Raw genomic sequence first — 72089 nt, forward strand, 5'->3', positions numbered from 1 at the left:
TCTCCACTTGAAGCCAGCTGGGTGACCTTGGGTCAGTCATAACTTCTAGGAACTCTCTCAGCCCTACCCACCTCACTGGGTGATATTGCTGTGGGGATAAAAATGACATACTTTGTAAACCGCTCTGAGTGAGTGTTAAGTTGTCCTGAAGGGTGGTATATAAATCAAATGTGTGACCCCTTTGGATCACAGTCAAAATTAACACTATCTCCCTCCAATATCCCTTTGAACCATTAGATGTCACTACTGCACACAAAATACACTATTGCAGATCCAAAAAGGTGCCTGCTTGCTAGAATTGCTTCCTTGTGAGTGAAATGCCAAGCTACAAGTGATGCCTGACACAGGTTGGACACTTGTCAGCTTTCCTCAAGTTTTGAAGGGAAATGTAGGCATTCTGGTCTTGCAGCTTGGCTCTCCATTTAATTGAAGGTTACAGAGTGGCAGCCTATGGGAGGGAGAACATGTGGCCGGGAGTGCAGGCGTTGGGCTCTCGCCGGGTGCCCCTCTTCCCCTCCACTGTGTGTGTGTGTGTGTATGTGGGGGGGGGGGTGTTCTGTAAACTTCAATTAAATGGAGAGTTAAGCTGTAAGACCAGGATGCCTACATTTCCCATCAAAACTTGAGGTAAGCTGACAAGTGTCCGACCTGTGTCAGACGTCACTTGTAGCTTGGCTCTCAGATTAGAGTTCCAGGAAGGGTTTATGGACCAAGATACTTTCTCTAAAGTTCCTTACCTTTTCAATGGATCCAATAAAACATCTATATATTGGAAAGTAATAGATAAGAGTAATGGAGGTCCCATCCCTGTTTTAATACACATTCGGGGAAAATGTAAACTATATTAGAAGAAAGAACGGTACCTTTTTAAATGAAGTGCTATCACTTGATTTAATTCTACACAGTGTCCATGTCCAAACAAATCAAGAATTTGATTGTAGTAGCATTGCATATTTATTCAATATAGATATTTTAGTCTGCTCACATCAAGGCTGCAAAATCTGACTCTGGCCTGCAGGTTTCTGGTTTCTGTCATGCAGCATTCTATTGCCCCTTAGCTTGGGAGTCTCTTTATACAACGTACCTTGGCATGTGTTCATCAGGCGCAGGGAGACACAATGCTAACTGGGAAGAGTCAGGGATGAGGGAAATTGCTCCTCAGAGGGTTGGTTAATTTCATCTTCACCTCCCAAAAGGCTCTGTCAATTTCACCTCTCCAGTCTAAAACTGTGGGATTGCAACCAGAGGGAAGTGAGGAATGGAAATGTACTGGAGCTGCCTTCCAGAACTGGGCTTGGACCTGGAGAGGTTATAATGGGCTGAAGTTTCTCTTTGGCATTTCACAGCCCCTTTACACACCTCTAGAGTATAGTAAATCCTTTGCCCTGCCACCAGCTCTGTCTTTTTAAATTACCCTTCCCAGCCACCATTTAATCTCCCCACATGTGTTCTTCATGTGTCAGATGTCTCAGGTAGAGAGACTCTTGGTGACAACGTTTTGGAATCCTCCTCTAGTGAATGGTAACTTAGATTTATCCATAAGATATGCTGCAATGTGATCAACTCTCCTAAAGCAGCTTCATAAAAGTAGCTGAGATTTTTATAAAATTAGCATGCACAAATGTGTTTCGTACTAAGGGGCTAGGGAAGCATGGGCCACCGAATAAACTGTGTTATGTGCAGGAGGCCCCCCAGACTGGGGACAGGAAGGCATTGCTTCAGCGTGCATGGCACAATGGCAGCGTATCAGTTGAGGCCTGACTAGAAGAGCTATTTTCTCTGCTCGTGCAAGGAAAGGGGAATGAATTGTGCTCATTACAAGCAGGACTCCAGGTCGCCGGTTCAGAATTGCCAACCTCCAGGTGGGGCTTGGAGATCTTCCAGAATTACAACTCATCTCCAGACTACAGAGATCAGTTTCCCTGCAGAAAATGGCTGCTTTGGAAGGTAGAGTCTATGGAATTATAGGTCCCTCCCCTGCCAAACCTTGCCATTCTCTGGCTCCACTCCCAAATTTCCAGAAATTTCCCAGCTCAGTTAGCAACTCAACTGTTCTTATATGACCCTCTTTCCCCTTGAATCAAAATGAACAAATAGGACCCAATTTGGATGTTACTGCCATAAGAGGTGAGATTGGTATTTATGAGAATAAATTGGGTTACTTCATTTATACCCCACCCCACCTTTCTCCCAGAGGGGGAGCCAAAGCAGCTTATATTATTCTTTTCTTGTTCAGTTTTCCCCCCTCAATAGTCCTGAGAGGTAAGTTAGGCTGAGTGTGTGTGACTGGCTCAAACTGACCCAGCAGCCTTCCACGACAGAGGAGGGATTCAAACCTGTGTCTCCAAGATCCTAGACTTACACTGCACCAGATTGGGGTGGAAGCTACACCACACAAAAAATAGATTTGGGCAGGATGGATGTCTGTTATAGGGTTACCAGGTCCCCTTACTCTGGGAGGGGGGACCCAGCGCTCACCTTTTCATCACTCTGGGAAGTGATGTCATCGCACAGGCCTGGGAGCATGCGCATGCTTTGCAGTGGGCCAATTTGGGCCCCAAACGGGCCTGATTCATCCTGTTTGGGGCCCAAATCAGCCCACTGAGAAACACAGGAGCGCTTTTGGAGTGGCCCGATGACATTACTCCAGAGAGTAATGTTGTTGCACTGCCATGGAATTGCACCTGGGAGGCCTGTTCCCCTGCCATTCTCTTCCGCCAGCTAGGTGAGTGGTGACAGGGGGTAGAGGGTGGGAATGGGGGATCCCCCACTGAGGGACCTGAGATCCCTAGTCTGTTACGGAACTCTTCCTCCAAGAAGCTCAGCAAAATTTGGTAACGTGCATTTGGGATCTTTTTTCTCCTATGAGCCTTTTTAACATCATAGAATTGTAATTAAATTTTAAATGGATTTGGATGGGTAATTTTCCTGTTTTATGCCTATTATGCAGGTTTTATTTTATAAACCACCTTAGTACTCCTTCAAGAACAGATTCTTTAATAAATGAATATACTTTTCCTTCTTGTGTAAGTGGATGCTAGGGTGAAAAGTACTACCAAATAGGTTGTAGTTTTAAAACAATGCAAGTCAAAGCAGAGTAGTGAGGTGGGGCGGGGGGGGGGGGGGAGGAGAACATTCAAAGGACTGGCAGAGTTACATGGAAAAATAGTTTCAACTCTCAAAAGATGTGTAAAATAAGATTTATAAGAAAACTGAAACACGAATCTTTATATGGTACTCTGTGTATTCCAAGTTGTACTCCGTTACCAAGTATTAAAAATAAATCACATTACAGATGTCTCAGCACATGGCTCTTGTTTCATAGAAGCAACTCATCCATTCGGGGGGAGGGGGGCTTGCTGCTACTTTGTATTTCAATTACAGTAACTAAAATACGATTTGGATTACAATTAAGCATATCACTGCCACATAAATCAGCAGGAGTTTGAACTTATATTCGGAAGTAACTCATGCATTATACTAAGCAGTATAATGTATACTAATACATACAGATTGATTCAGATTTGTTTTATTGTATATGGCCATTGGCCTTCACAATATCAGAACACTCTCAAATATCAATACATTATCAAAATAATCAGGTAATCAAACACTTCAAAACCACAAAAACGCCCTACTAAAAAACTTTAAATTAATAAAACCTTCAAAAGAAATCACAGCAAATCAATGGCTGATTCCTTTGCTCTGATCTTCCTAGCAGCTAAAGCAAAACGTGCCAATCTTAGTGAAATAAAGGGATCCTTGTTTGAGAGCATCGTAACAATCTTATCAGAGCCAGACAGGGGATGTAGAGCAAACAAGATTTTAGCCAGGAATTTATTCCTAGGTTCTGCATATAGAGGGCAAGCCAGGATATAATGATGGAGGTCCTCCACTGAATGGCCACATATACAGGTGCGTTGGTCAACTGGCATCTTTTTATATCAGCTCACTAGCATCTCTGTAGGCATTGTTTGAAAGTGCAATGGTCCTCCTAAGATTATACGCAGTTATGTTGGTTAAGTAGGAGGCCCTACAATGATCTTTTTAAATCATATTAAACCAAGGGCCAAACCTTGATTGAGAAATCAGAGAAACATCAATTAGGGCATCTTCTCTAAAGACCTAATCGTGAAGAACAAAGCTATTCCCTGAGGGCTGCAATAAATCATCAGGGATCGTATATCTGGCAACGATGTAGTAAATAAATTGAAGGTGAGCATTATCTTTGTTGTTCAGTAGATGGAAACTAAGTTTACTGTATCAGTCAGGAGATTTTAGCTGGTTTTTTTTTTTCAAAATTTTATATAATACATACAGTCTATTAGAAAAATCCAGCAAATTGCCCCAATGTGGCAGTAGCAATGTTTGTGTAGAAGCTGTTTTTACACAGATAATATATCAGCAACTAGATGCTGGAATGCCATTAGGGAGCTGGCAGCCAGTTGTTTGGAGAGCTCTTTGGATAAGTATCTGTTTCATGCAATTGTGCTGTTTTCTCACATGTATTGGCACAATGCCTTTTGTCAGCCTCCACCTACACTGCTTTCTGTGGTCACCACTTTTTAACTGTAACTGCCACTAATAAACTAGTACGTTTATTACGTTCATTAGGTAAGTTGTAATTGAACTAATGAAAAAATAGGAGGATATATTTCACTGATGGACAGAAACAGGTGGAGAAGTGCCAGTAGTCACCAATTACAATACTTTTTTTGCAATAGTCACTCCCGCCAGGAGATTGGCAAGCACGTCTTTTGAGATTAGATGGGAATTTACTCATCACGTTCATGTTTCCCGCCAAAATTGACCTCCACCAGGTGATGCTGTTCTCAGCTGGCTGACTGAGACACGCTGTTTTAACAAGCTCCCTCTGTGAAAGATGGGGCTGTTTAGAGGCCTGTGTCTCTTCTGAGGGCAGTTCCTTGCTGGGGAACTGCACAGCCTAATAGGCATGCTGGTGCTGGCTGGGCTTGTTCCTGCAGCCAGTAGGAGAGTTCCGTGGGAACAGCCCATACTGTCCTCCATGAAGCTTTCTTCAGAGTCCGATGACTCTCTACAGGCCATATCGTCCTCTTCTTTTCTTTCTTTGGCAAGAGGAGTAAAAAAAGAGGAAATGGGAGGAGAAGGACTAAGAAGTAAGGTAAAGAATGGTTTGAAGAGAAGAAAGGTAAATAAGAGACAGAGAGAAAAAAGGCAGCAGAACTAGTCTGCTGAAGAACCGCTTTCCCTGGAGGCAGGAACAGAACTGAAGATGGGAAAAACCTCTTCCAGAGACCCTGGAGACCTGCTGCCAGTCTGAGGAGATAACACTGACCGATGGTCTGAGTCAGAATAAGGCAGTTTGTAATGTTTATCAGTCAGGGATCCCCACGGAGCAGGGGGATCGTCCTCAGATAGAGTCTGTAATGACAAGAAGAAGGATGAATTCCTTCAGATGTGGAGGAGGAGGAAATATCCCTACCAGAACAATCAGCCCAGCTATCTGAATCTGAGGTCTACCAGTATTTACTACCTAAGACATTCTCAGCCTTATTGCTGTAGAAATTACCCTTGGAGGACCTTTAGACTGGGAATACCAAATCCAGCCCAGAGAAACAAGAGTCCTCCCATTTCCAGAATATTTGGGGAGAAGGTTTAAGGCTGAGTGGTCCAAACCATAAGCCAATTAACAATCCCCAAACTTGGTCCCCCCAAAATGTACTCACCACCTGTCTTTGCTATGAGTTGTTGCAGGTACCTGCGATCGAAACTCCAGTGGCGACACTTCAGTCATCTGGGCTCCGGTCAGAGGATGAGCAAGGATCAGTCACATATTCTCAGCCTACCTTACCTTACAGGGTTGTTGTGAGGATAAAATGGAGAAGGCGAAAAATATTCTAAGCTATTTTGGGTCCCCAGTGAGGAGAAATTAAATGAAATAATTCAATAAATAAAATAAACTTGAACCAAAGTCAAAGTTGGCCTGAAGCCAAATTGAAATGCATTGAGAGAAGACATGTCTGAGCTGACGGGTTATGCTTTATTTACAGTACCTGTTAATGCAACAGGTGTTTTTTCTCTCAGTATTAAAATTACTCATTTTTATTCTTTATTTACATATTGAAGAAGACTATCCATAAACTGCAGTAATATGGGCTTGTCTAAACATGATATTCATAAAAGTTTAGTAACAGTTAATGATATATTTTACAAAATGCTTTGAAAGTATTTGAATGAAGTTTTTTTAAAAATACCCTTTTCTCTACTTTACGGCCAAGGCCGCTTACGTAGTTCAACTGGGGATGTAAATTCTGCATGCACCTTTGGTGTATGGTAAAATGTTTTCTCCTGCTCTCTGCTTCAAGATTCTTATAGGCTAGATTGTACATATTCTCTTTCCTGGGAAATGCACTTTGGCACAATATTGGCATACATGGCTCACAAGGCATGTTTCAATCATATCAATTAATTTTATTACAAGTTATTGGCTTTGCCAAATTATGTATTACCACTATTACAAAAGTCAAATTCAGTATCATGTATAAAAACAATCCACACCAAAGCAATATATATAAAGTTTCTTTCTCTTCTCATATAGGCATTCCACATGCCTGCATTTTGCATCAGCATTACTTAATGACAGTTTTACAAACATGACATAACTAGCCTTCATTGTGGCAACATTCAAAGAACTATCAGAGCACCCAAAGGCTAGCAAGAGAATGCATGCCTGGTGGAATTTTTGACTTGTGTTCTCTGTACAGCAGAATTCAGATCTCATCCATAGTTCCAAAGGCAAAACACAAGCTCAAAACTGCCTTGGGTGCACAGAAATAGCTGCTTAGTTCTTTGTATCCTGGCTGTTTATCTGTTATGCCTGACTCTGTCAATAGGACCCCCTTTGAAATCTAGGTTAATGAGGAACTTGTGCATTGACCAGTGTATGATAGAACCCTTCCATTGCTAGCAGTTGAGAGTGAGTCCCCTGTTCCATCACTTTGCCATTTTGGATGACTGCTATGATGTCAGCATTCTGGATAGTGGACAATCGGTGAGCAATAACAATGCATGTTCGACCTTTTCTGGCATTGTCCAAGGCCTTCTGGACAACCTGCAGTCAATAGCAAAACACAAAACATCTTCGCAATGATAGTACAGACACAACAGTTCCTGACATACATTTTTAAACTCATCAACTATTTCTCATTTGTATTGTTGAGCAGTAAAGCAAGGGTTTACTAACCTTTTCACTTTCTGTGTCAAGAGCAGATGTGGCTTCATCTAGGAGTAGAACTGCTGGTTTACGGACAAGGGCACGGGCAATGGCTATTCTTTGCTTCTGGCCTCCAGACAGCTGTGCTCCTTTGTCACCAACTCGAGTATTATATTTCTGTAATTTTGGGGGGGGGGGAACCCAGATAACAGGCTCTGTGATAGAATGCCAATGCACAGAATGCGTAACACACCATTCAGAGCTGTGGTACAGAATATTTACAAATCAGAAATGTTTGGGGCTAAACATTAGGAAGAACTTCCTGACAGTTAGAGTGGTCCCTCAGTGGAACAGGCTTCCTTGGGGTGGGGGGTGGGTGTCTCTCCTTTGACATCACCAGAAGTGTGTCATCTCTCTGTTTTTAAGCAGAGGCTAGATGGCCATATGACAACAATGCTGGTTCTGTGAACCTGGGCAGATCATGACAAGTGGGAGAGCAGAATGTGTTACATCAGTGCTTAGTTCTCGTGGCCCTTCTTACATGCCCAGAGTAATGTTAATCGCCACCTTGAGGTCAGAAGGCAATTTTCCACAGGCCCATTTGGCTAGGGATCCTGGAGGTGTTTTACCATCTTCTGGGCATGGAGCAGGGGTCACTGGGGCAGTTGGGGAGGGGGGGTAGTTGTGAATTTTCTGCATTGTGCAGGGGGTTGGACTAGATGACCTTAGAGGTACCTCCCAACCCTATGATTCTATGATTCTATACATAGCATATTTAGCTTTACTAGAAAACTTGTAAAAATATCCTGGACCGTTAAAATTAACTGAAAACAGGTAAAACAATATCTAAAATTTGGATGATAGTATTATTTAAAAACAACTCTTGCTAGAACATGAGAAAGGAGGGCTGGGATCGCTGTCCTCTTGCAGGCAGCAGGAGCTGAACAATGAAAGCACTTCTTCATTTACCTCTGGGAGATTTTGTATAAAATCATGTATATTAGCTGCTTTGGCAGCTTCTTCAATTTCTTCCTGGCTGACAACTCTGCTATTGTCTCCATATTGGATGTTCTCTCCAATGCTGCAGTCAAACAGAATAGGCTCCTGTTGCACCAGCCCCAGCTTGGATCTTAACCACTGGATGTGCAGAGATTTGGTGTCCACTCCATCTACAAGCTAGAAATTGAAAGGACGAAAACAGATGTAAGTAGTGCAGACATGCTTCCCTGCAAAAATTAAAAGTGTGATGAAAAAAGATTAAGAGGATGTTCCAATTTGTGGAATACAACAGCAGGGATGACTGCCCCGCCCAGTCCAGGATGATGCTCCAATTATGGGACTTGAAACTGCATTTGGGATCCTGTTAAGATCTAGTGAATATAGGGATACATTAAAAAAATGAAGGCAGTTAATAAGTCAAACCTTTTGCTCCTACTTCTGTCACTGATCTCTTGTGACCAGTATAGGTATTCTTAGAGCTAACCTGAAAAAACAATCTTTCTTTGGCATTTTATCTTCACCCTGACTGTAGTATACCCAGGGGTCATTCGTAGAAAAAGAGCGGCAAGAACTCATTAGCATAACTCATTAGCATATGCCATGCCCCTTGACATCACCAGAAGTGTGTTATTATTAGCATAATTGATTTGATAGGGCACAAAATGGCCGGGATTCGGCTGCTGCCAGATGGGACAGTGTTCCCCCACCTGGCAGTGGCCCGATCAGGGCTGTTTTGGCTCCAATCCAGGCCGAAAAGGGCCCAAAATGGCTCAAAATGGCCATTTTGGGCATGTTTTGGCCTGTACTGAGTCCAAAACAGCTCAGATCAGGTTGGTGCCGGGCAGGGGAGGAGTCCCCCCACCAGGCACCAACCCAAACCTGGCAGTTTTGGCTCTGATTCCAGCCGAAACGGGCCCCAAATGGCTATTTGGGGCTCATTTGGGCCTGGATCAGGGCCGAAACAGCCTGGGCCAGGTCAGTGCCAGGCAGGGGAGGGGTCCCCCACCTGCAACCGATCCAATCCTGGCCATTCTGGCCACGATCCCAGTGGAAATGGGCCCAAAATGGCCATTTTGGGCCCATTTGGGCCCGGATTGGAACCAAAACGGCCAGGACTGGGTCAGTTCTGGGTGGGAGAGGCTTCCCCTACCTGGCACCAACCCAATCCCAGCTGTTTCAGCCCCTAAAATGGCCATTTTGGGCCCAGCTCGGAACCGAAACGGCCAGGACTGGGTGGAAGAGGCACCAACCCAATTCCGGCTGTTTCAGCCCCAATCCTAGCAGAAATTGGCCCCAAATGGATGAAAGTGGCCATTTTGGGCCCATTTGGGCCCGGATCATGGCAGAAACAGCCGGGATTGGGTTGGTGTCAGGCAGGGGAGGGTTCTCTCACTCAATACCGACTCAATCCAGGCCATTTTGGCCCTGATCTGGGCCATTTTGGCCCCAACCAAGGCCAAAACAGCCCCAAATCACTTGCTAGGCCAGTTTCTGAAGTGAACTGGGTGCTTCAACTTCTTTGGGGTAGGTGTTGACTTACCACATGCCCTGATCCTGGATCATAAAATCTCTCCAGAAGTTGAATAGAGGTGCTTTTACCACAGCCACTGCTCCCAACCAGTGCCAGAGTCTGCCCTTTATTAACCGTTATATTGAGTCCTTGCAATACTTGAACTTCTGCTCTGGTTGGATATACAAAATGGATATCCCTGAATTCAATGTTGCCTTCAAATGTCTTCTAGAGAGAGGGAAAAAATTATAAAAAATTGCATTTAATATTGATAATTTATGACTTTTTAATGATCTTATGGTATCGTTTTTACTTGTGAACTGCTCCAAGCAGGTCTCTCAATCAATCAATCAATCAATCAATCAATCAATCAATCAATCAATCAATCAATCAATCAATCAATCAATCAATCAATCTGATAATAATTTGGCAAGATACACAGAAATAATTTTTTTCTTCCTTCTGATTTTTACAGAATGAGCACAAAATTAAGTTCAATGAAACATTTTGGATTTGCTGAAGATGATATGAAAAACATGTTTCATGTTTAGAGCATATCCTTTCTAAGGAACACATTCTTTTCCTCAAGATTTTGATCAAGACAACTGTAGCCTTTCCTCAGATCATTTTACTGACCTGAAATAGCCCCAGGGAGTTACTGCTTGCTCCCCTAAGTGAAGCCATGTGCACATATCAGCCACATGCAAGTTTTCCCCAAGAGGCAGAAAAGTGGCTCCCCACATCCATTTCAGGTCAGGAAAATAGCTCAGGTTTAAGCCCCCTCCAGATACAATGCGATTCTGATCTTAGTCGGCCTGCACATGAATTAAGTTTTCCAAAGAAAGTCACAGAGGATGTCTGATCATGCACTCACAGAGGACACAATGAAAATATATTTTTGTAGGTAGGTCCTAAGAGGATAAGTATTCTTGATTGGTTTAATTAACTTGCTTATAAGAATTTCCAACAGCAGTTCCTTTACTGAAAAAAAGTTAAGAATTCCTTCAGGTAACAATTAAAAAACGACTGCTGTTTATTTATACTGTCTTATTTGCCAAAAAAGAGACGTTTAAAATCTAATACAATCAAAAGTTTTCTGTAGCACCATAAGCAAAGCCTCACCAGTTTTTCACCTTCTTCGCTGTAGCTATCAATTAGAGGTTTCCGATCCAAAAGTTGAAAAATTCTTTGAGCAGAAACTTTTGATTTGCCAAAATCTGGTGCAAGAGAATTTGATTGCCCAACATTCATAGCAGCAAAAATCACTGAAGCAAAGACTCTAGAATCAGAAAAACAGTGGTATTAATAGGGTTGCCAGGTCCCTTTGGTAACCAGCAGGAGGGGGCAGCGGGAAGGATGGGCGGTGGTGAGTTCCCTCTCTGTGCATGTGCTGCTCTGTGATGCCAGCTGATGACATCACTTGCAGTGCATTTTTCGCTATGTTTCACACCAGAAGTGACATCATCTGCTGGGAGTGTGGGTGTCCGTTTTCCCAGCCTCCTTGCCAGATTACTGCAGATGGCACGCAATCGCTGTGTGGCCTGCCTTCTTCCGCAGATTGCCAGCTATCAGCGGGCAAAGGCTTCAATTGCTGGGAGTTTGCCCACCATCAACAGGAACCTTGCAGTATAGGCGGCAATCCTATGCATGCTTACTTGGGAGTAAGCCCCAGTCAACAGATTGGAACTTCTGCATAGACATGCATAGTATTGGGCTTTAAAAGCTTTAGTTTTCAGCAAGCAAATTTGCAAATATACCCCAAACTAGTAAACTGCTGTTACCTTAGTGTCTGTCTCATATGGCAAAAAGGTATGAGAGGTTAAAAAAAATAAATAGAAAACATGTTTCTAAATATAATCTTCTCCTGTACTGTTCCCTTCTATCTCAAACCTCTGACAGCTCCTGATCTTTCCCCTCTATTTCTCTAGATCACTCCTTAGCCCCTTCCTCTTCACCTCCCTTCCAAGATCCCAGTTTAACATTCCACACTCAAGTTTCTGCTGGAAAGGATACCTGGCTCCAGGTAAAGGGGAAATCATACATCTCAGACTAGATGTTCTTCACTTCCTTAGTGGTGAGGGAAGGACATTTTCTGCATATGTCCAGAGATACTCTTTGCTGTATTCACTTTTTCAGATTTATAAAGTTGCTGTGGTCAAATACTCAACAAATATAATGAAAAAGGGTTGTCTACTAGGCAATAAGCAACAGATAACAATGTATAAGTGTTTCTTTTTCTGTCTGCTTTGCCTCATTAAATAACTCTGAACAACTGAATACACCAACGTGGTACAGTGGTTAGAGTGTCAGACTAGGATCTGGGAGAACCAGGTTCAAATTCCCACTTTGCCATGGAAACTTGCTGGGTAACCTTGGTCTCACACACAGTCACACACACTCAGGCTAGCCTACCTCACAGGGTTGTTGTGAGGATAAATGGAGGAAAGGAGAATTATGTATATTGCTTTGTGTCCCCAACGTTGGGTGGAAAGGCAGAGTATAAATGAAGTAACTAAACTAAAATAAATATGATATTAATATATATAGCTGTGCACTGTAGATCAGTAAATAGTGATTAATATCAATTTTTCCATTCTTATAAACGGAATACACACTCACATAAAGAGTTGTTCAAAGTTCATGAACTGATGTGCAATAAGCCATGCTCCAAATCTGAAGACTGCAGCATTTATAAAAAAGTTGGCACATTGAGATATTCCGTATGTAAACCCATTAAGTGGAGCTTTGTGCAGTGAGTCCCTGATAGAAGATACAGCCAATAAAAAGAAGAATTTAGAGAACCATACTTTGTCATGAGACAAAAAGAACAGCAAACAACTTTGGTTCTTAGACCATCCCTATTTTAACAACGACAAATATATATACACACTAAGGAAATTGCCACTTAATTAGCAATATAATCTAGTTAACATTCAAAATGCTAGCTCATTTTTTTCCATTAAAAAGTTAACAGCATGGAGGGTTGCTTTGGATTAGCAAAAGTTTGTGGGGGTGGAAGGTTTTAACCCCCTGTCCCGTAGGATTGCTGCCATCTAGGTGAGGCATGAAGATCTTCCAGAATTACAGCTGATCTCCTCAGTTCCCCAGGAGAAAATGTCTGTTTTGGAGGGTGGACTCTATAGCATTATACCCCGAGGAGCTCCTTCTGCTCCCCAAACTCTCCTCTCCCCAGGCTCCACCACCAAATGTCCAGGGATTGCCCAACCCAGAGCTGGCAACCCTACTGTCAGGGTACAGCATGGATAAAATTTTACTTTAAAAGCTACCTGGGGGTCCAGGTGATCACCTTGGCTATCCCTTGCCAATGGGACTACACGTAAACCGCTTTTTTGCTGACATGTGCACAGAGCAGAGCCATGAACATGAGTTAACCGGGGGTAAAAAAGACACAGGAAGGTAAAGAAAAATAACGAATCTGGCCACTCGCATAGACTCATGTAATTTGTCTCATCTAGTTCGGCTCCAAGCCTTACTCAGTAATACTATCTACACTCTAGCTATAAAGGGAGCGGCACCCTCTCCATTTCTCCCACAAGATACAAACAAGTCAATGTGTTGCATGAAAGGATCACCTGTATGGGCCTTCTAAGCTTGTCTTATATTGCTCAAAAAATTTGTCTTCTCTTGTTAATGCAGCCACTGTCCGTATGTTTTCAACAGCTTCGGTTGAAATCTAATTTTGAGAAACGAAAAACATCTGCCTTAAGAAAATGCTTGTTTTAAAAGACTTTTTTTTAAACATTCAATTTATATACCGCCTTTCAGGACAACTTAGCACCCACTCAGAGCAGTTTACAAAGTATGTTATTATTATCCCCACAACAATCACCCTGTGAGGTGGGTGGGGCTGAGAGAACTCCAGAAAGCTGTGACTGACTCAAGTGGAGGAGTGAGGAATCAAACCCAGTTCTCCAGATTAGAGTCCTGTCGCTCTTAATCACTACACCAAAGTGACTTACAAACCACCTTTCTTCAGACACAGAGAACCCAATGCATCTTACAATAAATAGCTAGTTTTATAACCTCCGTGCTATAAAAGCCAGCAGCCTAAACAGAGAGCAACTGATTAATTTAAATGAAAAGCTGCTCCAAAGAGATGGCACAATCCTAAGCAGGCCTACTCAGAAGTCAGCCAAATATTCCTGAATCCTTCCAGATTGAATAGGAGCGACACCATTGCCGCGCAAGAGAGTAAGCATAGCTGCCGCGTTATGGGCTTTCAAGATTGATGATGATGAAATAACGCTGGATTGTGCTTTGTCCTGACTTGATGGAGTGAACTACACGCGCCTGACGAAGGTGTCACGAAATCTGCAGCGTGAAGCCGGCCTCAGATTGGGCGTGGTTTGGAACTTTGCTTTTCATTTCCAACAGTGTCGCTCCTATTTGATCTGGAAGGATTCAGGAATATTTGTACTCGCACAATACCTTGCATAAGAATTTACAAAAAGGTCTATGGACTTGTAGCCCGATTGTTTAATGCCTATTTATGTAGCTTTCCCTGTAAAATCTGTGAGGATCATGGAATGAATATATGTGTATGAATTTACAATATGTATGAATTATCACTATTTATAGCACTTGCACTTTGAATACACTTTTTGCAAATTTATTGTCTAATATTGTAGTTTGCTTCCCGTGGACTTGTTCCTTTGTTGCTGACTTGTATTTGTAGGGGAGCAGCCATCTGTTTTTCCCTTAGGCTCATATACTTGTGCAGACTCCCAGCTGCTCAAGCAGGGAGATCACAGCACTTGACCCAATGCAATGTAAAGCAATTGGTACCACACTATTAAAAGTTGGGAGAAGAATAGCATGATAAGGACCTTTAACCTTCGTGGAAGCCTTGGACCATGGCACTCTTTGGGCGGGGGGGGGGCGGTATTACAAGATTCTCATTAGCTGTAGACTTGCTCCTTGGCTTCTCTGAAACAGGACATCAGACTGAGTTCTTGCCTTCCTTCCTCACAGTGGTCCTCCTTTGCTGGGTCCTTTTCCTGCTTAAGGGGAAACTTTGAGATGCTTCCCCACCGCCCAGAAGCAGAAGACTGCAGCTCAGTAACAGTTTCCTTATCCCCATAACGCTTGTCAGAAAATAAGATGTTTCAGGAAGCAGAGCATGAGAAACAGGAAGCAGCCATTGGAGGCAAGATGAAGCAGACAGCTTCATCCCGCCCTTTGCTTATTGGCATGGGCACACAGGCTCTCTCTATGCTTCCTCAAGTGTCTCTTTCTGGCAAGGTGAGCAAGAAGAATGATGAATGCATGGTGCCACTGATATATCACGGTTTTTGTGAACTCTATCTACCAAACACTAAAAGCTTAGCTTTTGTGGGACAGGTAGCATCCTGCAGAAAGCCATATTTGGCTGTATAGGGTTCTGTCTACCTTAATTAGGCCTAGAGTCTTCGGAAAAATTCTGAACCGACAGTTTGCTATGGTCATGTACACAGGTCACATTCTTATGGAACTTGATTAACTAACCAAGGGATTTCTGAACAAGCACCAAACAACAAAAATTAAGAACAGTGCAATATGTATGCCCACTGTCAGTACCATGGATCTAATCATGTATATGCATTTCAGATCTGGAGACTTACTCTTCCGGCCTCTTCAAGAGCTTTTTGATCCTTTGATGCATGACCAGCCATTGTTCGAACTCTAATAGCATTTGCAATAGCAACAAAAGGAACGCAGGCCAGAATGAGTAATGTTAATTGCCAGCCATGTATAAAAGCAATAATAATAGCAGCAAGGAGGGTAAAGATAGTCATAGTTAGTAAGCCCAGTCGACTTCCTGTTGCCTGAAACAAAAGAACATTTGAAGTTACCTTATTTATCCTGCCGTAAAGAAAAACAAAATAAATGGGTTCTATTGATTTCAGAACTACAGTTTTAAAATAAAAACGCAAAAGCTCAATGCTTCAATGGCTTATATTTACGCATGTTGCTATTTTAATACTTAAAGCTGAATTAAGGCAGCTTGGCAGAAACATTTATTCCCCTTTTGGCCTCAACTATAATGCAGCTGCCCTGCTCCTGCTCAGCAATGCCACTAACATTTTTGAAAAAATGGCTTTATAGTAGCCATACATAACAGCCATTTCATAGTTTCGCCTTGTTAGAATTAGCAACCAAGATTTTCACAAAGGCATTCTAGAATGAATGCAAGAGTATGTCAATGCACCAACTTGAGGTCAGCATGACACGCTAAAAATTTGCACTCCAACCTAGGAAGTTAGCATTAGCACTACAGTCCTTTTTTCATGCTAGTAAGTACTCAACCAGCCCTCCTTTGACTGGATGAATGTCAAGATGGATGCATTATACTGAACAAGGTAGGCATAGAAACTTTAGTTACAGCAACTTGCATCATTAACGGTATTCATAAATTGCTTAAGACACCAAGAGTGTGGTATTTAAAATGCCAGGTAATTTCAAAAGAAGATGCATTGCTTCTTGAATAACATCTTGATCCAAGTAGAGTAATTAAAATTTCATTGTAGAAATTTTTAAAAATAAATAAAACAGAACACATACACCTTTGACTTGAGAAGCATCTGTAGCAAGTCTGGTTAACAGTACTCCAACACCATGGCTATGGTCATCAAACCATCCAATTTCCTGAAAAAAAAAAAGTGGTTGAGAAAATCTTTGTATTTTAACATGGTCCCTGATAACGCTGAGTAGTTTGTTATTATACTATGTGGCTAATAAATGAATCAATGAGGAAAAAAAGGAGAGTCAACTGAAGTACCAAAACACTTGCTCAGTATTTCCTAGGATAAGTATTTATGATGTTCTAGCAAGAAAGATTGTTTTAAGAATTGTTTTATTAACCATAAATGGATTAACTATCCGCATAAAAAGTCAACATTATCCTAATTCTTATCCTAATTCAGACAACACGCTCACTTTCAGAACTCTTTCTGAGCTTGTTTAGATGTGCCTTCTCCGCTGGATTTGTCCTTGAGGAGATCGGTACTAGACCTCATGTACTCTTAGCAATTCACACAATTATAAGAAGTGAAGGACCAAGCTGAGAAATGCAGCCTTTAGATACTGCAATGCAAGGATCTCCCAGTTCAGTCGTTTACTTCTCCTCACATTGATGGGACTAGAAATGGGAAGGACCGTGGAAACCCACGCCTTGTTCTCAATCTAATCTGCTATGTTCAGTTTGTTCTGCTCTGTCCAGTTAATAAAGTTGTCTCGGAGCATTTATAGGATGTAATGGTGGAAGATCCCCACTTTTATTCTCCTTATTAAACTCACTGAATCCTCTTTTCCCATTTTTTCCCAATGATTATATGCTGCTCCAGAAATCTGATAATTTTGCATGGCTATATTTGAGGATTACATAAGACTTCAAAGCTTCAGTTCGCTACATTCACTATCCTAATATTAAATGTGGATTATCAAAGCTGCTTGTTTATTTTACATGCTCATGATTAAGATGACTTAGGGGGCAGTAGAACATGCAAAATTTTCTACTTGTGCTGAAGCTGTTGTGCAAAAGAAATGCAAGAAAAAATGCCTCTTGTCTTGTGCTGTTTCCAGGGGCGGTGCAAGGGTTTCTGGTGCCCACAGCTGCCCCTATGTGTGTACGCGCCCCCCCCCCCCCCGACTGCATGATGACGGCAATGCATGATGACATCATCATGCAGCAAAGCCGGCCCCATTGGCCAGCGGGTGGCTGGGACGGCGCGCAGATGCTGCCTGCGCTCCACACGCCGCCCCGGACACCTGCCGTGCCTGGCCCATGGCTGCTGCACCCAGCCGGGGGTGTGTGGCGGTGGCAGTGCAGGGCTGGCCAGCTGCAGCAGATGTGGGCCAGGCACACCGGCTCCGTGGTGTGCGCCTCTGCCCCCGGCACTCCCTCTGGGGCCCCAGCGCCCGCGGCACCCACCTCACTGCCTCAATGGTGGCACTGGCCCTGGCTGTGTCAAACTTGGGTTTCTACTTGCACAACACCTTGTGCAACCAATTTCTGGACACTAAAATATAGGGAGGAAAGTACTCAGTGTTGCACAGATCTTATGAAAGTGGAACTGCACCAAGTCCATTTATGTGTTTGTCTGTGCATTGCTGGATCCAAGCCACTGAGTGCAAACTCTGCACAGTTACTTACAATCAGAAGTTACTGGAATCCATGGAAGTTTCAAGTAGTGAAATGGAATACACTTTCTCAAGTGTATTACAGAGTTCTCAAGTGTATTACAGAGTTTTAACTTTTAAGGAACCCTCATTCATATCTTGTTTTTCATCTTTTATATAACAATTTGATATATTTTGTCATGGATAACATAAACCTTGAATATCACAGATGACCCTTTACCTTGTTTATATGATCACATTTGTCATAGATAATATAAACCTTGAATATCACAGATAACCCTTTACTTTGTTTATACAATCACATTGCACAGGTTTTTCAGTTTGTTGTGAGGCACACATTGAGGGTCATTCTTTCTTTGGCTTCAGTTGATGATCCACTAACCTGACTCAGCCTCAAAACTGTGTCTTTGTCCACCCACCCCCCAATCTGTGTTATTTTGTCATTACCTGTTGAAGCAATGCTTTGAATGATAGTGATCGCAACCGCATAGTCAGAGCTTCCCCAGATCTTCCAAACATGAATCCCTGAAAATGTATAAAGACAAAATATTCTACTTTTGGATACCAGGGAAAATGTCATAACCTTTTAAGACCAATAACCTGTAAATGGAGAACTAAAGCAGAATACAACATAATTCCTGAAGCAAACTCTGGTACAATATGTTGGGCGAATCTGAAAAAAAGATTCCTGGGGTCTTTTGTTTTTCTCTTTATTAAATCAGATCAGTTTCGGCACTGATATCATTACAATGTACACAAAGCTGTTTGAAGTATTCAACAAGGGCCCATGGCTCAGCAGTTAAAGTGCTTTGCACACAGAAGTTTCATGTTCAACCAATAGCATCTCCAGTTATGGGACTGAAGAATACAGGTGCTCTCTGCTTTAGACCCTCAAGAGGCAATGCCAATTGGACAGGTGATTCTGAGCAAGATGGACCAACTATGACCACACAAAATAGCTTGGTATGTCACACTTGCCTTTTCAATCATACTTCTCAAATGAAGGCAATGCATATATGATATGTACTCATAATTTCAGGCTAATAATAATCACTCTATGTAGTTCAGACCAGTTTGTTAAAAATGCTGTTTTGGGGGGAGGAGATCTGAAGTATGGAGTCAAACAGAGGTAATAAAAGATGAATTTGAAAAAAAAAACCAATCCAGTGCCATATAATTAGATAGTTCTTAAAGAACTCAGATAACAAATTGCTGATCCCATAACGGTAACATGCAACTCCTCACTAAAGCCAGTTTCCCTATAGGACGACTGGAAAGTAACAAACTGGATGCTGATTTTTTTTTAAAAAATCTAGTGAGTTATAAGCTACAAAGCCTAAACTCTACTTTGATGAAAATTTATTAAAAATAAATTAAGCTGTTGCCCCAAGAGCACTTCTAGATATCAAGGGCCAGTGGGGCACTCCCCTTATTTTGCAAATGCAGCGACTAAAAATACAAGAAAAAACAGAAGGGAGGAAATGCAATCTCAAGGGGAGACGAATAGGTATTCCATAAGAAAATATGCGATCCTGCTGGGAGGTTTGCTTGTTGGCTCCTGAAATCATTTTATCTTGAGTTACAGGATAGCATTGTGAGTAGAGGTGGGCACGAACCGAAAAACGAACTTAAATTTTACATGGACCGGCCCTGTTCAGTGTTTGTGAACAGGTGGGTCATGAGACGTGCGTTTTTCATGGACCCACAACTTTTGGACTGGTCTGTTTGTCTGTTGAGTCATGAATCCAGACATCCCAGCCCCGAGCAATCAAGCCCCTAGGCAATGGAGGGAATGACTGGCTGTCAAACAGTGCTCTCCATTTGATATATTAGGGAAAAAATCCTGCCAGGTTTCCGGGGGGTGTGTGTTAAAAACGGGGGTTCCAAATCTCTGCTGAGATCTTGCAGCTTGGCCCACCAGGAGGGGGGGCATCTATGCAAAGGGGAGTTGGCAATCCCCACTTTGGGAGCTGCAGCAGCATTTCTTGCTGTCAGCCAGAATAAACTCTTTCCTGCCTGTTTGTCCCCAGCCACCTCCAATCTCCATTATTCCCTAAGGGGAAAAGTAGGTGGCTGGGGGTGGCATTTTCCAAGCAAAATGCACTACTCCTCCCTCTCCACTCAAGAGTCCCCAAGTTTCAGGGCATTGGACTTTGGGGAGGGCATTTTAGAGCCCCCTAAAGAAGGTGACCCCAGCCACCCCGTTTGTTCCTATTGCGAGGAAGAATCTGACAGCAAATGGATAAACACACAGATTCTGCCTTTCCCAGGGTCAAATCTCCCTGAAACTTGTGTGGTCGGGGAGGTCTTTAGGGGACAGTTAGGAGTAGCTCCCCTATGAATTTGGTTGATTTTGGACTTGGGGAGGGCATTTTAGAGCACTTCAAAAAAGGCACCCCCTTCCACCCCATTTGTTCCTATTGCGAGAAAGAATCTGACACCAAATGGAAGTTTCCTGGGGGTGGCTGCTTTGGGGGGGGGTCTGTAACTTGGACCTCTGAAATGAAATCTTGGCCAAACTTGGCAGGTCACTGGAGGAGAGCCTGCTGAAGACTCACTGAGTTTGGCATCTCTGAATGCCAAGTGATGGACCACGGACTGACGAACTGGTCAGTGAACCAGGCAGGTCCATGAAAAGTTCATGGTCTGTGGTATGTGAAATGCAACAGACCATGGGGCAATGGTCAATGGTTTTTTCATGCTCTGTGCCCACCTCTAATTGTGAGACATCAGCAATCATAAGATATCTAACGCCTTTCCAAAACAATACCTAAGCTATAAGGCAATTTAAGACCTGCCTCCTTTGCAAATTAAGTTTGATTAACAGAATATCCCCAGGTGAGGTAATGTTTGAGCCCCTGAAACTATCAGACCCACCCACACCCTTGGGAAATGGGCAATTAATACCCAGGCTTTCCATTACGAAAGAAAGCCAGGTTTTCTACCCAAGCCTACCTCCATTACCATGAAGCAAGCATTCAATCTTCATGATAGGCATCTATGATCTAACTTCTCCCTTCTTTTAACCCTCCTTCTCTCTCTACCACACTGTGTGCCTCCCCATCTCTTTGATACAGCTCCTGGCTTCTGCTCTGCAGCCTCCCTTTGACTGTCCTGAAGGCCCTCTCCAGACCTCCCGGTTCCCTGACTTCTGTCAGCAAACTCCCTGTTTTCCCCATGTCTCCTGTCCCCTTCAGATCTTGAACTCTCCTTCTAGCATTAGCTTTCATCCTCTTTCCCTCTATCATCTAGCCCTCCTTCTTTTCTCTCTCTCTCTCACTGCCTCCTACCCATGTACACAGAACTCTCTCAGACTAGCCACAAGTGAGGCATAATTGGAGATCTTAGTTATTAAAGATTCTAAGGACTGTTTGATTGTGACTTGCCAAAGCAGATATTTGAATCTGCCAACATATTTTATTTTGACTTGTCAAAATTTTGATTTGCCAGGTATTTTGTTGCCAACTCCCTTTTAAATTTCCTTACCATCTTGTCCTCAGTTAAAATTAACTGTGCCTAGGACAAGTGAACTTCTCCCTCACTAAGTTTTTGAACTTCTATGAGACAGTGTTTAAACAAGCAAGTAGGCATTATATACTTGCTCTTCCAAGTAGATTTTGATAAATTTCCTCATGTTTACTGAGGAAAGCTAGCATGTAGAGGATGGGTCCTGCTGAGGATGGGTGTGAACTGACATTTCTCTTGAAGGAGAAAAGTAAATAGTCCCTTACAGTCTTTGCTTCCCTCTTCTGTTGCAGCCACTTACAGGATGTAGTCTGAATAGGCATCAATAGAAAAATGCTGTTTGTGTAACATCAAACAATTAGTTGTATATTATTATGAGCAGATACTGGAGATTTGTATTAGGACCAATGTTATTTAATTTGTTCAAAAATGACTGGGAATTGAGGGTGAGCTAGGGTTGTCAGCTCCAAGTTGGGAAATTCCTGGAGATCTGGGGGGTGAAACCTGGAGAAACCTGGAGAAACTGGGTTTTGTGGAGAGAAAGGACCTTAGCATGGCATAATTCTAGAGTCCACCCCCCAAAGTAGCCATTTTCTCCAGGTGAACTGTTCTCTGTGGCCTGGAGATCAGTTGTAATTCCGGGAGATCTCCAGCCACTACCTGGAGGCTGGCAACCCTAGGGTGAGCAATGAAATGGCCAAGTCTGCAGATGGTAATAAATGGATAACTCAGTGAAAACCAAAGTGGGCTGTGAAAAACTCCAAGAGGGCCTCTCCAAATTGAGTGAGAGGGCAGTAATAGAGTAAATTAGTTTCAATTTAAGTAAAGGTAATCTAATGCATGTTGTGGCAAACTTCCTTAATTTTATGTATAAACGGATAGTGACTGAAGGGTAGTGGCTGATCAGGAAAAGATCTTGGGGTCATGGTAGATAGCTCAATGAAAACGAAGACTCAGTGTGAAGCAGCAGTGAAAGAGAGGTCCTCTATGCTAGGGTGTTTGAACCTAAAACAGCCTGTACTGTAACATATAGATCTACAGTGTAACTGAATTAGGAAAACCATGTATAGTTTTGATCACCCTTTCTCAAAATTATATCATAGAGCTGGAAAAAATACAGAAACAGACAACCAAAATGATCAAGGATTTAGAACACCTTCTTTACCAGCTCTTACCAGGGCATGTACATAAATATATGTGGAAAGGGTAACGCATTTGGGGGTTTTCAGTCTGGAAATTTTTTTAAGAAGGAGGGCATGAAAGAGGTCAGGTATGGAGGGAGGGGAAGAGAGAACATTTTCTAGTTCTTCCATAATACTAGAACTTGGGAAAATAATTTTGTTTGGCTGGAGGAATTAATTTTTTCCCAGAACAAAAAAGCAGGAGTTCTATAGAACTTATAGAACTCGCTGTCAAAAGATGTTGTGACATCCACTAGCATACACAACTATAAAAACTAAACAGAACCGTTAGGTTAGGGGCAACAACAGGAGAGATAGTAGGCCATTCAGGGCATGTGTTGTTCCTTATGGGAAACACAGTGAACCACTGGTATGATACAGTAGATCTCTTACAATGTATTCTATCGTGAACCTCATCTACAGAACATGTACATACACCCCACACAACTGCTACAACTTGCAAGTAGGAAAGATCAAGCAGAGAGCACTCCAGACGAGCCTTCTCACTTTGCCTTATGGACACTGTTCCTTCCTAACCTATTTGTCAATACGGGGCATGTGCGTTAACTCTGCCTGACCATACATTTAGCCATTATTCATGTAACTGTACAAATGCTCCATTTTCATTTGCTAAACCATGATGCACATTGACAATACAAAAATTTTAGAAATATGGCTTTATGTAGCAGTTCTAAAGAAAAGTCCATTCCCATTACTTTACCATCTTTAAATTTAGGCTGTTATCCAAATTACCCTATAATGACATGCATGCTTAGAGGCATTTTTTCATATTTAGAGGCAATTTTATGATTATTTTCAATATTGTTAAACTTAGGCTAGTGCTTACCTGGAGGATATATGTTACTAAGCTGATTACTCCCAGTACAAGAAACATCAGAGAAAACAACGTTGTGTCTTGGCTTCTGTTTACAGCATTGTGTCGGAAAGTCTGTATTGCAAAGCATAGTGTTAATCACCAGTACAGAAAATCACAAATTAGGGGCTGAAGATTTCCAGAATTATAACTGATCTCCAGACTACAGAGATCAGTTCCCCTGGAGAAAGCAGCAGCTCTGAAAGATGGTTTCTATGGCATCACATTGCTGCAAAGTTCCTTTCCCTCCCCAAATTCCAGCCTCCTTAAGCTCCATCCCCAAATCTCCAGGAATTTCCCAAGCTGGAGATGGCAACTCTACTATTTACAGCTATTTATTTAGTTTAGCATCTATGCTTAATGCTGTAAAAAAACCCAAACAGATCCAGATCTTCACTGATAACTGCCAGACAACTGAGATTCTGCTTTGTTTTGTTAGCGGCTTTTTTCTCACATCATTTAGCTGGCTCCACACCATGACACTTTTTTTTGCTGCCCAATCATTCCTTTTCCACATTCAGCTGCAAGTGGGATTACAATGGAGGTTCTACAAGGTGCTACATTCCCTATAAAAATCCACCTCCACAGGTGGTGCTTTCTTTTTTTACTTTGCAGAAAGCTAAAGTCACATTGATTTTTAAATTGATAACACTATTACTGAATAACAACTGTAAAAAAAGAAGAAGAAAAGTTTAATGATTTGACTTGTTGCCAGGCAAAAACAATAGTTCTCGACACTCTCCACCCCAGCTGATAATTCAGTCATTTATTCACAGGTTTCAGAAGGGTAAGCTCCAGGAAAACAGAAAGTTATTAATCAGTCTGGAATGAGAAACAAGAGATAATGCTTTTGAAAGGGATGATAGCTCTGAGAAACTTCAGTCGCATTTTGGCTACTCACATTGGACAATCAACCAACGCTGCAATTGTGTTAAGTAGGAAAACAATCACCTAAATTAAGGTCTTAATTATTATGGAGAAGCAACACAGAAAATACTAGAATGCTATGGGCTGACCACAGTGTCATCAGATGGTCCACAGAAACCAACTGAACAAATCACAGCAATTGCAAAATAAGCAGCTTGTGTGGAACCGTATTTAGACAGCCGCTGTCCCCTTAATGTGTTGCTTCAATTGTTTCCATGTTTCTGAATCACACCATGTAGTTTATATAAGGCCTTTTCTACACAAATCCCATATAATTTTCCCAATCCAGTTAATAACTGAATATGCATTTGAGAGGCATCTTTTATGTAGTTTTATGGTTTTCTAAAGACACAATTGAGCAAAGTAGGACAATGGATTGAAATTGTGCAGCTTGATGCAGGAAAATGCATCTTTAATAAGAGTGGAGGAAAGTAACATGGACATTGATTTACAGTCAATTATGAAGGTGTCTTGATTCACACTGAGAAATGCCATTCAAAGTGTATTTTTGGAAAGCAAGGAATGAGCTGAGATGGCAAAAGCTCTAAGCATGTTTACCAGTTCCCAATATTAAAAAAAAACTCTTCAATGTAGGGAAGAATTTTTCATAATTATAAGGAAAGTTGAAACCAGAGAAAGATTATAAAGGACAGTAAGGAGGCTTGCTTGGAAAGTTGAAAAGAATGATTTGGCAAAGTCTAAAGAGAATCTGTCTGCTGAACAGTCCTAAACATACCCCAATGATTTTTCCAAACAGAACTGCAAACGCAGGAGTAACACAACCTCCAATGGCAGCAGCAATGACACCAACTGCAATAAAACAAAACTCAGGCTTGTTCAGAGCCAGAATTCTGGAATAAGGCACCTCAGGCAGCTTTTCTTCCTGCAAGACAAAATTAAGTGCACAAATAAAACTGCAGTTGTCAGCAATAGATGAGAACTTTGCAGGAGGCAATGTAATTGCTGGCCAACCAACCACAGTGTCAAAATGTTGCCAAGAAATTCTCATGAACTCAAAACATACCAAAAAAAAAAGAAGGAAATTTGCTGAGTTATCCATCCCCACTGCATTTCATGATTTCAAAACTTTTAACTGTTCACTAAAAAGTGTGGAAAGGAGAAAAGGGAACAAAAGGCTGAGTCATGTCATCAGTGAAAAGTTAGAATTGAGTGAGCCATCATGGATGTCAATGTTAAAGCATGAATCTTTCTGTGGAATTGTAAATCTTACTATGTGAAGCACAGAAATATCTGTAGAATGCAGCTATCATATAACATTTAGGCAGGAATATCACCAGTATATATGTTCTCTTTGCCCATACAAGAGAGTATGAAAATGTATTTTAAACAGTTTTGTCTTCTTCTAAAATATGCACAGTTCATCTTTTATCAGAAAGGTTATATAATGACAAACTAAAATAAATATAATAAAAAATAAGAGAAGGCAATTTTCAAAATCAATATTTCCAGGAATGTTACATTTGGCCCTATTTATAAAAGTATTCTCCAGCTATTGTGTTTCTTCTCCCACTCCTAACTTTGAAGCTTTTACCACATAGTTTTCCATTAAAGGTTAAAAAGGTAAAGGTAAAGGTGCAAGCACCGAGTCATTACTGACCCATGAGGGGATGTCGCATCATGATGTTTTCTTGGCAGACTTTTGTTATGGGATGGTTTGCCATTGCCTTCCCCAGTCATCTACTTTACTGTTTCCCATTACTGGAACACTATTCTCTAGATCCATTAGACCACTTGTCCCTTTCCCACTTTTGTTTGTCCTTCAAACTCCATTAGTTCTTCACAGCTTCTACTAGACCATCAGAGCCTTGCCCTTATCTGCACTATCTCCTATTTTCTGTTGGTAAAAACAGGCATAAAAAAGAGAACTCATGTCACACCTCTGAGCTGCAGGAAGAGCCTGGCTTTGCAAGTCAAATCATATATCTATATACCAGAGAATCAAATGTTGACTCAGTGACCATCATTCCTACTTATTTATGGAATCTGTAACCCACTATTCTCCCTTCCATGAGACTCAAATCAGGTTACAAAGTTGATTAAAACCATAAAATACTACCCAATACATCACAACAATCAACGAAGACCAGCTACAAAAATCCAACCCAAACTGCCTATACGTTTATTTGTTTTCTACAGAATTCAGTCTTGCAAAGCCTCCAAAAAAGCAGCCTCCATTCTGAAGCTAGATCTGAAACATGGTTGAAAAGGGTCCATGGCCAATGGGTCAAAATCAGAATGAACCAATGCAAGCTTTGTATTATCTTTGCAAGGCATGGCAGAATATCAGCGCCTACCACTTTATTCAGTTTTCCTTTCCTCTTCCTCGTCTTCCTCTTCTTCTTTCGTTCAGAGTATTTTTTAGTAGAAGCCCTACTGATGTGACGTCTGCTAGACATTCTACCCAAGCCATCCCTTCTAAGCATTTCTGTGTCACCAACAGGATTTTCCAAGCCCTTTGTATCCAGATCATTTATATTATCTTCCTCACATGTCTCATCATCATCATCATCATCATCATCATCAGTTTCAAACTCTGTCTCCTCTTCTGATGTTTCATCCTCGTGAACATCTCCAGAACTCTAAAAGACACAAAGTAAACACATTACCAAAGGGAAATGTATGGCTAACCCCTTTAATTACTATCAATCTGCATGCTTAGCAAATACATGTGGCACATTCTTATGAGGGAAATCACATTTGGATACTCTTCCTTACCCAAAAACTCACTGCTGATAGATGTTTGTGAAATGGCTCTAGCATAGCCTTCTTCCCAATATGCCACTTTTCAACAAACCAGAGCCTTTCGACATGGGAGGATAAATAAACTGCATGGTGACTGTCATCGGAGGTTTCAATACCACATTTATAGACCAAGCATTGGGAGGGTTTTCAAAAGATTTGTTTTAAAATACACAGAAAAGGACAATGCGCATATATAGCCTTACCACCAGGATTCAGAATCACATGTGCCACCTATAACAAAAATGTTGCAGTACACTAACATCTTGGGAGAAAGGTAGTAAATCAAAATGTTTCATTGTGTCTCTTTACCTGCTGCATTACAAGGGCATAGTAGACTCCCTTATGTGCCATAAGTTCATTATGTGTCCCTTGTTCAACAAGAACACCTTTTTCAAAGCCCGCAATAACATCAGCTGTCCTGATTGTGGAGAGTCTATGAGCAATCACAATGGTGGTACGTCCTGTTCTAGCCTTGAGAGGAAGAAAAATGAAAACGAGAAAGAGGAGCATCATGTGGTCAGTGTTAGAAAGCCTTCTGCACCATGAAAGCAGCAAAGAGGTTATATATATATATAAAACGAAATTAGGCTGCATACATCCCCATTGTGTCTTGGTCTTGAAGGTCAGTATTGGCTTCATGGAGTCTATCAAGGCAGAAATTCAATAGAAGAAGTGTAGTGGGGAGGTCTGTGTGAAAAGATGGTCTGTACTTCAGAATTTTCTGACATGGACTCATTGAGTGACCTTAAGCTGGTCATAAGAACAATAAGTACAGCCTGCTGGATCAGACCAGTGGTTTCTCTAGTCCAGCATCCTGATTTGCATAGCAACCAGCAAGTTGCTGGTTGGAGGGCCGAATGAACAGGGCATAGAGATCGGTTGCCAGCCTCCAGGTAGGGTCTGGAGATCTCCTGGAATTACAACTGATCTCCAGGCTATAGAGGTCAGTTCCTCTGGAGAAAATGGCTGCTTTGGAAGTTAGACTCTCTGGCATTATACCCTGCTGAGCTCCAGATCCTCCCCAAACTTTGCACTCCCCAAATCTTCAGGAAATTCTCAACCTAGAAATGGCAACTCTGCATAGAGGACAAGGCCTTTCCTGATGCTGCCTCTTAGCAATGGGCTTCAGTGGTTTGCTGCCCTTGTATATAGCTGTTAGTCACTAATTGCTATGCTCCATTGTTCCTTGTGAATTTGTGCCTGGTACATTATTAGGTGTGAATGTAGCCAGCCTTTGGGAAGACCCACTTATTGTATTTTTGTCAGAACATTCCCCCAGAACTAATTCAAACTGAGACACTATTGCAAAGCATAGAAGCATGGAGCCTAATTTGCACCCAATATGCTCCATGCTTTTGGGAACATGGTTACTTTGTAAGCAACTCTTTTCTTAAATGCTTCTCAAGCGCAGCAGTCCTAGCATATATTTTCAAGCTTTGCTTATTGTGATGGTCTGCATGTTTTAGTGAAGGTTTTGTACTCAAACATTTGCAGGATTGTTAAGAGTTAACCCCTCTCAGAGTCAGAGAGCTTTGAGTGGCAGGTTACTCCAAAGTCATCTGATTGGGTAGCCTGAGCTGAGAGGGGAGGTATTTTTCCAGTCCTGGCAGAGAGAGAGAGAGAGAGAGAGAGAGAGAGAGAGAGAGAGTTTGTGCGGAGAGTTGAGAGATGGAGTCCTCACAGAAAGCAGTTTCAGCACTGGCAGGGGAACTGGACAGTTGGCAAGGAGGTTTAGGTAGTAGGTGCAGACTCCCAAATGAGCCAGGAGAAAGGGGTAGATCTTCTAAGGAGAGGAGATATTCCCTTCTCAGTTAAACAGGGAGATAGCTCTGAGAGTGGAGAGATCCCTGGTTAGGTGTGATTGAAAACTGTCTGTGGAGACCTTCAAATAAAGTTAAGGGCTGAAGGAAAGCACTGGTGCGTGAAGAGAGCGGGCTTGGCATACTAGAAAGTGGCTACTAGCCTTCCTAACCCCAAAAGAGAAAGAGAATACTAAAAAGAAAGTATACTCAAGTGCTTGGGGGAAAAACAAGGAAATAAAGCCTAAAAACAGGAGCCTTAAGTAACAGTATACGAACATGTTCTGAACTTTACCTCAGTGAACTAGATATATATCTGTTGAATTTTACCTCAAAAAGTTTCAACATCTGTCCTCACCTAACCTATACCCTCTAATGTAAATAAACTAACAAGTATTTTTTGAAGTTTTAAAAACAACTCTGGTATCATTTCTATGGTTTAAGGATGAGGGAACATCAAACTTATCCATGATGCTGTTTTCACAGCTGATTTAGTACTGAATGTATATAATACTCATTTATTATCATTAACATTTTGAAAAAGGAAATTGTTATAAATATGTAACACTGGAGCATCACCATTGATGTAATTCCCTCTGTTGTTATTCTACACAAATTCTTACAGCTATAGCAAAAGCTTATTCTAACATCATTGATTAAAATCTGCTTCAGAGACACAACTGGCTGCATGCCTTCATTCACTGAGAAGAAATGGGTAGCCATGAAGGACAGAACCTTTTTAATGGCGGCTCCTCAGCTATGGAAAAGCCTCCCTGCTGTAGTGATTATAGTGTCAGACTAGCATTCATGGCTGTCCCTGAAAATCCCCATAGGATTTGCGCTTATGGGGCTGGCTCCCTATGGCTGCTGCTTTCCTTGTTTTTTCATGTTCTTGTTTTGTTCTGTGTTGGTGTTGATTTGACTGATTATTGTACAGGGTTTTCCCCCTTTAGTGTGTTTTCACTTGTATACTAAAAAAAACTTTAAAAAAATAGTTCTAATTAGAAAACAAAATGGGGAATACAAAAAGGAATTATCAGATCTGTCATTCTTATTTAGACCAAGTCCCTAGCTTGTTAGATCACTTGGACAACTCATTCACTGTTACATTCACTCAGCATAGACCCCTGAGTGACTCTCTTTATAAAATGTGGTAATAATAACATTCCAATTCATAGGATAACGGCAGTAATTAAGGGCGAGAATTGCAGACTATGCACTTTGAGAAGATCCATTAATGTTAACAGGACAACCGCAGGATAAGTGATTTGTGAATCACCTCCTCAAATATAATCAGTGTTGCTCTGTAGAAAACCCTCTGAAAAAAGGGGTCAATCTATACAGCTTCCACTGTGGCCAATTCCAATAATTCAGGGCTGAGTCACAGGCTCACAAGAGAGATTCAAGCCCATAAACTAATACCTAAATGGAGAATATATATTATTACTGCCTTTGATTTTATGAAGTCGGATGATAAGTTGACCACTCTTGCGCTCTGAATTGTTTGCTTTTGTGTGAGCTCATTCCATACCGCAGCTTGCAAATCAGGGCCTCACAGAACCCTGGGGTTCCACAGGACCCCATTAGGGGTTCCAGGAGAAATCATCAAATAAATAAGTAAACAATTTGAAATACCACAAAATCCCCTAATATCCTTCAAAAAATTGCAGTTATTAAGATTATGTAAGCTCTCTCTCTTTCTCTCTCTCTCTCTCTAACACACACACATACACACACACACACACCAATAATTTTGCAATAATTGAATTTTTCTCCCTGCCATCAATTTTTTCTGTATATGTAGGGGTTCCTCTGGACTTGAAAAAATTAATTTAGGGGTTCCTCCATGGGAAAAATGTTGGGAAACAGTGCTTACTGAAACAAGGGTTTTAAAATACATGATTATAAAAACATGCCTACCTTATCAAGTGCAGCTTGAACTATGGATTCACTCTGAGTATCAAGAGCAGAGGTAGCTTCATCCAGCAGCAGTATTTTAGGGTTCCTGACTAGGGCACGGGCAATAGCAATGCGTTGTTTTTGCCCTCCACTCAATTGGGCTCCCCTTTCACCAACCATGGTGTTGAATTTCTGGGAAATTTAGAGCACAGAAATCAGATCATGTCACATGATACATTCACAATTTGTTTTACAAAGGTTATTAATTTTCAAGTAAGTGTTTTATAAACATTCTATAGCCAAAAAAAAATCCCATAACAAGCACAGAAGAATTCTGTTTGCTATTGCCAGGGAATCCAAATATAGAAGAGACCTCCCAAATTGATCAGGGCAGCCTAAACAATAGTTGAAAGCGTTCCTGTGAGGGAAAAAAAAGAAAGAACACAAATGTGATATGCTTACAGTAACTAAGATTCATTGACTGGTTTAAGCACACAGTACATTGTTTTATTGCAATTAGCTATTATGTTGCTTTACGGTATTTAACTGCTCACTTTTGACTCCTAATGTTTTCTGTCCAATTAAAACTTGTGTTTGTTGAAAAAAAGGTGTTTTTTTCATCACCAAAAGGAAGTAAATGATCACAGACTGGCTGAATGAACCACCTGAATCATTAACTATTATAAAAAATAACTTCTCTAGCTTCACTTTTAATAAAGCTCTCATTACGTGAAAACTTTTCCCAAGATGACATATGAGCAAATTATTTCACTCTAATATACTTACATGCAAAATATGAATATGCTTATAGCTATTAGTTTATATACATTTTGCCTGTAAAAACTACATGAGTCAAAATTTTATTACAAAAAAAGAGAAGAATTAGAAAAGACTTAATTCGAAGTTTATTGTCAGCAGCTAAATCATTAATAGCTTCCAATTGGAAATCCCCCCAAATCCCCACAATTGAAAATTGGATGCTGAAAGTATGGGATCACTATATTCAAGAGAAAATATATGACAGCTTGTATCAATCACAACACTACCCAAAAGTAACTGTTTTCTTCTCTAAATGGTTCCCATTTTTTGAATATTTAACGTGCAATGATATTCATCCTCCCAGACACCTTTCCTTTGTATCTTTAAACTAAAAGAATCTGTTGCACTGTAATCACTAATGTTTTATCTGCTGTTAGATATTATAATCACGTTACACTATCTCTTATCCTGTAGACTATACTAATGTTAATGTAAGCTGATTCACAATATTGTATTTTATAGCAGCCTTGTATTTGTAATGTTATGTTCTAAAATAATTTTTTTTAAAAAAATAAAAATAAAAAAAGAGAAGAAAATAGTGAACAATATATAATTTGAACTGAGAACTGTCAAAGAATCAGCCCTAGACATATACGGCAAACACAAATACACCAAAGATTCAGGGTGAGAGGACTATAAACAAACAATAATAAACAAACAAACTCAAACTGAAGCATCTAGGGCCCCTTTTGCACTTACAGTTTAAAGCGCCATTTCTGAGTAGTCGGGGCAATCACAGTGGCTTCGGTTTGGCACCCACTCCTTTCACTGTTCCCAGCAATTTCGAATTGGCCTCTTATGATTCCTTTCACACCTGCCTCGAAGCCTCTGTTTAGTTTCAGGCTTTGGAGGCATTGCAGTACACATCACTGTTGTTTTTTTTAAAACTTTGAGCAAGTGTAGTAACATTTCATCGTTACTACATATTCCGACCGACAAGGCCCCCCCATTCCACTCTTCCCAGGGGTAAGGTAGAACTTCCCTTCCCAGGGGTAAGGCACAGTGGGGGGAGAAGAGACTCAAACCCAGCCCTGGCTCAGCTGAGATGCGCGCTGAGCCAGGGCTCAGCTGGGGCAACCGCTCTCCTGCTCCACAGCCTGGGAGGGCTGTGGAGCAGGAGAGTGGGCCCCAGCTGAGCCACGTCTCAGCTGAGCCAGGGCTGGGTATGAGTCTGATCCCGGCCAAGTTAAGGTAGGGGGTGAGTATTGTCGCCTGCTCCGCTCCTGATCCCAGCCTGGGTTTGCCACCACAGCAGTGCCCTTTGGAGGCGCACCAGGGTAGGAATATATGAATATCTATCTTTAGCTAAGGAAAATATGTCTACTTTCTGAGTCTTCTCTTGTTATCTGAAAGCAAGAAATTCTGTTTTTTACAAGTTTAATCTTTTTAACATTTTTTTTAAAAAGGGAGAAACTTATTCCTAGCACTCAGCTTTAATATGGATAGCTCAAGCTAGCCCAATGTCTTTTTTTTACTACAAACACTCCTTATAATTTGTGGCATTGCATTACAAGGCTTTGTTCAGAAGAGAGAACTAAAGTACTCGTAAGTACTCAGAAAAGGATATGTTGCCAAGGAGCACAGTTGATTCCAGTTTAGTGTAGAGGTTAAGAGCGGCAGGACTCTAATCTGGAAAACCGGGTTTGATTCCCCACTCCTCCTCTTGAAGCCAGCTAGGTGACCTTGGGTCAGCCACAGCTCTCTCAGAGCTCTCTTGGCCCCACCTACTTCACAGGTGGGTGAGGTGGGTGGGGCTAATAACACACTTTGTAAACTACTCTGAGTGGGCATTAAATTGTCCTGAGCAACATAAATTGAATGTTGTTGTTTTGAGGTGCCCTGGACAGAGAATGTTCAGGGGCCCCCTCCCCTCCTCTGCCCACCACTAGCACCCCTGCTGACGCCTCCTTTCTACTCCTAGCACCCTACTTATATATGTCCTTTCTCTGCCTAAGCCCACCCCCCAACTACCCATGCTCACAGCCATCTGCATGCCCTTCCCTCAACAGCATTGGATGATGTATGTGACTGAGAGGGCCAACACTGTGACACCCCCCCCCATACACAATACATTTCCTTGGCAGTGCTGGCAGCTTCTCTGGCTGCAACGTGCAATAAGCACAAACGATGTAGCACTTGGAAGTGAGCAGGTGGGGGAAAGGCACGTCAGCAGGTGGTCGAGGAGGCATGTGGTTTGGTGGTAATGGGCCCTGCCAGAAATCCTGGGCCCTGGCAGATGCCCTACTTCAGGATATGCTGACACCAGCCATACTGAGAAGTGTTAGGAATTACTCAAAGTAACATTTAAGTCAGTTACAGAGTTGAAGATCATGCTTGAATTTAGACCACAATGTGTCTGCATGTCAATTTCTTACAAAAGAGGCAGATTGCATAGAATTTCTCTTTCAGATTATTTTAGAATCATAACTCAGTCTCAAACATCCTAAACCAAACAGAAAAACTACACCTAGATTGCCTGTGCTAATTTATGAGAATTAGCCAAACAATACTCAGATTGTTCCACCGAACAATTTCCCCCCACATACTTGAACCACCTTATGCTCAGAAAGAGATGTGCAGTATATTGTCAGGAAAAAAAGCACTAGGGACACAAAAGAGAATTTGAATGCTCAGGTACTCACATCAGGAAGTTTTGATATGAAGTCATAAGCATTAGCTTCTTTGGCAGCTTGCTCAATTTCAGCATCTGTTACATCCTCTCTGCCATAGCGAATGTTGCCAGCTATTGTGGTGGCAAACAAAATGGGCTCCTGACTTACAATGCCAATGTTCTCTCTCATCCACTTGATATTAAGTGTCCGGATATCACGTCCATCTATGGTAATCTGAGAGAACAATGTAGGAATTTATAAATGAGATAAAGCAGAACTTAATGGGGCAGGAAAGTAGCTAGTAGCTTTACAGATTTTGCAGTGAATAATATACTGGAAAATGAAATTACTAAATAGATGTTTTAAATAAATATCTCTAAAGAAATTGTTCAGGCTACTCATTCATCAGAAATCTGACAAAGAGAGCTTGATTCCCTAAAGCTTATATCCTGGAAACTCATTGTTGGTCTTTAAGGTACTACTGGGCTTGAGCCTTGCCATCTACTGCAGACCAACACAGCGACCCCGCTGAAACTACCGTCAAGCTACTAGTTTCTCATTTGTTTTCCCCATGAAAATAGATGTCTAAAACTAAGGAGAAAACGACATTTTTGAACAACACCTGCCACCCCTCAGCTTTGCAAAAACTCAGCACAAATTCTTTCCCCACCCAAGTACAGGCCTTGAACACAAATTTTAACTTCAACCTACATCTACAAATATGTAAACCCCAATGGCAGCAGTATAACTATACAAGCACATTGATCTCAGTGAAAGTTGTCCACTGTAACCAGGTATAATACTGGATTCTTGGGATATGACCCACAAATGTCTTTTGACAAAGGACTTGGGCCTTCTCACTCTCCCCCAGACAATGATAATATCCTGCTGCTTTGTACTTGCCACAACAGCAGTAAGGAAAAATCCCAGTGACTTCTGCTCCCCTCCAAACTTCTGGCCATATGGGCAGTAGATGGACACACATATCCTTACCAAGGGCATGTTCTATCAGGGGCAGGGACAGAAAGCGCATCTTTCTGTGTTGGGAGTGTTACTTCCCCTTGCCCCTCATGTGTGGCACTACTTAAAACAGGCACATGGAAACCAAGTCTCTTGATTACTTCACAGCAACACATTACCCATTAAACCATAAAGCTATGTGGAAAATAATCAGTCTCTTCAATGATCCTTCACTACAGGCACCAGTCTTCTGGTAAAAACTTTGTATCCCAGCCAATATTCACTCTATGTTGTCTTTTAAGAACTTTATTAAAAATCAGTGTCACTAGCCCTGATCAGATTAAGTAAAAAGAATTATAATTATACAGAAAACACTAGTATATGTAAATGAGATTATAAATAAGAAAGCATGCATGCCATCCCTTCTTTAACCTAGCCTGCAGTTAAAGATAAATTTCTAAAATTCTTACCAACTTTTTCCACAAAAGACCAGATAGCCTCACTGCAACCCAAATCTGAGAGATTTGTGTGTGTGTGTGTGTAGGGTGTGGCTGTCTTATATTGATATAAGTACATGACTTTATCAAGCCATCTAATCCATTTTATCTAAAGGTGTGATGTTAGACACCTCTGAGAATCCTAAAACAGAATTGTTGCAAACTCTGTTCCATTTGTTCAAGGATTTATTTTGGGCATAAAGCCACCGATTCATAAATTCTTCTTCTTAAAGCTGAAAACTGTAAGTTTGCGAGCAGTGAAAAAAATGCATGTTTGTTTGCACATTTACAGAAAAACCTAGAAGCCGACTCTCAGGACTATTATGTCATGACATCCTAAACTAAACTTAGAATCCACAACAGAGGAATATGTGCATTTTGCTCCTCACTGCTTGACCTGGAAGAAAGGAAGCACAAGTAATATATGTTAGAAGAAGGAACTGGCAATGTCTCTTGCTCAGGCCTTTAGGACTGCCAGCAGAGAAGAGGGAAGGGAACAACAATAGAGTCAGTTAGACAGATAGGCTGCTATCAGTCTCCTTCCTGCCAAGGAAGCTTCCTTCCTTCCCTCCTCTCCTCCTCCTCTCTGTCTTCTTCCCTGCATTCACCAGGAGAGGCAGCATGGTGTCTTCTCCTGAGAGAGATGACCTACTTTCAATCTAAAGCTAGTTAGATCAGTTACTAGTTATTTCTCTCCACTAAACTCATGTAAATATATTTCTTTAGATAAATAGTTATTGGTTCTTTAACTTGGATGAGAGCTTTCTGTGTGCAGTTTGTTTAGTTAACATGACAACTAAAACCCAATTATTTATCTCTCCTGGGGCTCAATATATTCCAGCTGCTATTAAACTCTTCAATGCCAAGGTGGTCATGCAAAGTTTATATGGTGTGGGTATAAAATAGGGGAGTCCTTTGATCCAGGTCTCTTAAATTCTTACATTCTATCTCTGGAGTTCCAAATTGTATTGTGGGGGGTGGCCCCCCGAGCTGAATTGGGACAATTATCTCTTGAAGCTTGGGCTTGGATGATGTTTTTTTTTCTCTTAAAGTTAAAATTATACACTTGGACATCCAAGAGGGCTACCTTGGCTTGATGAGAGATGACTTGTTTCCCATTGAGATAAACTTTTAGAACAATGACTTCTGCTATTTAATCTTTCCTTGGACTGCCTCCATTCAATCTCCACTCAAGAAGTCATGAACATGATTAGGAACCATTTATATAGGTATGATTATAACAGCACAATTTGTAGAACATAACCTGTTTGCTCTACTCAGTTTTTGGTATTCTTCCATCTGGTTAGCTTCCTGAGGCCTGACTATTGCTCATAGTTGACTGTTCCTCAGTACAGGCGTGTGTTTATGTTGGTGCATGTAAATGCCTTACCATCTAGAGTTCTGCAAAGGGGGTACAATATTCTGAGAGAGTATGCTACTGTGGTATAAATAGGACATTTTATTAGAAGATAATAGTAGACCAATCACTTTCAGATGAGAAATGTTATGCGCTTGTGATTGATTTTCACAGCCAATTAAATGTGGTCTAGTTTTTATATTTTTGTAGTCTGCTTAAAACTCATGTTATGAAGCAACATGAGGTAGACAGTAATAGATCTCCCTCTCTCACAAATACTTTGGAATCTAAAAAGCTGCTCTGACACTTAACACTGTTCTACATTTTAGGTTCGAACTTGGAATTAGATAAAAAGACAACAACTGCACAAAAGAAAAGAGGATTATTACCAAAGCTCTTTTTTGACTTGATACAACAGGAGACTTTAGAAGATGTATGGAGAAGAGAATATCCTAAAAGTAGACAATTTACTTTTTATTCTGCAAGGCACTGTACACTATCAAGAATTGATATGATCTGGGCCTCAAAAGACTTAGCGTTATGGACTAAGGAGGTAGAAATAATGCCGATGGTAGGCTCAGATCACAATCCAATCATGTGGAAATTAGGGAAAAGGAGAAAAAGGAAAGCATGGAGAATAAATGAGGACTTGCTACAGGAAGGAGAGAGTATGGAGATGTTGAGAAGAGAGACAAAGTTCTTCATACAATATAACGTAAATAAAGAAGTACCAACTGACAAAGTTTGGGACGCTTACAAGGCGGTTGTAAGGGGCATACTAATGGACTTAAATGGTAGAGTAAGAAAAAAGAAAGAGGAGAAAAGACAAGAGATTGAGGAGAAAATAAAAGCCAAAGAAATACAGTTAAAAAAGAGACCAGGGAAAAAGAAATTATATCAGGAAATTAAAATACTTCAAGAACAGTTAACAGCAATGAATAATAAAGAATTGGAGTGGAATCTTAAAAGATTGAATCAGAAAGCGTTTGAAGGTGCCCTGTTTGCGTTAGGCTATGTTCAGCCACTGGTTCAAGCAGGTTCAAGCAGTATTCAGACCCACCCGAAAAATACAACAGATGCTACCATCAGGAAAAGACAGTAGAGACCCCCTCACCTCTGCAGGAGTATACCGTATACCCTGCAGCTGTGGACAAGTTTACATCGGGACCACAAAGCGTAGCATCCAGACAAGAATAAAAGAACATGAAAGACACTGCAGACTTGGACAACCTGAAAAATCAGCAGTGGCTGAACATAGCCTAACGCAAACAGGGCACAGTATCCTATTCCAGGACACCAAAATACTGGACAACACTTCCAACTACTTTGTCAGACTGCACAGGGAAGCCATTGAAATTCACAAGCATAAGCAAAACTTCAACAGGAAAGAAGAAACCTTAAGAATGAACAGAGCATGGTTTCCAGTTCTGAAAAACACCAGGCTAACAAAACATTCTATCCCCGACAATAGCCCTGCAGCGAAGATTAGCACATCAAGTACCAATCCATATGCAAAAGAACCTCCTCAGGATACAGTGAAGCCTCCCTCCATTAGCATTCCACACCCTGGGAAACTCTTACAGGATGACTCAGCTCAACCCCACCCCTCCTGAGTAGATACAAACGACCTACATCTTTTCCACACTGTGACACTGAGAGATCTCTGTCTTTTGGTGCTACACCTCTGAAGATGCCAGCCACAGCTGCTGGCGAAACGTCAGGAACTACAATGCCAAGACCACGGCAATACAGCCCGGAAAACCCACAACAACCAATGAAAGGAATGTTAGTTAACATACTTGGCCATTTAGCTATTATTAGTATTCTGAAATGGCTTACCTGCTAACTGACTAGAAGAAGGAAATATGTAATAAAAATGATTTTAAGTTAAACATGGGTAACAGAATGGTATACGCTCAGGTAGTGGGTAGTGTGCATAACATCCTATTACCAGGCATTACAATTCTGCTCCATCAGACACTAGAGTATGACCTGGTCTCCACATAGCTATCAACTTCACTGGGTGACCTTGGGGGCCACTCACTCTCCTTCGGCCCATCATACCTTGCAGGGTTGTTACAAGGGTAAAATGGATAAAGGGAGATCTATGTATGCTACCTTGAGCTTGCTGGAGAAAGGATGGGGTTCCAATGTGGTAGGATGAAGTCTATTACTGTGAAATACAGCGGACAAAGTAGATGAGTATAGGGCATTATGGCAATGAACTTCAGAGTGATTATAAGCTACTTCTGTTTAGTGAAATTTATTGAGATACCATTTATATAGAAAGTCTCATAACTGTCATAGCAGTGGTTCCATGAAAACATACCTCTCCTTCATCTGGGTCATAGAATCTCTGCAATAGCTGAATTGTAGTGCTTTTCCCACAGCCACTGGAGCCAACAAGAGCAATAGTCTTCCCTGGCTGGATTTTTAGATTTAGACCTTTGAGAATCTGGAATGGTACACAGTCATTTTTGATCAATACAACTTTTGCCATCTCTCTTCATGAATGGGGTTGAGCTGACCATATTTACCATGAAATAAAAGATGCATAGACAAGTGGGTGCTCATAAAACCCTTCAGTTTCTTTTATACTTCCTTTATTAAGGTTCTATTCTTCTCTTTTTAAAAATGCTAAAAAAAATTAACCTTTTATTTTAAATATTGATTAGGATGGTATAGAATGTTACCCAGAATAAAGGTTCATTACATTGATCGTATACTGCTCCTTGTATTCGAAAGCAATATATTTGGTGTCTGAATAGAATTTATAAATCGACTCCTACAGTTACAGAAGATACTGTGCTGTTATATAGGCAAATATCCTGTGGTAAAATCCATGAATAAGTTTAAGAATTTCCTTTAAAAAAAGAAGTAGTGTATAAATAGTATATTTTGTAATTAACACTTCTACCTAAAATATTTGGCTGAGAAATAGTGATACTTCGGTGTTAACCTGCCTGTATCAAAACCTGATGATTTATTTGACAGTCTGAAGTGCTCTGAATGTTTCAGAATAGGGCTGCCGGGTTCCCCAATGGGGGTGGGGGATCCCCCATTCCCAGCATCTGCTTTCCACTGCCACTCACCTGGCCTGTGGGGAGAAAAGGCCCAAAGAACAGGCCTGGGAGACAAAAAACCTCCTGGGCCAGTGCATAGCCAGAGCACTTCTGCTGGCTGCGACAACATCACAGCCCCTTTGAAGGGCAGGTGCATGCCTACTGCTGAGTGTGATGACATCACTTCTGGAAGTGACATCATTGCACCCTGCCAGGAGCATACTCATGAAGATCATAAAGGTAAATGTCAAGTCCCCTCTCCTACTGGAAAGGTAAGAGAACCTGGCAACCCTAAAAATCATATTGTACTTTTCAGTCACAATAAACTCCATTACACCACTGTTCTCTGCTTTTTTGTTTCTTATGTCTGCTTAATTTACACATACCTCTTCAGATTTTCTTCTTTATTCTCTTTTATTTAAGCATTTTACAGTGCAATCCTAAGAAGAGTTACTCCATTGATCTCAATGGGCTTAGACTGGAGTAATTTATTTTATTTATTTCAGATTTGTATTCCGCCCTCCCCGTGAGTGGGCTCAGGACGGATAACAACATATTAAAATACAATTAAAAATTCTGCTTAGGACTGCATTTTCATTTCTTACAAAATCCTTTCCCTGTTTTTCTCTGGTAATGTATTAAACCTTGGAATGGTAATACCTTGGAATCATCTTTGCTTTTGGCACTTTCTCATCTTTTTAAAGAATTCTGCTTTTCTTCAGTCAACAATTTTATTGTATTGCTGGGGATATCATATAGTTTATATCTTTACTGTATGTAAGACAGAACAGTTCTATTTTTAAAATTGTCCATGCCCTTTCAACTCAATTTAATTTTTCCTAACACACTCCTTTTGACAGTTATTGCCTCATGTTATTGCCTTGAATTGACTTTGACTCCCCCTTCTTGGCTGCCTTTGCTTCCATTTCTGTCTTTTTTTGTTATAGCCAGCTTTCATTGTGCTATACCTAAAGATCCCCCCATCTCTTCTTGTGGTATTTTTGCAGTGTTTTTTCACCTTTCTTCCCTTCACTATATTAATTTTCAGTGCTGCTAATGGTATTTTTCTGAATTTTTACTACAAATCTTTAAAACCTATTTTTCAAACATTCATGTGCTGCCCCTGTCATAAAAATATTTTTATACACTTATGTTAATCTTTATTTGACTATTATTATTGCTCAGTGACAAAATTTAAAATAGATGCTGTTTCCCCTGCCTTTCCTGTGGATTTGTTTTATATATTGCTGTTTTTGGAAAAAATGTGAACATGTTTTCTTTAAATACCATTTTTTTTCTCCTCATTAAATTTGTGTGTGTCAAAATTCAAATTCGGATATTAGCTGTGAGGCTTTGGGGAACTTTTTTGCTGATAAAATCTTGTCTCTCCACCGTGAACTCCCAGCCACAGTGGATACAGTGTGCGAACTGGAGGTCCCTTGGCCGTCTTCTGGAATAATATTAGACCATTTCAGTCCACTCTCTAGGGATGAGATTGACAGGATCCTGCGAGCAGTTAGGCCTACCACATACTCCTTGGACCCATGCCCTTTGTGGTTGGTGAAGGCCAGCGTAGATGGGCTACAGGATGCCTTGGAGACCATTGTCAACATGTCTCTGAGCTCCGGGATTTTTCCAGAAGCGTTGAAGGAAGCTGTGGTTAGGCCTCTCTTGAAAAAACCATCTTTGGACCCTGCTGACCCAGTCAGTAATCGCCCAGTTTCGAACCTCCTGTTCCTGGGTAAGGTGATTGAGCGGGCAGTGGTAGAGCAGCTACAGGTCTTCCTGAATGATTCCTCATCCCTTGATCCCTTCCAGTCCGAGTTCCGTCCGGTGCATGGGATGGAAACGTTACTGGTTGCCCTGATGGATGATCTCCGTAGACAGCTGGATCAAGGTGGGTCGGCACTGCTGATATTATTAGATCTATCAGCAGCATTTGATACGGTCGGCATGACCTGCTGATCCACTGCCTTGCCGATGTGGGGATACGAGGGACGGCCTTGCAGTGGTTTGTCTCTTTTCTCCATGGTCGGGGATAGAGGGTGGCTTTGGGGGAGAAGTTGTTACCCCACCACCCATTCGTGTACGGTGTCCCTCAAGGGGCAATACTCTCCCCCTTAACGTATACATATGGCCCCTCCCCCAGCTGGTACAGAGTCTAGGACTTGGGTTCCATCAATATGCAGATGACACCCAATTGTATTTGATGATGGACGGCCAGCCCGATTCTGCCCAGATGTCCTGGAACGTGCCTTCGAAGCTGTAACTGGATGGTTGAAACAGAGTCGGCTGAAATTGAATCCCATGAAGATGGAGGTCCTGCATGTGGGTCTAGGGTCCATGGGTGCGGGATTCTGGCTCCCAGCTCTCGATGGAGTGTTGCTTGTACCGTTGTCGAGAGTTAGGAGCCTGGGGGTAGTCCTGGATGCTTCCCTATCTATGGAGGCACAGGTCGCAGCAGTTGTTCAATCCCCATTCTTCTATCTAAGACAGGCTCGACAACTTGTCCCTTACTTATCGACCCATGACCTTACGACAGTGATCCAGGCAATGTTCACCTCCAGATTAGACTACTATAACTTGCTCTACATGGGGCTTCCCTTGGGCCTGATCTGCAGCTGGTTCAGAATGCAGCTGCATGAGTGATTGCCAGAGCTCCAACCATGGCACATATAACACCTATCCTCCGACAGCTGCTCTAGTTACCAGTTGAGTACCGGGTCCGGTTCAAGATTTTGGTGCTGACCTATAAAACCCTATGTGGACTGGGCCCAGCACACCTTCGGGACCGCCTCTCCCCATATGTTCCCCGGAGGTTGCTTCGATCAGCTAATAAGCATCTGCTGATGGTCCCTGGCCCCAGGGAGGTCCGTCTGGCCTCTACCAGAGCCAGGGCCTTTTCAGCCCTGGCTCTGACCTGGTAGAACTCTCTGTCTGAGGAGACTAGGGCCCGGCGGGATTTGTTATGTTTCCGCTGGGCCTGCAAGACAGAGATGTTCCGCCAGGCATTTGGTGGGGGCTAGGCTGTCCTCTTGCCGACCATACCATTGAAGAATGTCCACCACCCATGCAGGTGCTCACAAAGTCAGATGCAGGGCATTTTGCAAGACCTAGGCCCTGCATTTGAAATGCTGAATTTTAATTATTTATATCCGCCACTGAGAAATTTTATTGTATACAGAAAAATGTTTAAAATGTTTAATGTTTTAAATGTTTATTTATAATGTTTTTACTGTTTTAAATTGTATATGTAAATCGTTACACCACCCTGAGCCCGTCTGACGGGGAGGGCGGTTTAGAAATGTAATATAATAAATAAATAATAAATAATAAATTATCTGCTGTCGAGTCGCCTCCGACCTATGGCGACCTGTTACATTTATTATACATTTTCTACATTGCTAAGTGTTCCTTTTCCTTGACACAGACACGATTGTGAACAAATCCTTCCCCCACCCCCAACATTTCTATTTCGGTATTCACTTCCTTATCCTTCATTACTCCTTAATTTCATATAATTTCTTTTCTAACTTTAAATAGTTGCTGCTCTTCAAATTTGAACATAATATCTGTGGTTTTCTAACTGCCAGTGCCTTCTTTTTCCAGTAACCTCAGCGGTAAACATTTTCATTTTTATTTCCTTCTAGAACTTTTGTTTTTCTCTGTATGATGTTTCCTTCTTCTCTATAAACCACTGTTTGTTTTATATCACTGCAGTTATAGTTTGCTTTTAGGCTTATATATTGGTCAGTGGTTTAGTCTGTATGCCTTTTTTTCTTTCACAGTCTTTCTTAGTTTTGTACCATTAGCGGGAGTTTTTCAAACTAATGTCACTTTCAACTGCCAATTGTAAACCACCCCCCACTGTTATCACTACAAAAGCTTCTTAAACAGTTTCTAAAGCCAAGTTACTATCGCAGGATTTTACTCTATTTTTATTTTCTTCCTTTTTTAACAAAATAATATTTTTCAGCATACTTGGATAGGCCCCCAAGTCTAAACTTTGTCAGTAGATAATCCTGTTTCATTGCCATAGTGACTGGCATAGGGCAGTTTGGTATTATATGGAAACATAAGGGGGATATAAATAATCCAGAAACTTCCCTTAGCCCCTCCCCTAAGTCTGTCCTTACAATTATTCTGTAAGTTGTCAAGAGTCTGAGAAGCAAATCTCTCCATCTCTTTCTAGTTTTTTTCCCTTTAATTGACTGTTAATTGTTTTCAAGATTGTATGTATGTCTTCTGAAGCACACTTAATCATCAGTGGGAAATTTCTGAGATTTTTCTTTGCAAAATTACAAAGTATATTTTTCTTTAAGCCTTGGAATTCCTCCATATATGGAATTCCTCCATGTCCGCCATGTCTGGGAGAGGCTTGGTTATTCTGCTTACATGATTGACATGAGTTATTAATTTACTATTAAATAAAATTATGATGGTGACAGCTACATTGGTAAACTGTTTCAAGAAGTCAACCCATGGGAATACAGTGTAGATAATCAATCATATCCTAAAAGTGATGCACACAGTTAACGATTGCATTTTATTATGAGCTGTGACTCAGTGGCAGAGCACTGGCTTCACCTGCAGAAGGTCCCAGGTTTTATCCCTGACATTTCCTATTAAAAGGCTCAGTTAGGAGGTGATGTAAAAGACCTGAGACTCTGGACAGCAGTTGGCAGTCAGAGTAGACAATACTAACCTTGATAGACTAAAGGTCTGACTCAATTTATAAGGCAGCTTTACACATTCAAAACATTTTATATTTGCAACCAGATGCAAATATTGGGGGGGGGGGCAAATTTCCTAGAAAAAAACAGGCCATTTAAACTATCATCACTCTTATTTGCACAGAATGCGGCCCATAACACTCCCTTTATACAAATGGCTGCATCTCCAAAAAGATGGGGAAAAACTTACTTGAGTATTTGGCCTGGAAGGGTAGCAAAAACGGACATTCTTGAATTCAATCTCTCCTCGCAGCTTGTCTGGTTTGAACCCTTCTTTGGAGCTGCTGTCTATGGGACGGGGCTGGAATGACATTTGCAAGTAAGTTACAATCCAGGTGGTAGTTGGGGGTAGTGTGACATCTACAGTATTGATTTGTCCCACCTAAGAGGGGTTCTTTTTTTTTTTTTTTGTAAACTAGACTTTTCCATATATGACTTATCAATCCATTTTCATCTTGCCATTCCTCCATGGAGCTCAGGCTGGCACATATTGCTGTCCCCTCAATTTTAGTGCCACAACAACCCTGTGAGTTAGGTCAGGAAGGGAGAAAAAGAATGATCAAAGGCCACCCAGGGAGCTTCAGGGCTAAGTAGGGCTTTAAACCCGAACCTACCATAATTTAGTCTGAAACTGTAACCATTTCACAACACTGGCTCTTGACATATAGATGTCACAACAGCTTGCATTTAAAGAATGATAGCTTTTTGAATAGGAATATTTCTAATTAAAAGTGGGTGGGTGGAGGCTGGTCCCTTCCATGAACGGCAGCACAATCCCCATGTGACTCACTTAGCCTATCAAATACATCCCCTGTTGCTTGCACCCAGGTCATGCTTAAGTTACCCTGAAAAAAACAAAACAAACTCCTTTTAGCTTCTACAACTGTGAGCAAGACAAGGTCTTAAAGGAGGTAAGAGATAAGTAAATGAATAACACCTTTCTTTAATAAAGGAAGGTATTCATTGTAATAAGACAAAAGTGCTAAAAACAATATTTTTATGCAGGCAGCAAAACTGAACATGTGTACATACATGCATGCTAGACAGACACTTTATAGAATTTCAACTGGCCATGAAGAAACCCCTGATTTTCCCATAGAGATATTATTCAGTTTGGCAGATGACAAATATTGACTCATATTTTCTCAAATTCAGAGAAAGAACATAACCCATTATGCATTCATAGATGTGTTTTTAGATGTCCAGATTAAGCTCTATTATCAAGACTTCGCTCTCTTTTTGTATGAATCTTCCTCCTGAAATATAACAAAAGCATGTGAGGTATTTTGGCCAATAAATACCTGATTAATAATTTTATAGACTTCATAGGCTGCACCACGAGAATTTGCCAGACTCTCCAGATTTGGGGAAGCTTGTCCAATAGAAAATGCAGCAATCAGCACGGAAAAGAACACCTGCATCGATTTGCCATCCGTTAATACAGCAATTCAGTTATGACTCCAAAAAGTTTTCCGACAAAAATGACAAAACAGAACAAACTATTTGTTATCCAATTTTCATTTACAGTTTTGGATCTCCTTCCAATCGAGTTATGTACTCTCTTTTCTTGGGGAACCTTAAAAGGAAGACACTGGAAAGGCTTAGGCCTGGTCCACATATGCCAAGAAGTTAGGTGGTAATAAGGCAGCAGAGTCCTGAGGTGGCAGAAAGGACTTTGCATACAAAACTACTTTCAAATTGGAAACCAGCACCTTATGAAAAGAACGGAGGATGGAACTGCTGTGCTAGTTTTCTAACTGCAGGTGGCTTTTATGCAAAGGAACACTTCCATGCAGCCATGCAGAACATTCCACTTCAGGGTTCTAATACTTCATTACCATGACATGTGCATGTATGAACTAGTCCTTAGTATGGGAGCCAAGAGTACACTGGGATTTTATTTAGAGTACAATACAATTAATTTCCACCCAACAATGCATGGTACGGTTATTTCTTTCATTAGAGCTGTTGGTTTACTTAACTACACTTTTTAAGGAATGCCCACTTCAATTTCCAAAGGTTCACATCTAGTAAGAGGTTCCACTGAAGAACAATTTTGAATACAAGAACAGACTGCCCAGGAGGATGAGTTCCAGAGAGAGAGAGCTGTGTTATGTTTGCTGCAGTAACCAAAAAAAAAGGGGGGGGGGGTTAATAAGCTTCAGCAAGTTACACCGACAACAAACAAAAAAGCACGCCCAAGACGGAACCAAAAATACCCTTAGAGTGTAATAAAGGTTAAGAATACAATGTTTCCAAAAAAGTAACACGTTACAAACCCTGAAAACATACAGGGATAAGGCCAATATAGAATTCAGTCACCGTATATCAAACAAGTTATTCCAAAGTCCTTAGGAGAACGAAACAGTGCTGCCGGTATGGCAATTGACCAGCTGTAACCGATGAAGATCACAATTGCATATGACGAGATGAAATGTAAGCGCTTGTAGAAACCGCTGCAAGGCGGGCAGAAGACAAGACAAATGAAATGTAAGCGCTTGTAGAAGCCGCTGCGGGGCGGACAGAAGACAAGGCAACGAGCACAAGCCGGCTAGATATTTCCTTTTTCTCGTTTCAGACTTGAAATAATCCTTCTTCAGGCCGCAATATCTAAAAATTAATATCAGACAATAATATCCCGACTACACATTCAGAAAAAAACCCCACTGAGTAAATTACTTACATCACAAATTCAAAATGAACAACATGTTTTCCAAAGGTCATATCCATAAATGCCGAGGTGAGGGGAGTGTGTCATCTATCTTCTTACGTGTGATTGTAACCAGTTTTATGTTGGCTGCACTACACGTCCCCTGCGATTACGCATCCAGGAACATGTCTCTAGATGTAGAACTCAAAATGTAGATCTTCCTCTCTATGAACATCTTAGGGTCCGACACCAGAACGAAAGACCTTTTCAATTCACTGTCCTGGAAGTTGTTTCGAAACCGGGGCTCAGCAACCGGTTTCTCTTACAGGCGGAGACCAAGTGGATATTTAGACTCCATTCTTTGATTCCACATGGCCTCAACAATCATATAGACTTCTCCCCTTTCCTATGACTTGAATTCAGCCTCTGTGACTTCTGTGATCCTTTCAGGTCTCCCCGCTCCTCACTCTCCCCCCCCTTCTCTCTCTCTCTCTCTCTCTCTCTCTCTCTCTCTCTCCCCCTCTCTCTCCCCCCTTTTTTCTCCCAGTTTGTTTTAGCCAATGGTTAGATTACATGATACAGACTGGCTACAGCATAATTGGGCAGGTATTTATAATTCTTTATACATATTGAAATTACTTGTCTCTTGGTTTACTTACTCATGGGTAGAATTGTACAACTGTATCTTTAAATTGTTTTACCATCTGATGTTAATGGTATAATTGACCCACCATCGTGTATAAAGCGTTTGATAAGACACACTCCCCTCACCTCGGCATTTATGGATATATGACCTTTGGAAAACATGTTGTTCATTTTGAATTTGTGATGTAAGTAATTTACTCAGTGGGGGGTTTTTCAGAATGTGTAGTCGGGATATTATTGTCTGATATTAATTTTTAGATATTGCGGCCTGAAGAAGGATTATTTCAAGTCTGAAACGAGAAAAAGGAAATATCTAGCCGGCTTGTGCTCGTTGCCTTGTCTTCTGTCCGCCCCGCAGCGGCTTCTACAAGCGCTTACATTTCATTTGTCTTGTCTTCTGCCCGCCTTGCAGCGGTTTCTACAAGCGCTTACATTTCATCTCGTCATATGCAATTGTGATCTTCATCGGTTACAGCTGGTCAATTGCCATACCGGCAGCACTGTTTCGTTCTCCTAAGGACTTTGGAATAACTTGTTTGATATACGGTGACTGAATTCTATATTGGCCTTATCCCTGTATGTTTTCAGGGTTTGTAACGTGTTACTTTTTTGGAAACATTGTATTCTTAACCTTTATTACACTCTAAGGGTATTTTTGGTTCCGTCTTGGGCGTGCTTATGTTTGCTGCAAGCAAAATAAAAATCTTTTGAAACCTTAAAAACAAATTAATGTATTGTGACGTAAGTTTTCATGAGCTGACGTTCACTTTGTTAGAAGTTTATGCCACAATAAAATGTGTTGGTCTTTCTTTGAGGTGCCACAGAACTGTGTTATCCTAGCAGGATATGCTCTGTATTGCCTTCACAGCATCCAGAATTGTGTGTATTATGTGTGATCTTTGCTGAATTAGTTTATTACATACATCCCTTAACATTTTGTACATGTGGCTGTATTTGACATTGGCTCAGCTATTTGTGCAGGGTTGGAAAAGGTGTATGTCAGCTTCCATTTCCCTTCCTACAACCAGAACACGATTGCTGTCAGCACTGACAGCACAATAAGTTTGGTAGATAAGTTTGGCAGAGCCAGGCAGGAATGTTTCTGCAGGCTGGATCCTTAGCCTTAACCATCAAGTCCAAATGAAACTTCTACTTGTGTCTGAATTCCCAAGATCATATTTTAAAGTCTGCATTAATCAGAACAACTGAACTTACAATTAACACGCTTCCAATGTCATAGTTCTTTGGCTCATCCACTGTGAGTTTAGTTCCATACCAAAAGGCGAGTGCGTAGCACCCAAATATAAGAAACTGGGTGATACCCAAAGAAACGTTGGTGGTGATGGCTTTTTTCATCCCAACAATCCTAGCTTCCTCTAAGTTTGTATCATATCTGAAAGCAGATCCAAAAATATCATATTTCAGACGTTTGCTTTGACTCCCATACTTACAGGGCAACAAATATTTCCCCCATTTTTTAAGTATGTAAAATTTTTCAACAACTTGAATCATACTGGATGTTTTCCCCTTCTAAATATGTGGACTCTTTTTTTTACTGTAAGCACAGCTGGAGACAGCATGTACAACATTGCCTGTGATGAAGGCTACAAGTAAGATGTGCAACCTGTACACTCCACGCTAGTTTTCACTTTTGTGACTGCTGGCAACATGGACATACAATGTGTGTCATAGTAAACTTTGAATACATTTGATACTCCAAAATAGAAACATGGAGGTTTGTCCTAAATGTTTATCCAACATGAACTAAGAGTGAAATCCCACTGTAATTGGAACAATTTTATTAACATTTCTATCAAATACCACAAATAAGCTCTTACTTCATCTGCCGTAGGTTCCTATCAATGAAGAGGAATCATACACTTCATAAAGTTATTGTGGAATAATTACTACATAAATCTGAATATGTGCTAGGCATATCTAACCTGAAAGGTTGTTTTTATACACTGGCTCAGAGAGATACTTTGTTCAGCTTTTGGAGACATAGGGTACAATCTCAGCTTCTATACGGGTCTTTTTCTTCTTGCTTACATTTATGCAGCTATTGTAAATAACTTACACCAGGGCTTTTTTTTTCAGCTGGAATGCAGTGGAATGGAGTTCCAGAACCTTTTGAAAATGGTCACATGGCTGGTGGCCCTGCCCCCTGATCTCCAGACAGAGGGGAGTTTAGAATGCCCTCCGCGTGCGGAGGGCATTCTAAACTCCCCTCTGTCTGGAGATCAGGTGGCGGGGCCACCAGCCATGTGACCATTTTCTCCGTGGGCAACCCACTGAGTTCCACTACCTCTTTTCTCATAAAAAAGCCCCCCCCCTTACGCACATATGTACCCACAGGATTTTACCTTGTAGTAGCTTTCTTCTGTCCATTAAAAGCAACAACAGTCCTAATGGCAGTTAAGATTTCTTCTGCTACAGCACCTGCTTTAGCATAAGAGGTCAGCTCTTTTGTAGTCAAATGGGATAGAAGCTGGAAAACGTAAAGAAAAATGACTGAAGTTAGTTTACAGAATGCTAATTCCACATATACTAACAGGGTTATTGTATGTGTTAAGAAACTGGAAATGTCTTTGTTGAAATGCCTTAATTCTAACACTGCATAAACCCCTCTGCACAGAGAATTAATCATCTCCCAATCAGCTTGCTATGTCAAAACTGATTATATGATTTATATGGATTATATGGATTTTAGCAAAATGACTGACTGACTAAAACATTCTTATTAAAATGCATATGCTAAAAATGATATTGCTCCCTTTTAAAAGAAAACACTGTACATTGAACTTAAATGTTGCAATTGAATGATGGAGGAATTATCATTAGTAGATTTAACAACTTACATATGACCACACAGCCCCAGATATAACAAGAAGAGGGCTAATGGACAAAATCACAAGAGTAAGCTTCCATCCATACACAAATCCTATGATAATCCCTGACAAAAATGTAGAAGAAAACTGGACTATTAAACTGATCTTGTCTCCAATGCCTTCCTGAATGTTGTTAATATCACTGCAATTAAAAGAGAGTAGGAAGGAATTAGTCACAGGGAGTTACCAGCAAATCAGTAGCATGAAAATGGAAGACAACATCTAAATAGGTAAACGGTATATTGTTTCTATTTTTTCACTGTACAGTATCCATGACTTTGGTTTTTTCAAAAAGAAAGGCACATTCAGGCATTTGAACCTTCAGATGACATTTTAACAGAACACAAACAACCTGTGTCTCACTAAATATGCCCTAATAATTAACGTTGTAGATTTCATGTTTTTTTCAAAAACCTCTGTCAAATGATAAGACTTGCACCTCAAACCAGTGATAGAAGGAAATCCGTGTACATGTTCTTCTATTCATAATTCTGCTCTCTGTTGAAATTAATGAAACAACCCAAGCCTGCAAGAATGTCCCTCAGTATTTAACATCTGACATCCAATATGACAAGCTCCAGGAGAGTATATGTTATTTGCAAGTCTTTTTTCCACATACAGTGGACTCTCATTGGTACTTAATAACCAGTAGTTTGAAAGTCAGTGTTAATGTTACACGGATATTCATTAGCTGGAAATGCAGAAAAAAACCCAAAATAACAGGATATATTTTAAATTAGTGACTATACTTTTGGGACTGTTCATTGATCACAGGCTAGCGTGCACAGAGTCTTTGGGAAAAAAATTAAACCCTGCTAGTCAGCTTTTTGGCAGGAAAGGAAGGACTGTACATAAGCCTACTCCATCTCCCAAATAGCTGGCTGGCAGAATTTTGACCCTTTCAAAAGGAATCCACATGCACAATTCCAGCTGTTAGGTCAGGAAGAGAAAGCATACACACAATGCATGCAACTCAGTAACTATTTAGGTATACGTGGATGGCAACTATTTTTTGTGTGTCTCTGGCCTCTAGCTGGAGTTGGACAGACTCTGCCCATGAAATCTGGCAGGCTGTCCTCTGGCCAGAAGACATTTACCTCTTTCCACACTCCATTCCCAATGGTAGAACTGAAACATCTTACTCAGTAAGTCTGGTATTCAGTGTTCCAATCTGGGTGGTATCAAACCAGGCCATCTCTTGGTGAAGAACAGCAAAAAAGAATTTATCACGTATCCTTGCTGTTTGTCTTGCAGCAGTAGTTATAAAGGTCCAGACCTGAATGGTGCTAAGGAGCAACACACCAATGCCAATTCCAACATAGTAGTAAGCATACCTGATGAAGACATTAATACTTAAAATAAGTAACACTGGCCATTTACACACATTGTTCAAGAGACGGCCCACTCACTGAACTCTGGCTTTTTTTTATTCACTCCATACATCTCCAATTTCAAAGCGGAAGCAGGAAGTTTGGCTTCCATTTTTTCAGCGTCTTTTCTGAGAATGGAATTTCCCACAGTTTCCTGTGCCAGCTAAAAGAAGCTGAAAAAACAGAAGTCAAACTGCCTGCTTCCGCATTGAAATCAGAGACGTATGGAGTGAGTGGGGAAAAAAAACACGCCAGAGTTCAGTGAGTGGGCCGTCTCTTTAGCAGCATGTGGAAATGGCTGTTCTGTTATTATACTGAAAAAAGAAGCATCACTGCAATCACACACAGAATGACAAGAGCAAAATTTGACTTGTCAACAAGACAATTATAACTCTCCAAAATAATAAGGATATAGGGTCTTACGTAGTCATCTGGGCTTCTATATCTATAGCAGCTGCTGAACTGTTCGAGTCATTTCTGTCTATAAAACAAATGGTAGAAAGAGTATAACTGGAAAATGTATTGAAAGCTGTTTTTAGACACAAAGCAATGGTGACATTTTTACATGGTACTTCAATCCTAGAAGAAGCATCACTCTGTCTAAGAGTCGAGACTGAGCCCCATGTGAATAAAGAAATCAGTGCATAGAAGCTACCATTTAGGATTATAAACAAACCAGGAGAACCACAGATTCAAGAGCACAGGGTCAGGAACTCTCATTTCATTTGCCAAATGGCTATTCCCATGAGAAATCTGGACATGCCTTGTAACCGTGTCCAAAACAGCTTTTTGCTAAATTGAATGATCGATAGTCATCATGATTGCAAAGGGATAGCCAGTTAAGTCTGTTGTAGCAAAACAAAAGTCCAGTAGCATCTTCAAGACTAACAACATTTATTTTAGTATAAGCATTCATGAGTCAGAGCTTACTTTTCTGAATATGTGAAGGGGAACTCAAATTGGGAATTCTTAGTCTTGGCCCAGTATTTTAAAGCCTGCCCTCCTCCAACTACATTTTCAGCCTGTAGAAGTCTAGGAAATCAGAGTAGTATTGAAAAGTATTTGGGCAAGTTTAGTGACTTACCTATAGGCACATTTTGGTCAGTTCCCACAAAGCTGTTTGTCATCTGTCCAAAGACAACGATAATGGCAGGCTGTGCAATTCCAACAGCTGCAGCTGCGATGATGCCCACTAGCATTAAAAGAATATCTATATGGTCTGCAAAACTAAACTAGATTAATGTAAAGAAAACCTGGTAAATACAGAAGTTGTGGCAGAATACCTTAGTCATGTATTTAAGCAGTCTGCAAAAGGTTCAAACATTCAAATGCTCAAAAATTTGAATAAGACAGATGGTATTACAAAACATTAGATGAAATTCACATCAGGATCTCAATGGTTCACATTCTAGAAGGGCAGGTGTCAGTTACAAAGCAAAATAGTACAGGGTAGGGAATCTGTGAAATGGCTGGCCAAAACACAGAATGAATGGCAAGCTGTTATGAGCCACGGAAATCTGAGAAATTTGAGAGGGGATGATATTAATAACTGTCAGCTTGACACAGATATTTGTCTGAAACTTGAGGAGGCTTGGTATGAAAGTCAAAGGGGAGAATCTGCCCTGGTAGGCGGGAAATTGTAGGGAGTGAAGGGCAAGAGAAAGAGAAAGCCTAACAGCTACAAAAACTGGAGCTGAGGAGAAGGTAGGGCTGCCAACTTCAGGTTAGGAAATTTCTAGAGATTGGGGGAGGGGAGGGATCTCAGCAAGGTATAATGCCATAGAGTCTACCCTCCAAAGGGGAATGAATATGTGTAGCCTGGAGACCAGTTGTAAATTGTAATCAGGCCTTTTTTTCTGGGAAAAGAGGTGGTAGAACTCACTGGATACCATAAGTGTGCGCACAAAGGATGCGCATGCTCCTGGGACCGCATGATGACGGCACTTCCGGGAAGTGATGTCATCATGCAGGTCGTGGCTGTGCCAGGAGCACTCCTGTGCTCAACAGGGGGCCCGATGCAGGCCCAAATTGGCCTGGAACTCCCCTGCCCGGCACCGGTCCAATTTAACCTCCCCTGTGAAAAACTGTCCACCACAGCATGCATGCAAAATATTATAAGCCTTCCTGATGCTGCCACCACACAATACAAAATGTCGCTGTTTTAAATGGTGTTTTAATATTTAATATTTATTTATTTATTTAATCACATTTCTAGACCGCCCTTCCCGTCAGACGGGCTCAGGGCGGTTTAACAACAGAAAACAGTAAAAACATTATAAAAACATTAAAACATTATACAGTTGTAATGTTTTAAATTGTTATTAAATGTTGTTAGTGGGCCGCTCTGAGCCCGCTTGCGGGAAGGGCGGGACATAAATATGAAATAATAAAACAAACAAATAAACAAACTAATAAATTCTAGCTGTTTCGGGCCTAAATCGGGCCCCAAATGGCCCAAATTTGGCCTGAATTGGCTAGAGTCTTGCAAGTCTCATTGTACTTGTTGAACTGGGGTATACAATGGAAAGAGAGAGAAGTATACACATATTACATTTTTAATTTTTTAAAAGATGACTAAAACCTTATGCTGTGCAGAATCAGGAGTGAGACTTGAGCTCATATACTTTTTTCTCATTCTTTCCCACCCCTCTCAGACTTCTGAGGAAAGTAACTACTGAACAAGAAGATCCCATAATTATGTCAACATAAGCTCACGGGTTAATCAGGGATGCTAGAGAAAGGCATTTCAAAAAACCCCAAGCTTAAGGAAAACCCCACATTCCGATAAGCATGAAACCTTCCATGGGTTATTTTTCTTGTGTGCAGTTCTGGGAGTAGGGTGAAGCAAGCTTGAAGCTACTTCTGGTCTCACTACATGCTGAGAAAATATGTGAACAAAGACAAGTGATGACGAGAAAACAATTGAACGGGTTACACACTGACCAGTTGGAAAAATCCAACCACCTTCTTCTTTTTTTCCTTTGACTTTGCATTTTTCTTTCTAAAGAGATTCAAACAGAAAAAGCAAATCAATGGAAGCCATTTTAGACATAAATATATCAAACAGCTTAAAACCTACCTTTTTTTGTGCTCGTTTTGTTCTGCTGTTTCATCTGACAGGAACGCAGGGTTGTCATAGCCAGTTTTTGGAGCCTCTGTTCATGAGAAAGTGAGATGGACTTTACAATATACAGCACTTACATCCTTCAGGAACTGTCTTAAAAGTTCTGCAGACTGAAGTTCTGCCCTTTAAATATATCTGCAATTAGCACTGGCTCTACTGAGTCTGAAATTCCTACAAAACTGAGAGGAAGTCTCATAAAAAAATGCCAGTGAGATTTACTTCTCTATTCATTCCCCCACAGGTTGGCATTTTAGGATAAAGGTTTTCAAATGTGGAAATTTCAAAGAATAGAATGTATTGCTTAATGATTAAAAATATTCAGAGAACACATTATGAAGAAGACACAGAAAGCAAAAGTAATGGTTTCTTTTTTTTTTTTTAATAAAATTTTTATTGGATTAGAATCATTTAATTTCACATTACAATCAATTCCCCCATTTCCCAATTTCTAACTCCCTCCCTTTCCCCCCCTTTTTGTAGACTTCCAACAGTTTTCCAACCCTTTGTCCCTTTTCCCTTACTCATTTTAAATTCATCTATCTAACAAACATATACTTTCCCTTTATTCTAAGCAATAATTCTTTAACTATTTTTAATACTCTGTACCCTATCTTTAAATCCCTTCTTCCATGTTAGACAAACAATTTGTCCCATTTTTTCATAATTTCAAATATTTCTGTAAACCATAAACCATATAAACCATACATTCATATAAGTCAACCAATTTAACTTATACTCTATATGTTACTTTTTCTGCATATCTTATCTTCATTCTGCTTTAGTTATATTTAATTATATTATTATTTTTGTTCTACTTTGATTATACATCTATATAACTATCATCCAAGGTTATCAATTTGACCCATATATATCTTCAGGTAGACTTATTCAATTTAGTACATTATACAATTTTTACCCAAAATAATATTAATTAGTCAGTCCTTATAGTTAATTATTTTCTATCAATATTCTATATGTTATTCTATATATAACAATCTAACAAGGTAGCTGCTTAGAAATTCTCATTTGCCTCTCCGCCCCCCGGTAGTCACCCCCCTCTGCATTTTATTATGTTTCAATAGTTCTCAAACTGCCACAGTTCTCCTCCCACCTCCCATTTCTTCACCAAATATTGTTTCAGCTTCTCCCAGTCTGTGTTGAACTGCCCTGGATCAAGGTTTCTCAATTTTCTTGTCATTTTATCCATTTCCGCCATATACAGCAATTTGTAAATCCAATCCTCAATAATTGGCACTTCTTGTACTTTCCATTTTTGCGCATACAAAAGTCTAGCCGCTACTGTCATGTAAAATAGCAATGTCCTGTGTTGAGCTGGAATGTCCTCCATTCCCAAGTTCAGTAGCAGGAGTTCTGGGTTCTTATTAATTTGAAATTGTAAAATCTCACTTATTACTCTTATTATTTCCCCCCAGTACTGCCTAGCTACCTCACACGTCCACCACATATGATACAGGGAACCCTCATGTTTTTTACATTTCCAGCATTTGTTAGAAGTATTCAAATTCCCTAGCGCAATCTTCTTTGGTGTCATGTACCAATGATAAATCATTTTGTAAATGTTCTCTTTAATATTAGTACACGTCGTAGTCTTCATTATATTCTTCCACAAGTATTCCTATGCCTCCATTGTTATTTCTTTGTTGAAATTTATGGCCCACTTCACCATTTGTACTTTAACTATTTCATCTTCAGTATACCATTTCAGCAGTACTTGGTATACCCTGGAAATTTCCTTCTTGTCCTCTAGTGTCTACTCTAGTTCCGGGTTTTCTGTTCTAATGCCTCCCTTTGCACAGTCCGAATTATAGAGATCTCTGATCTGTCTGTACTGAAACCAATCATAATTTGGTGATAACTCGTCCTGTGTCTTTATTTTAAGTTTAGAAGATTCTATTCGGGTTATCTCCTTATACGTTAAACACTGTTGCTCAGTATCAACAGCTCTCGGATCTATTACCTCATATGGAACCACCCATAGGGGGGTTCCTTCTTGTAAATAATCTCTGTACTTCTTCCAAATTGCATATAGGCTTCTCCGTATGTAATGATGTAAGAACATAGAGTTCACTTTTACTTTATCATACCATAGGTATGCATGCCATCCAAATATTTTTTTATATCCCTCTAGGGCCAATAATTTCTTATTCTTCAGCATCATCCAGTCTTTCAACCACACTAGGCAGATTGCATCATAGTAAAGTCTTAGATTGGGCAGTTGCATTCCGCCTCTTTCTTTTGCATCTTGTAAAACTTTCATTTTCACTCGAGGCTTCTTGCCTGCCCAAACAAAATCTGATATTTTCCTCTGCCATTTTTCAAACTGCTTAGAGTCTCGAATAATTGGTATTGTCTGTAGCAAAAACATTACTCTTGGTAACACGTTCATCTTAACCGCTGCAATCCTTCCCAACCATGACAAATTCAATCTATTCCATTTAATCAGATCTTGCTCAATCTGAGTCCATAATTTTTCATAATTATTTTTGAATAGATCTAGGTTCTTTGCAGTCAGTTCAATTCCCAAATATTTCACCTTACTTGTTACTTCACAATCTGTTATTTCCATTAACAGTTGTTGTTTTTGCTTAGTCATATTTTTACATAATATCTTTGACTTCTTTTTGTTAATATAAAACCCTGCCAAGTCTCCAAACTCCTTAATCTTCTCTATCACTTTTGGCATGTTCTCCGTTGGGTCTTCTACAATTAACATTATATCGTCCGCAAATGCTCTGACCTTATACGAAAAGTCTTTTATTTTTATTCCACGAATTTCTTCATCTTGTCGTATTTGTATCATCAGAATCTCCAATACCAGAATAAATAACAGCGGAGACAACGGGCAACCTTGTCTTGTTGCAAAAGTAATGGTTTCTTACTGATGTCATTAGAGATGGCTTATCACATTTGAAATGTAGGCAGATAATTCTGCAATATAATTAAGTGCAAAGGTAGTGCATATCATAATATGTTATAGAAAAAGTCAATCAAAAGGCCTTGTAACAGGAGGCAGTCACACAGCTCTGTGAACTAAATTACCCAAATCTGCTATTGTGTCACCATATAAAATTTTGCTACAAAATTTCCCAATAGTGGCTGTGTAATATCCTTATACAGGAAGGTGTGTGTATGTGCAGACAGAAACCTCCCATTAAAATGAGAAAATGTACACAGGGTAGATTCTACATTTCCCCTTTTAATGCCTGAAGTATCATATGATTCTGCTACTTTCTGCATGACTGTCAGTTATAGATGGATCACTGCAGGAACAGCTTCCACTAAACCTACTCAACACCTTGTTTCATTTACAACTACATTATGAAGAGAGATCAGTTTGCTGTCTTAATGTGAATGAAACAGTAGTTTTAGATATGTTGTCCATAATAATGAGAACACACTGATTGCAATAAAGCTTCATATGGGTTTTCAAAGCCATGTGTGACGGACTCGGCTTCAGATGCTGAGATTGCCAGATAGTAAGAGTATGATTGACATGCCCCCCCCCCATGTGTCTAGCCTGAAATGGCAGTTGGGGGATGGAATGTTGAGGGGGCTGCAGTTGGAGAGGAAACAAGAGAGTGAAAGAAATTTGGAGCCTGGCTTTTGACTAGAGAGGGTCAGCCAGAGAATCCTCTGTGAGAAGAAGTAATGTTTATGAAGCACTTTTAGTCTTTGGACTAAAGTGGGTAAAAACCAGCACTAACTCCTGCTTAGACTTGAGAGATCTGGGAATTATAGTAGGCCAAGGAAGTGGGTAGAAAGGAGTCTCCCCTTCAGCGCTAGGCAAAGGGTTTTTTTTTTTTATAATTTTTTTTATTTTTCATAACTACAAAACACTACACCAGACTATCACAAGGAAAGGGGAGAGGGAAGGGACAAAGGGGGGTGGAAAGAGAAAAGGGGGGGGGAATGAACTACAAACACTAAACACTACACTTCAATGTTTCCCTTCATACTGTCATAATACAAAAATAGCTCCATAGAATAATGATGGAGTGGTTAATCATACAGAAAATAAACATTTCAAATTCTGATTAAACTTTCCTCCCCCTTCTAGGTCCCGGACGCAATTCTCTCTGTGCAACTGCTGTTGCGATGCTCTCCTCCTCCTCCCCCCCCCTCCGGCTCCTCCTTTTCTTCGTTCTTGGTGCAGCAGAGTTCTGGGTTTTTATTCTCAAAATCCTTTAGTTGATCTTCTGATAATATCTTATAGGCCTGATCTTTATATCTGAACCATATTCCTTCCGGGAATAACCATTTGTACTTTATTCCATGGTCCCTCAGAAGAGCTGCAAACTTTTTATATTTAAAACGCCGTTTCCGGACTAGAAATGGAACGTCCTTCAAAATCTTGACTTTCAAACCCATAAAGTCCAAATCCGCATTGTATGAGTTATATAGGATGGTGTCCCGAATCTTTTTAGATGAAAAGTCAATAGTGATCTCACGAGGCAACTGTCGCTTTGTTGCATATTTTGAAGAAGCCCGACGGACCTCCAAAATGGCGCTTTTAACCTCTTCTTTAGTCGTCCTCGCGGGTGTCGCCAGTAGTTCCGAGACCAAATCCCACAGATCCTCATTTTCCTCCTCTTTCACGTTTTGGAGACGCAAAATTGTCTGCGTTCGTTCCACCTGTAGCCCGATCAGCTGGTTCTCCACCAACTTCAGCTCCTTTTTTGTAGCCTTCACAAGTGACGCACTTTCCAGAGCAGACTTTTCTGCCCCCCCCGCTGCTGCCTTAATGGTTTTCACCTCGCTTTCAATTAAGCCCACCCTTTGATCAGTTTCGTTCAGCTTGTCAACAAAGGGTTTTATGGCTTCCACCACCGCCCTGCGCACCAACTCTTCGAGCGACTCCCCCTTCTGCAAGGTAGCCGAGATTGACTTACCGAGAGCGGGACTTTGCTTCTTTGCTGCCATTTTGGGGGGGGGGGCGCCAACAAAATTCTGGAACTCCACGAAGGGGAAGAGCAAGTCTTCTTCAGATCAACCTCTCCTTCACAAACGCTTGTAGAACAGAAGGGATTCGCTTGTTTACAGGCTTCCGCCTGTTTCTTTTACTTGCCGTTTCTCGTTGCCCGGCGGCACTCGAGGCGCCGCGCACATCTGCTGGCCTCCATAGGGACAAACGGGCAATTCCCCCCCCGCATTTATTTCGGGGAGTTCTTCCCGCCGCGTCCCGGACCCTGGCTCCCTCCCTGGGAGTCCTGGGGGCTAATCCTTGCGGATCAGCCGCCCGGTCAGGGTGCCCGGTCGTTTCCTCCCGGACCAGCCGAGAGGAGCGTCCGGCATGGCTGAGAAAACGAAACCGAATCCAGCGCTAGGCAAAGGGTTATAGCTCATAACTATAATGACTGCCCAGAATCTAGTAAGGGTTTGACTCAGTGGAGCACCCTAAGGTCTGGAGAGGAGGGGAAGTCGTGCTGTGTTTGTGTGTAAAAAGTGAAACATTTGTGAAGCAGTGCCAACCTCTCAAAGAAACCAAGTGTTTTGTACCTCACACCAGTGAAGTTGCTGTACATAAACCTTTCTGTTACTTCAGTTAAAACACCTGCCTACCTGCCTTCTGACTTTACCTACTGTAAATAAACCTTCAGTTACATTTTGAACCTCCCCAAGCCTTGTGTGCCAGTTTCTGCTTAAGGGAAGCGCAAACCCCTGATCTGTCCCCTACTAAGACTTGCCTGGGTAACCATTCCATTTTTAATATTCCTTAAGGGTGGGACAAGAAAGAAAGTTGAAGCTACACATCAACCACACTACCAGAGGCTTCCCACCCCAGTATACAGCTTCATAGGCTTAAAGAGGAGAAGTTTTACCTCAGGGTAGGGGAAGGTCAGCCCTGTCAGGTCCAGTGTTTGAGTTTGATGTGGGTTTGTGGCACCATGATTTACAGAACTGTGAAATCCTGGTACAAGGGATCAGTATCGATTTATTGGTTTTATTGTTGTTTTTAACAACTTAAAGTACAATCCTATGCAGTGTTACTGCAGTCTAAGTCTATTAAAGTCAATGAGCTTAGACTGCAGTAAGTCTGCACAGGATTGCACTGTTAATCACTTTAAGGATGTTGAAAAAAATGGGCACAAAGCAAATGAATAAATAATTTTAAAAAGCACTCAAGCATACAACAACCAAAGAAGTTATAGGTACAGGATGCAATTTTATGCTCGCAGTTGAAATTCTTAAGTTTCCATTTTTTTTCCCATTTGAAGACATTATAACAAACATTAATTAACAGAGCTAAGCATACATTAGTAAACAATTAAAAATATCACAGGGTTACCAGGTTTGGATATTTCATTTACTATGTGACTTCTCACGTGATGCTTCATTGTTTGGTTCTAAGATGTAGTTTCAAATCAGAAAACAAAACTGTGTTCACTACAAATCTGCATAAAGAGAAAATAATGAACCTTAATGAGGCAACTTGCCCATTTTTTTTTAAAAAAGTATTAAACATTTTAATTTTTGCTTTTCATTTTTCTTAGTCCTTATTTCTTAAAAAAAATTATATGCTGCCTCTCCAGGAACCTGGTTGAGGCAGTTCACCAAATAAAATAATTTAATAACATCATATAACCACAGCACAAAAACAAGTCATAAAATGACACACTATAAAACTGTGCAAGGCAATATTCCAATGACATTCACAAGATAGTCCTTACTCCTTAGGCTAGAAGCAAGGCTATAAACAGAGCCAAAAGAGATAGAGTTCTTAATTAAAGGCCTGGGAGAAAAGAAAATGCTGTGGCCTGGCACCTAAAGTCAAATAAGATAAGAGTCAGGTGAACCTCAAGGGGAAGAGGACTCCAGAGTTGAGCTACCTCCAATGAAAGAGCCCCATCTCTAGTCATCATGTGCCTCACCTCTGCAGAGGAAAGCAGAGATTAAACAAAATTAAACAAAGGATCTTAATTGGCAGGCTGGATGGTACGGAAGGAAGCAGTCCTTCAAATACGTTGGCCCCAAACCATATAGGACCTCAAATATAAAAGCAGCACTTTGAATTTTGCCCAGAAATAGATGAGCAGCCAGTGCAGATCTTTCAGTGTGGGGGCTATATGATCTCTGTATTCTCCCCCAACAACGATTTGGCAACAGCATTTTGAACAAATTGATGCTTCCAATAATACTATCATTAAGGTACTCTGCAGGATTTAATAAACTTTGCCACCAAGCACAGCAAACAATTCTTATCATCGTCAAGGGTTAGTAAGGATATTTGGGGCCGGGGGGCGGGGGGAGGAGAATGGAAGATTGAGGCTTCTTCTTGATAGAGGGGGGTGGGATCACAAGAATGGATGCTTTCCATAATATTTATTTACATTATTTCCCCTTGCCTTTCTCCTCATTGGGGTTCCAAAGTGGCATCCATTATTGTCTTCTCTATTTTATCCTCACAGCAACCCTGTGAGGTAGGTTTGGCTGAGAGGGTGTTACTGTCCCAAAGTCACTCAACGAGTTTCCATGGTAGAGTGGGGTTCCAAACCCAGGTCTCTTAGATCCTAGTCTCACACTCTAACCACTACACAACACTGGTTGTTTAAAAGGACCAAACAAGATGAAACATCCATTCATCCATCTGCCCTGTTCACTCTTTATTGAGTATATTTTCTACCATTCCTTTTTGAAGGAGCTCAGGGTAGTATACATCATTCTCTCATCTCCATTTCATTCTTATAACAACAACCCTTCAGCTTGGGAAATAACAGACCAGATATCACAGCTGCTGTTTAACACTGACTAATGATCTCAGGTGCCTACATACCAATGCTAGAAGCCTCCAAACCAGGGCCGATTCCAGATGACTAACCTTAAGGCGCTTCATGCTGCCCTCTTCCGGATCGCGACGGGGAAAATGCGAAATATCGCGTTTCCTTGTGCGAGTTTTGCTCGTAGTTGCGCAAAACTCGCGCGAGGAAACGCGATATTTCGCATTTTCCCCATCGCAATCCGGAAGAGGGCGGCATGAAGCGCCTTAAGGTTAGTCATCTGGAATCGGCCCAAGATGGGGAAAGTGGCGTATTTGGCGCTATACGACAACATAGATGCAATACACATTTCAGAAACCTGTTGGAATGGGATACAGTTATCTCTGGATGTAAACTCTCTAGATAGAAAGGTGATGGACGTTTTGGGAGTGGGGTGCTACTCTATAGATCAGAAGGCACAGAGTCAAATAAACTAGAAAACATAAGGGGAATAAACTTCTCCACGTAATCACTATGGATGCAGATTCCAGGCCCTAAAATATCAGTCAGGGCATACTATTGCTTGTCTGAGGAAAACACTAATGGTGATCTCAAGACAGAGAAGGAAATAAGTTTGGCGTGTTATGAAAATAATGGGGCAAATCTGCACATCCTTGGCGCATCCCAGTGTTGTGCTAAATGTTCGCTAAACATCCAGAAGCATAGCGTCTTTCTAGCGTGATTTCTGAAATCGCGCTAGAAAGACGCTATGCTTCTGGATGTTTAGCAAACATTTAGCGCAATGCTGGGACACTCCAAGGGCATGTGGATTTGCCTATGGATGACTTCATCTACCCGGCCACTGACTGCATAAATATATGCTCCACAGAAAGTTTCTGGATATCATAAATGGCTGTGTAACCTATGCTGTGGCCAAATTCTGCTCTTTAGCTATCAGAAAACGTAAACTTCTCTTAGTGAAAAAAACATTATAAATTTTTTTTCTATTTTCATTATTGTTATTCCATTTTCACCCTTATCCCTTTATGCCTGTGGTTTTCCTGTATTGATAATATTGATTTATTGCTTGTAATCGTATTGTTTTATATTGCTGGCTTTTGCTGTAATAAATTGGATTTGGATTTGGCTGTGCATTGGACCAATTATTCATGGAGCCAACTACAGGGGAGGTGAGGTGACCCTGGAGATGTTTCTGAGCAGAGATCAAAATTTTAGTATAAGGTGTAGATGTTGTTGTAATGATTGGGAACAGTGACCACAATGCATTCATGGGAAGTTGCCCCCAAAGTAAAAAAACAATCATATTTGATTTCAGAAGAGGGAGTGACACAGAAATGAAGAGACTGATCAGAAAGAAGCTGAGAGGGAGAAACAAAACCCTCCAAAATGTTTGGAAGCTATTTAAAACTACATGAACTGCAGCCCGGATATAATGCATGCCTCAAGCAATGTACCACAAACACCAGTAGGATGCCAGCATGGTAAATGACCCAAATCAAGGAAGCTATAACATTAATGAAAAAATCCTGAGTAAAAAAAAAAAAGATGACTAAAGGGCAACATAATAAAGATTTATAAAATTATTCATGGGATGGAGAAAGTGGATAAAGAATATTTTTCTCCTTTTCAGACAACACTGGAATTTAGAGGCACCCAAAGAAGCTGACGGGCAATAGATTCAGAGTGGACAAATGAAAGTACTTCTTTACTCAATGAATAATTAATTTGTGGAACTGTTGCCAGTGGATGTAGTGATAGATGGCATTAAAAGGGGATTAAGCAGGTTCATGGAAGAGGAGATGACTAAAGAGAATCTCCGCATTAATTGGCAGCAAACCTGAATCAGCACAACTGCACCAGGAGGCTATTTTGTAGGAAGGTCTTGGTGTCTTGCCCTGATTGTTGACCTTTCAGGGCTACTAGCTGGCCACTTTGTAAAACAGGATGGTGGACTAAATGGAACACTGATCTTGTCATGGCCCAGTCTGAGAGTGAGGTCTCCTCTGGAGGAGAGGAGCCTCGTGTAGCCAGCCAGGGCTCCTCAGGAGAAGAGGAGCCCTGTGTAGCCAGCTCTAGCCCTGATTCAGCAGAAGCCAGCACTCAGGAGCAACACCTGCTGGCTGATCAGAGCTTGCAGCCAGCAGCTGAGACACCAGCACCCTCTAACTCCAATACCACAGGGGAAGCTCAGCCAGGGACTTCTACAGGTGCAGTGCAGCCAAGAGCCTCCACACCCCCCCCCCCAGGTTCACCCACGCCCAAGGAACGCCACAGGCAGTGCCAGAGACTGGAACTGCAGGAGAGACGGCACAGTGTTCGCCTCTTGAGCCAATGCCAGCTGCTGGAGAGTGATGATGAGTAGCGTCAGGATGGAGCCCCAGCAGCTGGCTGAAAACCACACCTGGCTATAAGAGCCAGTCTGGAGGAACTGCTGGGCGTGGAAGCAATGTGTCTATTGCCTGTAACTGCTCTGTGGACTTTGCCCGTGTCTGCTTTTGGACCTGATGCTATCGGTGACTGACCTTGGACTGTGCCTGACCTCGCTCTTGGACTCTGGACTCACTCCTGGCTTTATCTCATGCTCTGACCCCTGGTTTGACTTGGCTTTTGCTCTTGGAACTCCCCTTTGACTTTGGCCTTAAGGTTTGGACTTGAACCACCCTGCTTGGGCTAGCCCAGCCCATGACAGATCCATTCCAGTAGGGCACCTCTTAAGCTCCTAACTATATCCTAGCAAAACTTTGTATTGCAATTGAGTTCTTTCACCATAAAATTCTTATTCTGTTCTTAATTAATACAGATGTATATCATGCATGTATGTGCCTTTTTCTGTCCACACAGTTGACACTCAACAGCTTAGGTGCCAAAAGGCTGTACTTGCTATCGCTGATAGTATCCTGGCAACTGTAAAGGCCACTACTTGTACTTTAGATCTTCACTCATCTTGGCTACTAAAATCATGTAGGGACCAAATACAGGCAAGGCACCTTCCACAGCATGCTCAAAGAGATGGTTAACCCCTGCTACTTAAAAAAAAATCCCTAGACAAAAATGATGTCATGTGACCAATTGTCGCCCAGTCTCTAATCTGCCCTTTCTAGGTACAGTGATTTGAGAGAGCAGCAGCTGACCAGCTCCAGGTCTTCTTGGATAAGTCAGGTGTTCTTGTCCCTTTTCAGTCTGATTTCAGCAGGGGTCATTTCACAGAAAGAGCTGGAGGAACTCATTAGCATGACTCATTAGCATAACTTACTAGCATATGCCATGCCTCTTGCCATCCCTGGAAGTGTTATTAGCATAACTGATTTTCATATGCCACACCCCCTGACATCATCTATCCTAGCTGTTTTGGACCCAATCCTGGCCATTCGGGGCCAAAATTGGGCCCAAAATGGCAAAAAGAGGCTGAAAATGGCCAAAAAGGGTCCCAAAATGGTCAGGATCGGGCCGCTGCTGAATGGGAAAGTGATCCACCACCCATCAGAGGCCAGATACGGGCCATTTCGGCCCCAATCCAGGCTAAAACAGGCCCAAAATGGCTGAGAGTCAGGTGGGCAGGGCCACCTGACATGTGACCTCTTTGGGGAACTCCCGGAACTGCGTTCTTGTGCATTCCCCCTTGAAATGAGCCCTGGATTTCAGGCTAGGCTATGGGACAGAGGCAGCTTTGGTGGCTTTAGTGGATGACCTCCATTTGAATGTAGATGAAGGCCATGTTTCTTTGTTGCTCCTCCTAGATCTATCTGCAGACTTTGATACAGTAGATCATGCCATCTTGTTGAGGCATTTGGAGGCAGAAGTGGGTATCAGGGGATGTGCCTCGAACTGGTTTAAATGATTCCTCATGGAACAGACTCAGAGTGTTGCTGTTGGAGACCAACTATCTTCAGTATGGGTATTATCTTGTGGGCACAATCCCAGAGGGCACAATCTTATCCCTTATGTTATCCAACTTCTATGTAAAGGCATGGAGACACCAATTGTAGATGTTATCAATATCAATGTCTCCCAGCTCTGTCTCTTGCTATCCAAAATCCCCTGGTGATTCATTAGAGGTTTTGAGTTGCTGTTTGACTGCTGTGGTTAAATGGCTGAAAATAAACAAACTGAAACTGAACCCAGACAAGATGGAAGTGATGCTGTTCTCCCTGACCCTCACTGACTCAGTAAATATCCTAAGGATTATACTGGATCTAGCACTGTTGCTAGAAAAGCCAGTAAATGCAGCTGCCAAAAAGATCTTCTCCCAACTCAGTCAAGCCTGGAAGATAGCCCCTACCTTGATATGTCTTCTCTGGTCATCTGGATCCACGCCAAGGTAACAGTGAGATTAGATTACTGTAATGCACTCTACATAGGTCTCCCCTCAAAGTCAACTTGGAGACTCCAGTTAATGCACAATGCTGCAGCTCAATTATTGTTAGGAGTGGACCTAGGCTGACAATGTATATCACTCCCATTCTGCAGTCACTCAATTGGTTACCCATTCATTACCAAGTTCAAAGCAAAGTATTAGCTATCATGTACAAAACCATTCATGGCCTTGTTCCCTCATATCTAAGGGACCTCCTCTCTCCCTATGCTCCACCATGTCAACTTTGCTCATCTGAACAGGGCTCTCTGCACATACCATCCTGCAAATGGGCAAAATCTCCAGGTGTCCGTACATGCACATTCTTTGTTGTGGCCTCCACCTTCTGGAATGGCCTGCCTGGTGAGGTTAAGAAGGCTCCCACTCTCCTGGCTTTTTGTAAACTATGCAAAATTGAATTAGGGCTTTTTCATGCAGTTAAGAGGGCTATACTGTATAGAAATGGTTCAGATAGCTACTTTGGGAAAGGGGTAAGGACTGCAATCTATACAACTGCATTCTGACTATTGCTGTAACCTATTGCATTGTTTATGGGATGTTTCAGCACTAGTTCATTTTGACTTACACTATGTAGTCCTCCTTGAGTCTCACTCAGAAAGCTGGACTATATATAATGTAAATAAGTAAATATCACTGCATGATCAGTCTGAATAACAAATTATTGTGCTCTGCTTTTGGAGAACACACTGCTCACAGCTGCAAGAACAGACTAGAACTTTTACAAATAGAAATGCAATTTTCTAAGGTAACCTGGCTCCTTACTTAAGCAATCCAATTGCTCAGGATTTTTTTTAAAAAATTGAGCCCCAGGGCAGAACATACACAATGTGCAATACATTGCTTCCCTTGCCAGCCCTTATATCACAGTTCCCAACTTGCAGTGGAAGAATGCACCTGCATAAAAAAGCTGCCCTATCACACTGCCTTTCAAAAGCTTTTTGTACGCATTATCTCTCTCTCCCCCTCCCCAACTTAAGGCACTTCAGCAGAAAGTCAAAATGCAGTGAAAACATTTTTTTAAAATGATAGCTACCTGCAAAAACACTAGGAATGTTGGGGAAACTAGGGTTTAAAGCATCCCAGGCAAAAGTATGTTTGTATCATGAAGTATACAAAAAGGTCTGCATTCTTACCTTTTCCTGATGTCTGCTCTATATGTTCTAAAATTGAGGATTCCTTTTGCTGTCCGTTATTGCAACTAAAAATTTAATTCCCTGTTATATGAAAATGTTTAAAATCTTCAGGAGAGCCCACTATTTTCGTTGGTTTATATCAACCTCTTGAATCCCTTCAGCCTGACACAACTCCAAAGAGGAAATGAATTAAAATTATAAAGGAGCCCCTGGATAACCAAGGTTGTTGTTCCATTCACTCCAGTATCTTGAGTTAGGTAAATCAGAATTTCTTAGAAGAGGCAATTGACTTGAAGATAACAACCTCCTCACAAAACACAATGAGAACCAGGTGATAAGAATGAAGTAATAGGTTTGAGGGAATCCTTTTGTTTTTCTTTCTGCACACCAATATAACCTGAAGCAGCAGGATATGGAAGACAAAGGATCACAAAGAGGTGTCCATTCTATTCCCCGAGGCAGAGACAGCAAGAGAAGGGATTTTTCATATATTTCTGCTACTTTACTGAGGTCTGCAAGTGACATAAAGTTTCACTTTTAAAGGCAGTGTTAAAAATCTGGCTTCAAAATAGATGCTGGTTATCTCCTGCTGCAGTAGAAATTAAGAGTCCAAATAGCCTTCTTCAAGTAAGCAGATGGCTTTGCTATTGGGTTGCTTCAGATGTAAAAAGTAGCAACATCAAACCTTTCTCTCCCCGCCCTGCATCTTCTTACCTGGGTATGAAACCAATCAAGCCAAAGTCCGTGTGATTCTTCAGTGGCCAAGCAGAGGCTTTGAATGCCTTCTCCCTGGTGACACAGTAGTGCTTTAGCTTCAAAGAGGAGGCGTGACATTCTCTCTTGAGCTACACAGGAGACACACCCAACACGCCCGAGTGGGTTTCACCGGAGCACAAAATTAGGCTGCCCCTGCTTCCAGAATTTTTATTAACAATCCTACCTTAAAAGATATGCAAAGTCCACAAAATAAATTATATTCCTTTTCCAATTTTAATCCAGTTTTGAGTGGCCTTCTAAAAATGCAAATATAAAAACAATGCTTGTAAAAGGCAGATGTAAAGAAGCAAGTGACACCTGAGTAAGCATAATATTTTGAGAAAATAAAATCATTAATAACATTAACAATAATTAACTATAAGTTGCTGAAGCTTTCTAGCTTCTTACTTTACCATGGAACTAGATGCCTGGATTTTTAACTTGGATCCAAAGGGCAGGAAAGACAGTGAATCCAGCAATTGCCTGCAAACAGAATCCTAGTCCAACCAAAGAGCTTCACAGATGGAAACAGGTTTTCGCTTTATGCAATCAATGCAGATGTGCCTCCACAAGCTAGAACATTTAAATAAGAATATAAGAAGATCCCAGCTGAATCACACCACTGGTCCATAATTTTATTAACTTTTTCAAGCTGCCCCCTTTCCTTTTTTCTTACTCCCCACCACCACCAATTTGATGCCTGTTCCTCATAAGTAGACATGGGCACGATCTGAATTACGATTTCAAAAAAAACCCCGATTTTGGCGTTTGCGCCGTCGTGACTCAGCTAATCGGTTCTGTCCACGGCAACCGATCCAGCAGTCGGGGGTTTGCTTGTTCGGGACTTGATTGGATATATCAGTTTCTGTTTGGAATTGCAGACACTCTTGCGCCAGTAATTTATTCCTGGGGCAACGGAGCCAGGGGAATGAGCTGTGTTTGCCCTCCTTCTGTCGCCCTTGAAACATGAATGGAAGCCCAGCTTTCCTTGATTAGCAGGCTTCCTTCCAACCACGGAGCAGCAACCCAGGGGAGGGAGGGGGAAGGTGGTGTTCTGAAGCCATGGGCACAAAGGAAAGGCAAAAGGCAGCACGGGAGGCTGGGAGGCCGCCCGCGCCATTCGTCTTTCCCCAGGACAAGGGGCGTGTGGGCAAGCCAGCTGCCCCTTGTCCTGGAGAAAGGCAAAAGGCAGTGCGGGTGGCTGGGAGGCCGCCCGCGCCATTCGTCTTTCCCCAGGACAAGGGGTGCGCGGGCAAGCCAGCCGCCCCTTGTCCTGGGGAAAAACAAAAGGCAGTGCGGGTGGCTGGGAGGCTGCCTGCGCCGTTTGTCTTTCCCCAGGACAAGGGGTGCGCAGGCAAGCCGGCCTCCCCTTGTCTTGCGGGGCAGGTGAATGGCGCGGGCAGCCGCCGAGCCACTTGCGCTGCTGCCAGCTCCGCAGTGCACCGGGACAGCTGGCTTGCTGCATGGGCGGGGGGGGCGACCCAGGAGCGCGCACGCGTGCACGTGCAAGAGCCTGACTACGTTTGCCCTGGGCGCTGGCAACCATAGATCCGGCCCTGGGAATGTCCCCTCCCTGAGGGGAGGCGGCTTGTTGCCAGGTTAAAAACTCCCCCCCTCTACTCTAAGTGTGTGTGTGTGAATGTCCCCTCCCTCCCCCTGCCCGCCGGGCCTGGCGGCCGCTGCCACCAACCACCGTTCCTATATCGCTGGAAACAGTGGGGCGCCCTCCCGCTTTGGCCTTCCCAATTCCGGATCGGAAATGGGACTTGATTGGTTAGAATCAGTGGCCTGGGTTCGGCAGCGGCCTGGATCCATGAACGGCTTAATCAGTATTTGGGGGGGGGGGGGATCGTGCCCATCTCTACTCATAAGAATGCTGCTCCAGTCCCTTAATAGCCTTGGTTGTCCTCTTTTGTAATTGAAAAAACTGGTTTCCAATGAGGACATTTTTAGGGGCTTAAACAATGTGCCAACAATTTCCCTTGCAAGTGCTCAGTTTTCCAGTGGCATGAGTTGATTATCCTATAAACGAGCAAACATGTTCAAGACAACTTACCTCATACCCCAGTGCACCTCCAGAGGGCACTGCTGTGGTGAAAAACCCACATTGGGATCAGGAGTGGAGCAACTGGCAATGCCCCCCCCCCACCTTTGCCTGGCTGGGATCAGGAGCAGAGAAAGTGGCAATGCCCACCCCTGGAACAAGAGTGGAGCAGGTGGCAATGTCCACCTCCTGCCTTCACCCGGCTATGATCAGGCACAGAGCAGGTGGCAATGACCAACCCTGACTTCACCCGCTGGGATCAGGTGCAGAGCAGGTGGCAATGCCTGTCCTCACCTTCACTTGGCTGGGATCAGGCATGGAACAGATGGCAGTGGCCACCCCCTGCTTTCACATGGCCAGGACCAGGAGTGGAGCAGGTGGCAATGTCTGTCCCCACCTTCACCTGGCTGGGATCAGGAGTGAAGCAGGTGACAATGTCCACCCCTGCCTTCACCTGGCCAGGATCAGGAATAAAGCAGGTAGCAATGCTTGCCCCTACCTTCACCCAGCCGGGACCAAAAGCAGAGCAGGTGGCAATGTCCGCCCCCATATTCACCCAGCTGGGATCAGGTGCAGAACA

At 41.6% G+C, this 72089-nt stretch overlaps 1 protein-coding gene across 1 annotated transcript; it reads right to left on the reverse strand.

Annotated features, from left to right (window-relative positions):
* Positions 1 to 6510: 6510 nt before the first annotated feature.
* Positions 6511 to 52790, reverse strand: ABCB5 (ATP binding cassette subfamily B member 5). The gene is made up of 24 exons (XM_054990938.1): positions 52768 to 52790; positions 52117 to 52308; positions 50945 to 51116; positions 50450 to 50574; positions 49302 to 49479; positions 46093 to 46206; positions 44982 to 45092; positions 39326 to 39451; positions 34213 to 34416; positions 30773 to 30943; positions 27342 to 27524; positions 26750 to 26890; positions 25027 to 25173; positions 23337 to 23438; positions 18291 to 18368; positions 16266 to 16349; positions 15326 to 15529; positions 13298 to 13398; positions 12324 to 12464; positions 10827 to 10983; positions 9735 to 9932; positions 8165 to 8371; positions 7226 to 7372; positions 6511 to 7093 (listed from the first exon to the last, which is right to left on the reverse strand). The coding sequence occupies exons 1-24, from the start codon at positions 52773 to 52775 to the stop codon at positions 6896 to 6898; spliced, it is 3489 nt and encodes a 1162-aa protein (XP_054846913.1). The 5' UTR covers positions 52776 to 52790; the 3' UTR covers positions 6511 to 6895.
* Positions 52791 to 72089: the final 19299 nt, after the last annotated feature.

Source organism: Eublepharis macularius, chromosome 11 (genome assembly GCF_028583425.1).
Source record: "Eublepharis macularius isolate TG4126 chromosome 11, MPM_Emac_v1.0, whole genome shotgun sequence".
NCBI classification, from domain to species: Eukaryota; Metazoa; Chordata; class Lepidosauria; order Squamata; family Eublepharidae; genus Eublepharis; species Eublepharis macularius.

Excerpts from the sequence above, each read along its gene's own strand:
- ABCB5 (XM_054990938.1), bottom strand. Across the intron at positions 49,480-50,449 it reads CAGAAGAAAGCTACTACAAG|ATATGATACAAACTTAGAGG; the intron begins GTAAAATCCTGT and ends ATCTGCTTTCAG. Across the intron at positions 39,452-44,981 it reads CTTCCAGGCCAAATACTCAA|ATTCTCAAAGGTCTAAATCT; the intron begins GTAAGTTTTTCC and ends GTACCATTCCAG.